We start from the raw sequence: 61,328 nt of genomic DNA, 5'->3' as shown, positions 1-61,328 counted from the left end.
TAAGTAAATTATGTCCTTCTTATAGCAAAGGCACGACTTTCTAATTTTCTAGAAAATAAACAATCACTAGCCACTAATTATAATAAAGACATACATTTCTCATTTTCTAGAAAGTAAACGATCCGCTAATTATAATAAAGGCACGAATTTATAAATTTCTAGAAAGTAAACAACCACTCTCCGTTTATTATAGCAATTAGGTTACGACTTTCTAAATTCTAGAAAATAAACAAGCGTTATCCGTTTGTTATAGCAAAGTCACGACTTTCTATATTCTAGTAAATAAACAAGCACTACCCATTTATTATAGCAAAGTCACGACTTTCTATATTCTAGTAAATAAACAAGCACTACCCATTTATTATAGCAAAGTCACGACTTTCTATATTCTAGTAAATAAACAAGCACTACCCATTTATTATAGCAAAGTCACGACTTTCTATATTCTAGTAAATAAACAAGCACTACCCATTTATTATAGCAAAGTCACGACTTTCTATATTCTAGTAAATAAACAAGCACTACCCATTTATTATAGCAAAGTCACGACTTTCTATATTCTAGTAAATAAACAAGCACTACCCATTTATTATAGCAAAGTCACGACTTTCTATATTCTAGTAAATAAACAAGCACTACCCATTTATTATAGCAAAGTCACGACTTTCTAAATTTCTAGAAAGTAAGCAATCACTTTTAGACATTTATAATAAAGGCACGACTTTCTACTTTTTTCGAAAATAAACAACCACTATTCTTTTATTATTGCCAAGTCACGACTTTCTAAATTTCTTAAGGGTAATCAATAACTATCCTCTTTTTATATAAAAAGCACAACTTTCTAAATTTCTAGATAGAAATTGTGATATGGTTTATAAACAAAAAGTAAAAGTTCTCCATTTCTCTGTGACCTAATAAACTGGCGTTCCCCTAAATACTACTTTACCCGCTGTACATAAAAACAACGCACAATTTGGATATTCTAAAGTTGGTTCTTCGAACAAGGATTTTCTTGAGTTCGCGATAATAACCAATGGTATAGCTAAGGGGGGGGGGAGAGGGCGGGCAATCAGCCGGAAAATAAGAGGGACCGCCCCTGGTGGAAAAATCGTTCGCCTCTGATAATAACATAAGAAATGTTTCAAAAGTGAGCTCATTTTCGTCTAAGCTAAAATATATGACGGAAATCACTCACGCGAGAAATAAATATTTTTTCATATTAATACGTCAAGTTCGCTATGAGGAAAATCTCATGATAAACGTTTTTTTAAATTAAAATTAAGGAAATTCTTTTCAAAATCGATTAAACAATCCTGTACAATATTGTACAAGTGAAAGCGTCTCTTAAAATTATTAAAAGTTACAGGACCAGAGCGTAGAAAATGTAATGCCAGATGCTCTAAATTTGTCTACTTAGGAACTGATTTCCCAGTTCATTTAAGAAAGCTTTAAAAATAAGTAAAACAAGCAGACGAAAAACAGAGTGACTTGTTACATTTTTCCACGTTGTATGTCACTAGCTTATTTTTTTTTATAAAATTATTATATTTACATTTTAATGATACTATAGTATAGTATTAACCGTGATAAACTTGGAATATGAACAGAGGTCGCCAAGAAAATTCAGTAGCCGGGGTTTGAAAAATAATTTGTAGTTAGTGCTTCCATCAGCCAACAGATTAGGTTAATCAGTTCGTAATTGTCAGATATCTGAAGATAATCAGATTACGTTAATCAGATCGTTATTGTCAGATATCTGAAGATAATCAGATTACGTTAATCAGGTCGTAATCGTCAAATATCTGAAGATAATCAAATTAGGTAAATGAGGTCGTAATTGTCAGATATCTGAAGATAATCATATTAGGTTAATCGGGTCGTAATTTCCAGATAGCAGAAGATAATCAGATTAGGTTAATTGGGTCGTAATTGCCAGATATCAGAAGAAAATCAGATTAGGTTAATAAGGTCGTAATTGTCAGATTCTGAAGATAATCAGTTAGTCAGATCATGACAATCTTTTATATTCTACTCACCCAGCAAACTGATAACCAATTTCATTTGATTCGTCACCCTAATTAACTCATCTGAACTGATCTGCGATATTTTATCTCACCAGATTGAGTTAGCTGAATAGTTATCTGACTTATAAGTTTAATAGAAAACCAATCAAAATAAACAAAATATTAAATTTCGAAAGAACTTTAATCGGATGATATGTAAGATTGGTAAGTGTGAGGCATCTGATATCTGCTCACATCTGTTTGTTGACTTAGAATGAATTCAGATTAGTTTCGGGTTTAAACTACCCGGTTTGCGTTTTGATTCGTATCGACTGATCTGAAAAAATTTGAGCATAATTGCGGATAATCTGTTATCTGATTTATCGCAATAATTTCCTCGGGTCAGAAAACGCAACCGTTATTTGAGACAGTGGCGTAGCCAGGGGGCTAAGGGACCACGTGCCCCCCCCCCCAGAAACGTTTGGTCGTACGTACAAATATTTTTAGTTTATAATTTTTTTTAAATGTTATCCCCCCCGCGAACCAAAATCCTGACTACGCTACTGATCTGATAATCGATTGGAAGCACCAGCAATAGAAGTATCCTAACTGTAAAAATCTTCTTCTAACTCGTGACAGTCACCTGTGAAATTAGGCGATCCATCCTAAATATGGAACTTTATATCCCCGTTAACAACTACGAAGCATTTTGAGTATAGGCCATAGCTTCATGATGTATAGTGATTAGTTTCCGTGGCTTTTAGTTATGGATTCGCAAGCCATACCAGGAGGTGGTATCTTGAGAGGTACCCCCGGAATATTCGGCAGTTATTCTCAATGCGTCAACACCGTATTTCCAATGAGAAGCAAAGCTCGCAAACTCGGGAGAGATCCCGTGACGGGTCAATATTGCGTCCTGAGAATTCGTCCGCCACTGCCCCCCAAACCTGACAGACTGCGAATGATGGACAACGTTTTCACCAGAATTAACGCCACTTTCAAAACAGAGGTAAGGTGTAAGGGCTAAATGCGTACCAAATTGAGTCTAATATTTAATTCCCTGCACAGATAATGACCCATTTCTCTAAAAACCTGTTTGGATCTTACGACACGCCCTTCAAAGTAGGGCTGTGTGTACCCTCTTCGTGCTCCTTTACGGAAATCAATAATCTAATCAAATCAAGTAGGTTCACCAGTTGACCGGTTTGCTTAGAAGTGTCGACAATAGTGTTTTCAAGTTAACTGGAAATATGTGGCTTCAACCTAGGAGCAACAAACACAGCACCCCACACAAGGAGAACGCAACCCGTCAAAAGTCGTGGATTTTCTCGCGTACATTTTTCATTGGTTAGACGCTTTAGCGCCTGCTGCCGTCGGAAGGGGAAAATTCGGAAATTGTCTTCCCCCCCACCCGTAAAACGTTCAGCGTAAAGGCTCGTGACGCTCGTCCAATGAAATTCGTACACAACCCTTCGTTAGCGTGTTTATAGGCTAGCTGCGTTCTCCTTGTGTTTGTTGCTCCTAGCTGCAACTATAGCCTCCGTTTTCACGTTTCAATGAAGATATTATCCACCTATACAAGGAGATACAGTTTTCTTAAATATCTACCATCGAAAGGAAAAATACTGATGGGCGATATATAGTGTGGGGCGAAATAAACCATTTTAAAACTATTTAATAATATTTTATTAATAAGTTAATATCCCTAGGAAGTATAATTTAATATTTTACATGTAGTTAAGCGGAGCAATACACACTCTATATTTTGAGCCGTGATCAGATGCGCGTTTATACCACTTGGGCCCGTAGGCGCACTGTAATTACGGGGTCTAATTTGCACCCCTCTCAAAATCTAACCAAAAACCCTTTTGCACCCCCTTCGAGTGGACAAAATTGGGTCCCTAAAAATCGGGGATTGAAAGGTGTATCGAACCTTCTCTCGTAAAAGATATACTTTTAACCTAATCATACCCAAGGCACATCCTTAGGCCTAAGTCATCAAGCGACGTTTAAAGACATTAATTCCGGTGGCCGTTTTACAATGCGTAGGAGGGTGGTGGCAACCTAACTCTCTCCATTTCGTCACTAGAGAACGGTTGAATTATAAAAATTGTTCCCGTGTTCGTTCTTAATAGGCCCTTTTATAAAACATCTTCAAGGAAATCGCCAATAAGTAATATATCCGAGAGCCAGGACCTGAAAGTTATTGTTTATTGGGTGTTTGTTGAAATAATGGAAACTTTTCACCTGCAAAAACACGACGTTCTGTTCACAGGTGAAAAGTTTCCATTATTTCAACAAGCACCTAATAAACAGTAAATTGCAGGTACTGGTTCTCGGATATATTACTTCTTGGCCATTTCCTTGAAGATGTTTTATTGAAGCATCATAAAACGTCGTCCCTTAGAACTCACGATGTCCAAGGTTGATTTATGTATGTACTATTTCCCAATGAAGGTAGAGTTTAGTTACGTCATTGATTACGTCACCGAAAGCTTTCTCGCCAAGAGTAACGTCAATCGCATATTTCATGGAGAAATAGTATTACTTTTAAAAATTGAAATATAGTGTTCCAAATATTGAAGCACGGTTATATGGTAAAATGAAATCCGAGATATGATTCCAAGAGTTCTTCCACAGATTCTGGCGGTATGTCAATTCATTTGGATCTGGAGTTTTGCCAAGTCAAAGAACCTTTCGCTTTGAATACGCTTCAAATCACAATCATGTAAGTGCAGCTATAAGCTAATTATTTTTATTATCCAAATCAGTACTTGTTTTCCATTAGTGTTAATTGAATTTAGTTCAAACATTGAAGAACCTTTTCAGATTTTTGTATACGTGCATTTTAAATATGTTTATAGTGTTATATACACTTTGTTCCATTCATAATATTGTTAATTATAAAAATGGACCTTCTGTATATTCAGAATATTTCAAATAGGGACTTGGCACCATGACGTCATAGGACGTCACTTATGATTTTTCCCACAGATAAATAATAGGTGTTTTTATTATTCTATAAAATACGGGAGGTCACGTGTAAATTTTTATTTCTACTTCACTTGCTATAGTAATTTCAGATACGGGGGTGCGCTGGAGTCGATAAAGATCTAAGTCCACGTGAAAAACGGGCGTGCCAATAAAGTACTAAGAAGCTTAAGATCGTCACGCAGAAAAAAAACATTTTATACTTTTAATTGTTTATTGTTTTATTTTATGGAAACACCAATTGTATATTAACATGTCAGCTATGGCTAAAGCTAGGAAATGCTAATATCATATTATAAAAGGAAGCAGGAATCCATATATCTACTTGGAATGCTTATCCTGCCGTATCACGTATGGTAAGATCACTCTGACGGCTTTGGCCCCGCCTACGAGAGAAAAAATCAACTCTGCATTCCCCTCATACGTTGTTGTTTGTTAAGTTAACATAGTGACGTCAAAAAACCGTCAGTCATTTCGACACGAAAATCTGCCGGAATAAGCATTCCAAGTAGAGGTATGGATGGATTCCTGAAGAAAGTTATATAATTCTTAATATACAACCGGTCATGTTGCCGGTCATTGTTTGCTCAAAATGGCAGTGCGATTATTTTAACGTGCAATAAAGTCTATTGTTAACCCGTATTGGAGGTAACGAAAATAATATAATTATGGAAAAATGTTGATCTAAACTTGTCGATTCTACGTTCACATTTATGGGTTCTTGACTGTATCTTTCGTGTTATATTTGCAGGGCTATTTTAGGGGTGATTGTATTGATAAACGTCGTGGCGTCAGTGTGGGACGAAGTCGCCGGTTTACTGAGGAAAGGGGCAAATGGAACCATACTCCGAATAATCGGAACTTTCTCCATCCGAAAGAACGCCGCGCTTTTATTCGGGACGAAAGAAGCGGACGGACGGAGTTTGGATTTCTTAAACGGCGTCCGGTTCCTGTCGCTCACCTGGATTCTATTGGGGCATTCTTACTCGGCTAACAATCACTACCTGCTTCGTAATCAAATTTAAAAGTATCCTTTTAAAGCAAAAATCCATTGTCAACTCTTCTGTACAGTTAAGTTAAGTCACTGTCGATGGGTGCGTCTACCTGGGGTGCTTCAAGATCGTTCGAATAATAATAATAATAATAATCAGCTATGCTAATACCCAATGCACCACCTTAGGAGCAAGTCATCTAGCGACTTATAAAGCCTTTTAAACTGGTGGCCGGGTTATAATGCGTAGGTCAGAATTCTTACTGACATTTCGCACTCGTGATAAGAACTATTGAATTGGATGAATGGTTCAAACGTGAATTCTTGAGAAAGGTTTATCCAGAGGTTTACAATTCTTAGTTTTATCTTCATTCCTGCAAGAAAAGCTAAGAATTTTTACCAACTTGAAGACCCCGTATTCATTCTTGGGGAATATTTATTCAGAAGATTGGAATTCTTAACTTTCTTACCATTCCTGCAAGAAAAGCTAAGAATTTTTACCAACTTGAAGACCCCGTAATAATTCTTGGGGAATATTTACTCAGAAGATTGGAATTCTTAGCTTTCTTACCATTCCTGCAAGAAAAGCAAAGAATTTTTACCAACTTGAAGACCCCGTATTAATACTTGGGGAATATTTACTCAGAAGATTGGAATTCTTAGCTTTATTACCATTCCTGCAAGAAAAGCTAAGATTTTTTACCAACTTGAGGACCCCGTATTAATTCTTGGGGAATATTTACTCAGAAGATTGGAATTCTTAGCTTTCTTACCATTTCTGCAAGAAAAGCTAAGATTTTTTACCAACTTGAAGACCCCGTATTAATTCTTGGGGAATATTTGCTCAGAAGATTGGAATTCTTAGCTTTCTTACCATTCCTGCAAGAAAAGCTAAGATTTTTTACCACTTGAAGACCCCGTATTAATTCTTGGGGAATATTTACTCAGAAGATTGGAATTCTTAGCTTTCTTACCATTCCTGCAAGAAAAGCTAAGACATTTTACCAACTTGAAGACCCCGTATTAATTCTTGGGGAATATTTACTCAGAAGATTGGAATTCTTAGCTTTCTTACCATTCCTGCAAGAAAAGCTAAGAATTTTTACCAACTTGAAGACCCCGTATTAATTATTGGGGAATATTTTTTCAGAAGATTGGAATTCTTAGCTTTCTTACCATTCCTGCAAGAAAAGCTAAGATTTTTTACCAACTTGAAGACCCCGTATTAATTCTTGGGGAATATTTACTCAGAAGATTGGAATTCTTAGCTTTCTTACCATTCCTGCAAGAAAAGCTAAGAATTTTTACCAACTTGAAGACCCCGTAATAATTTTGGGGAATATTTATTAAGAAGATTGGAATTCTTATCTTTCTGACCATTCCTGCAAGAAAAGCTAAGAATTTTTACCAACTTGAAGCCCCGAAAGAGGGTTGATCTACATGTATTGGGACCATTTATATAACGTTTAAATATTAGCGATGGTGAATTGGCTACTTCTGACGATGTAACAAATTTTGGATTTTTCCTTTAAGTAAACGTCTAAAAAAAACAGAATTTTAATTAAAAAAAATTAAATATAGGAGAGTATTTGAACGCTAAGAATATGATAGAGAACTTGGCTTTCCAAGTGGTTTTAAAAGGTTTTTTAGCAGTTTCAACATTCTTTTTCATCAGGTAAATACTAAATAGGCGATATACGTCATTAATTAATGAATCAATTAAATAGTTAATTAATGCTTATTATTATAGCTCGTTCCTGTTATCGTATCACTTAGTAAGACACTACGATTCGACAAAGCGCTTCACTCCATTTCTAGTCATTGTCAAAAGAATATTAAGGTAACTAAATCATTAAATCTAATTGGGTTGAATGAGAAATAAAATGTTGATGGCAAGGGCAGATTGCTTCCGTCTCTGGCGCTTTTCATGGCAATTGTCATGCTACTTCCCGCTTTGGGGTCAGGACCTTTTTTCAAAGAGAACGTTGAAGATCAAACTAGAGTGTGCAAGGATAAATGGTGGAAAACGCTACTGTTCATTGGCAATTTTGACTACATGAATCAAATGGTAAGCGAAACCAAATCGGACCCTCTGTGCAAAAATAGGAAATATTAATTATTAAAAAAAATGAGCTGAGAGGTACTTTCTGATTTGGGATCAATCAAAAATCTAGTTTCAGGTTTTATGATATTATCTATAATTACGAGGGTTATTCTTAAAATGACAATTAATTTTTCATTTTTAAAATCTTATTAAAAATTCATATTTGGTTCTATTATATAGATTTATAATATTTTACTGTGAAATTTCGCCATTGTCAATGTTTTCAAAGATTACTGTACATCTATAATCAAATTTTCATGGAAAATAATTGCAAAACTGTGAACACTTTTTTGCAAACATTGGTACAGATTTTAAAGTTTAAAATTTAACTGAATTTAACTTAATTTCCGCATGAATAGCGTTTCTAATGAAACTTAAAAAATGGGATAACTTTTTCTTATTCAATTTAGAAATATTCGGCTTAGCATATTCTTGCACTGAGGTAGATGAAATTTGTATTTCAATCTAATATATTCCATACTTTAAATGTGCAGTGCTATTTGCATCTGTGGTACGTCTCCGCTGAATTTCAATACTTTCTAATCGGACTCATCTACTTTTTCATATTATTCAAGTAAGACAAATTGCGAAAACTAAAATAAGGAAAACTTAAAATAAACTTTGCAGAAGCGAAAAACTGGGAAAATTATTTCTGTCAACGATGGTTTTATTTTCCGTGGTGTCAACGGGGTTCATCACTTATTACTACGACGACCCGCCAACAGCGTATAGGAACGTGGACTTCAAGTGAGTTTTCGGTTGTCCGAAAGGAAAACCTAGTAAACGCCAATTTTTAAAATTTTGAGTTAGTAGTAAATTCATTTAAAAAATTTATCCTGCACTTTTACCTCGGAGCAAGATTAGCCGGGTTCGATCAACATTTATGGCACTGGGTCAAAACTCGGAACAACTACCGCGTTGAGTTTGTAAGTTCTCTTCTCACTGGTTCTCATATCCATAAAACCTTGTCAAGGTTAACTGAAATATTTCAAATTAAAAAAGGAATTTACTAGGTTTTAATAATCAGTCTAAGTCAAGCGCCTTTTAAAGCCATTAATTCAGGTGGCCGGGTTACAACGCGTAGGAGGGCGGTGGCAAGCCCTGCATGCCACGCGAGCCATCAGCTCCCTTCACTCACTATTACCGTTAACCTTGACAAGTTTTTATAGAAGTGAAAACCCCTTAAACCAGTGAGGAGAGAACTTGCAAACTCAACGCGGAAGGAGTTGTTCCAAGTTTTCACACAGTGCCACAAGTTGGGATAAAACCCGGCTCTTCTGGCTGCGAGGTGGAAGTGCTAACCACTCCCCCACCCCAGCCTACTTATCTTCAAAGTTGCCCTAAGCTCTGGAATTTTAAATACATTTTGTACGATCGTGTTTCAGATTTAACGTGGAATACGCCAAACGTTCATATACGACGCCCCACGTTTATTTGGGGGTATACGCGATTGGACTCTTCATGGGGACATATCTCGCCAGGAGCCCGAGCATCAAAATATCAATGGTATAATAAAGACATAATTACACCACGTTTATACTTACAATCATAATAGACATAAGTATAGCACTTCCAATGCAAATTGTTTGTGATAATCTCTTTCGCCATTGTCCATATGAATCGTAATGCGACTATATAAGGACTGACAAATATCCATGCTTTGTTACTAGTCTTTGGAAATAGCCGCCACCATCTTGGTTTAACAGGTCAGGCAAGGTCTATTGAAAATTGAAACGCTTTCTAAAATAAAACATATTTTGAAAATATGAATCATTGATTCGAAAAGAAAGATCGTGTATTATAAACACTATGTCGTTTCTGAAGGTATTTGATTTTCGAATTTGAAACCTTAAAGCGTTTTTATAGTGTTTATCAAACTAAAGTAACTGTAATTTTGTCATTGATGAAATGGCGAATTTCCTGTTCCAAAACTTCCAATTCCGAAATTATTCCGTGACAGACTATCATTAACATAAAGCATTCATTGTCATACTTATTTCTTTAATTACGTTATTTATGCAATTTCTAAATATGTATGATTTTTATTCCACGTGTACAGCCGGCAAATTTGTTTGGTTGGGCGGTGTCAGTACCGAGCGCATTGGCGGTAATATATTGCGTGTACCCGTGGAATCGTGGTGAGCCCTACACCGCCATTGAGTCCATCCTTTACACTTCCATGCACAGGATCGCGTGGACGCTTTGTCTGGCCTTTTTATCTGTGTCCTGCTACGCGGGAAAGGCAGGTAAGCGAACGTTTTGTAAGCCTTGAGCACAATGCGATTTGGCGCCCTTTTAGGAATTTGTCTTACTTGTAGGAGCGTTAACAGTAACATCAGGATACTATAAATGTATGCACTTGAAATACTTAAGGTAGACTATGGTAGCTCTGATAATTATCATTCCCGTTCATTCCCGCGGGAATATAGGGAATGAGAAAATTTCTGGGAACGGATGGAAACGGGTAGTCATGGAATGGGAATGGATGGAAATGGGTAGTCATGGAATGGGAATGGATGGAAACGGGTAGTCATGGAATGGGAATGGATGGAAACGGGTAGTCACGGAATGGGAATGGATGGAAACGGGTAGTCATGGAATAAGAATGGATGGAAACGGGTAGTCATGGAATGGGAATGGATGGAAACGGGTAGTCATGGAATGGGAATGGGTAGAAACGGGTAGTGATGGAACTGGAATGGATGGAAACGGGTAGTCATGGAACGAAAATTTTTACGGGAGTGGGATGGAAATGGAATTTTCCTCTACGGGAATGGTCAGGAATGGAAACGTGTTCGACTCATTTGCAGCTCTCTAGTGGGAACTAATCAGTTTTTCTTCAATTGATATTCTGGTAATTCAAATTTCCATCGTTTTCTTCTCGCGGCGCGTATTCTTAGCGATGGCAACCAGCCAATGAATTGGAAAAAGGTCTTACATTCGACATATAGTTTCAGCCCCGGCCGTTTCTTAGGTATTACAAGCGTATACCTATAATGTTTTCTGGTAGCATTAATTGGACGATGTCTTAAAACGGTACTAAAGGTCACATAAAATAGACCGATGAATGACTGAATGAATATTTATTTACTCTTTGTTAAAGAACAAATCCCTTTTGTAACAGGGAGGAAAGCATAATTATGGATTCACGAGTTATATACTTTAAATATAGGGTGTCTTCATTTGATCGGCCCAGGCATTTTTTCTCAAAAACTATACTTTCTAGAAATGTGAAATTTTCAGTATGTACTCTCTCGGGGGAGATCGTTGTTATTTGTAAATTTCTGAAAAATGGTGAAATTTTTCACGGTTTTAGAAGTGTTAGTTTTTGAACGCTACGTGATAGACGAAAAGTTTCAAATGTGTTTGTTTTTCATGACGAAATGTCAGATTTCCACCATACCAATTCCATTAAAGGTTTACGAGTATGCTCTACAACTTGCTCATTGAAACTTTTCGTCTACCACGTAGCGTTCAAACACTAACACTTCTAAACCCGTGAAAAATTTCACGATTTTTCAGAAATTTACAAATAACAACAATCTCCCCCGAGAGAGTACATACTGAAAATTTCACATTTCTAGAAAGTATAGTTTTTGAGAAAAATGCCTGGGCCGATCAAATGAAGACACCCTGTATATTTGCCATCGTCAAAAATAAACAAATAATATACAATAATTTTGATAGAATAAGTTTGGCAAAAAATTATAGAAATTTAGAAAAATGAAATAAAACAAAAGGATGGATAAGACTAATAATTAAGTTAAAAATAACTCAAAATAGTCATTATCCCGAAGTAGAAAAAAAATGCATTAATAGAGTTTCAGCAACCCATTTCTAGGGGTAAACGCGAACGTCTACGCCAGATCCAATAAATTGTTCTGACGTCGGGAACGTCGGAAACACAGGAATCCGGCATTTGAAAAAGCAGACGACCCGACGAGTGAAACTAACAAGTTACAACAAGAGGCATTTTTTAACTAGTTAGTTCGTACAGCAAACAAAATGTTGTATGTAAGTTGTTTTCTAAATGGAGTTTTATTGGGTCATATGGCATCGTGACCTTCACACCATTTTTTTTTCTAAGTTAAATAGATGTTGTTGGTGCATGTATCCTATTTGAAACATATAGATGACGTGGTATTTCACTTCGCTAGACCTAAAAAAATTGAAACAATTTTTGTTGAACGAAATGTTTAGCCAAACGCTAGGAACGGTGTTGGAAATAAGGCGGGGCGTCGGTCAAAGACCAGTTTATTTTGGGCTATGACCAGTAAATTAAATAGAATATGGAGGGTTCACTGGTCATAATGGCCAGTTAATTTTTTATTAAAAGTATAATTCTATACCGAAAAGAGAAAATGATAAAAGCGTTGCGCTCTCAGTTTCTCGCAGCCAATGAAATTGCGGAACTGGCAGTAATGCAATTTGACGTTCTTCTGCTGCAATCAGTCAATTCGTCGAACTAAATGCGAAACATCTAGATCAATCATTAAGAATATGTTTAAGAAAATAAGCATAGAAGATATTGCAATTTCTTTATGACTTTTAGAAACCAAAAGAAGGTCAAAAAGGAGTAAAACTGTTTTTATTCAAAGAACAAGAAGATTAAATATTTTTTAAAGTTTTTTAAGAAATGTAATAAATATCAAAGCTCTTTGGTTTGTGATAAATAAAACTCATTATAGTTCCTAATCGTTATTAAAAATCCACTTTCATAGGTAAAATAAAAGGGGCGATATGTGGGGCAGAAAAGGGTGGTCATGACCAGTTAATTTATTTTTTAAGAAGGGGGTATAGTGGTCACATTGACCAGTACTTTTAAAAAGCATATTTCCAACACTGGCCGGGAAGAGACGTAGACGTTCGCGTTTACACCTAGAAATGGGTTGCTGACACTCTATTGTTTATACTTTTAAATTGGTGCCGTTTAGTATAATTAAAGGTCGTTCTATTAAGTTTTTTATAATATACTTATTTTATAGGAGTGGTGAATTCTATTCTGTCGTGGCCTGCGTTTCAACCCTTGGTTCGACTCTCGTACCTGACGTACCTTTTTCACTACCCCATTCTGTTCTTTTACAGCGAAATCGGTTCGGGAGCCACAGATATCTCACACCAAGTTATGGTAATCTGAAGTCCTATTCACACGAGCCAATATTTTTGCACAACTTTGCTGGTGAACATAGTTTTCGCAAAACAATTTGCATTTTCGTTCGCAGACCCCATCAACAGTTGTCGATATTTCGGTTGTTAACTGGCAAAGAAAATTACAGGGTGACCAGACTTCCTATATTTCCTATATTTTCCTATATTTTTAATGTTTTCCTATAATTTCCTTTATGCTTACCTATTTTCCTATATTTTCCTATAATTTCACGGTCTTTTGAAAATGAAAGAACGTTTTTAAACGTGTAAATATTGCCATTTTCGAACAATTATGAAATGTACGAGCTTTGTAAATCCGCAAATCCGCTAAGTGATCCAATAATGCAAGAAAGCAGTGTACAAAACATTATCAATATTCTAAATGATTCGAGTCGAAGTATACCGATATGCAATAATTACCTTATTATTTTTCCCATATTTTTCTTTGTTTGTTTCCTATAATTCACCTATTTTATATTTAGCCTATTTAATTTCCTATATTTTCCTAAAATTCCTATTTTTCCTATAAAATTTTAAAGGCTTTTCCCTGGTCACCCTGAATTTTTTTTTTGAAGCTCGTTATGAGCGATTGTAACGGGTGGGACAATTCAGTCCGCTCGTCCATTTGATTAATCAGGTGCGAGATATGTGTTACGGCCACGCCAACGGGGGGATACTTGGGGATAGGGTTGGGACACCCGTGGCGGAAGTATGACAACCACCCGTTGGGGGATTAGTGGTCGTCCTCACACGGCCATCCACAAACTCTGCCTCCCGGACGCCTGGGATTACAGGAGTGAGCCACTACTCCCGGCCACCCTGAAATTACCCGTTATTGTAAAAAAAATTACCTATTCGCGACCAAAACGAATCCAGGTGGCGTAACGCTACGGACAAATAAAAAGCCATAAGAAAGTTTTTTCTGAAATAAACTTATCAAAATATAAGCAAACAATGCAAAAATTATATTAAAATGCCAGTATCATTATTTATAAAGTCAAATTTACGAATAACGATGAAAACTAATGGCGTCTGCTTCAGCCGCTACCAATGGCGAACCAAAGGGAGCGTAGCGAGAGTTTTTGGTCGCGAATATTACAAAAAATATATCAATTTACATTAATAAAAAAATGTGTAGCAAATTTTTCAGATTCATGCATTTGGAGCAAAAAATCGACCGTTCATCCAAACTTGTTAAACCAAAATGTTTTCTCAATTAACACCGAGCAACTCGGTGTGCGACTCGTGTTGGCCAACAAGATTGAGCCAAAATGTTGGCTCGTGTGAAGAGGCCTTAGAGGGGAATTGTCACCACTCTAAAATTGGTTATACAAAAAATTTCATGTTAATATTTCCAGTATTTGATTTATTATTAGCAACAAATTTCGTGTTCCCCCCCCCCCCTGACTCGAGAATCTCAGAACCGCTTGGTTGAACATACCTGCAGCGCCATCTCGTGAACGATATATTATTTTTCCCGGTTTTATCGTTTTTTGGTCGGAACTGTCGTCTGCTACGACATTGTCCTTGGCTTTTTAACCGAGTTATATTCGTAGATTACAGTTTATCGTGTTTTTAAAATGCCTTACACGCCGAACTTTCTCAAATTTTTGCCGCTTCATTCTTTTGGCGCTGCACGTAGGTTCAACCGTGATTTCTGAAATATATTTTCTATAATTCTGTAAAACAAACCTCGTAAATTTTGGTTTTGGTGACAATTCCCCTTTAAGCCTCATTTCCATTAGGGACTACGTTTCGCAAACAATTGTTATTCCCGTTATAGGTATTTCGTTTTTTCGGCACCCTGGTGAGCACCTCTATTGTGGCTGCGTTTCTGCGAATTCTGTTCGAGTCTCCGATCGCCCGACTGCAAGCCATGTTCTTTCAAGGGATGGCTACGAGAGCAAAAGCGAACGCAAACAAGCATTCAGATTCAAACTAGCGCACGTGACACTACTTCATAATAGCATAAGTAACAAAATAACACTAACAAGGAAACTACCCGAGGTGTTTATCATCGACTTTGTTGAAACTCGGGGGTTAGGTAGACCTTATGGTAGTATGAAAATTGCCAAAGGGAAAAGTTGCAATGGGCTTTAGTTTTCCCATAGCAACCGAAAATGTTTTTGATCTCTCAAAACCAAAAATCTCCATTTAAAAAGCATGGGATTTTCTCGGTTAAAATTTTCAAAACTTACCCAAAAAGATGAATTTGACCTATTTTGAGTAAAATTGATCAATTTTGGTTAAACAAAATGTGGGTAACCGAGAAAATCCCATGCTTTTTTAAATGGAGAGGTCAAAAACAATTGCGGTGGCCATAGGAAAACTAAAGCCCATTGCAACTTTTCCCTTTGGCAATTTTCATACTACCATGAGGTCTAAATAACCCCCGAGTTTCAACAAAGTCGGTGATAACCACCTCGGGTAGTCTTCTTGTAAGTAGGGCAATTTGCAAAAATGATCTCCCAACTGAATCTCAGAGTTATTGTCATGATTTAATTCAGCACAGAGCCCCCTAGTGTCTAAATATGGCCAAGCCCAAACGTACTTCTACCAAGGACAGCCCAAATGTACTTCTACCAAGGACGATATTATTCTACCCTGTTCGGTTACTAGTTCGAGGTTGTCAGTGTCGAAAAAAATTTGTTTAAGAAAATTGTCGTTAAAACAATTGGAAGTGTCATACTCATTTCAATTATGTTACTCATGATAATATCAATCTCCTCAACCTCAGAACGTTGCCAGAGTTTAAAAACAAGGCAAAGGCGTATTTAGGGGTTTGGGAGTTCAAACCCACACATCGAAATGGGTTGGTGCAAAACGTTAGTGGCTTTTAGGTCTGAAATCGGGTGCACTGTTTAAGACCCATCGGAAATGCAATACTGGATACGCCATTGTCTCTATTCTGTTAATATTGTTTTGAGATATAAAGATGATAAGAATATTGTAAATTGTTTTTAAAAGGAATATATTAGTTTAAAAATCTTGGAAATTATATAAAGTTACGATATTATTTGTTTGGTAAAAATTACATAATTTTATTGTAAGTTAGAATTCCGATATTAGTAGCTCTTTTTATAAAGTAACGTAGCCTTCTTGTTTTAATAGCCGCGTTCACACTAGACACTTTGGAACCGTTTTTAAACGGTTTCGAAAGATAAAATTGAACATTTTCAGTGTCAACTGTATTAATAGCCATACGTTAAATACATTCGACAGCAAAATTTTACAATTTGTATTTTCGAAACCGTTTTAAAACGTTTTCAAAGTGTCTAGTGTGAACTCAGCTTTTAAAGTAAAATTTTGGTGTCGAATGTATTTATCGTATGGCTAATAATACATTAGTCGTCGAAAATGTTTTATTTGATCTTTCGAAACCGTTGTAAAACGTTTTCAAAGTGTCTAGTGGCTAATAAGGCTCTTACGTTAGAGCGTCTTATTTTTACAAGTCTACGAGCACGCACTACAGTCGCGAAGAACATAGGTTTTTCTAGCGCTCGTGCGAAGAATATACTAACATGAAGGAAGTAGTAATGGAGATATAATAGCTTTTCCTACAATATAATATATACTAATATATATTATATATAAATATTATTAATAATATTTCCGTATAGAGGGTCTCGTGCTTTTTCGCCCAAGCTCAATGAAAACAAAAAATATGCGCGTCACAAAAAGGGAGAAGAATATAAAGTCTGTAAACGCTCCTCTGGCTAGGCGACCGCGACGCCATCTACCTGAGAATAAAAGCCTATTTTATCTGCAAACGGCGGAAATTATTTCCTGAATCCCTGTAAATTGTTTTAATATTTCGCGGTTCGTATTTTATCGAAATAGCGATAAATTTAGACTTATAAGCACTATTCTTTTTTAAATATTCACAGTCTGTAATATATTTAAGGTAAAAATTTATGGCAGGTTGTTCTTGTATGAAATCCGTAAGCAAATATTGCATGTTCGTTAAAAGTGGGTGCTTGAAAAATACCAAGAAACCCGTAAACGGTGTATGAAATTTCGTGGAATTTCCATGCTTTTGAAGGTTGGATTCTGTAATTGCGTGAATACAGTAAGCAACTAAAATATCTACCATATTTTCATAATTTCACAAATAAAATACATCGGAATAATAATGTTAATTGGGTTTCAAATACAATCCATTTATCCCATTCAGCTCTGACATACGTTGTTAGAATTGCCAGCACTGACGGGATGATCTTGAAACCGTTGCTTTCCGCACTAAAATGAAGTCTGTAGTCGAGTCAGCGTATCTCTTTTTTTTACGACAATGGATATTCTTAAGCGGATTATTTAAGGTTTTTTTACAAGAAACGGGAAAGCAGCGGGTTATATTCGTATGCGGGCGATCTGTGTAAGCGGGGTATGTGCGTGAAAATACGGTAAAACTATTTTATGACAATTACAACTAATAAGAAATAGGTTAACAAATACCTTTTGAATAAGTTATTCTCTGCGAATTTGCTGGTTTTTTGGAAATAATTCTGATAATTCATGACCATGTTAATGACTTTTAATTTTTTTAAAAGGTGGTTGCAGTTGATATACCCAGCCCTAAAAATAAATTGTTTACATCACTGCGTAATAGATGGCGTCCCGTTAATATAACAAAATATAAACAAGCTGGGCAAGACTATGTTTTATTTTATAAAATCAACTATGGTTCGACAAAGTACATTTATTATTATGTAGTAACTTCAAGTTACTAAAATATCTTTTTCTAAAAAAATTTTGTTTAAAGAAATAGTACCTCTATTTGCTCTCATAATTTGATTTTATAAGATTTATAAGTAAGTGAAACTTGTGTATCATATCATTAAAACCTGTATAACATATTTATTTCTGATTTGCGAAAACAATTAAAAAGTTGATTTTTCAAGTTACGACTTTTTTAAATTTGGGTAATGTCATTGGTATTTTCAAAAGTGGCATCTTAAAGAACTGTTGATAACTTTATTTTATTTCTATATAAATACACGATATATTATATACAACAATATTTTTACGTTTTTAAATTGAGCTGTATTTAGTATCTGTAATTCTGTATTTATTTCAATACTTAATAAATAAACCCATATTTTTCCGTTTTTTGAATTATGAATTGCGTATTTTCAGAATTGTAGTTTCGTCATATTTGAAATAACATTGGGGTGGTATATCACGACTAACCAAACATGGACACGTTCTAAAAAATGATTTGTTTAAAAAGCATATTTTTGTTTCGTAATTTCTGTTTATGTTTCTCACCCTTTGCTCAGTCGTGAATTATGTCAAATTACTTCTTACGTACACAAAATATTGCAACTAGGGCTTTCATATAGAGACAGATATCGTATGCTGAATTCGTCGCTCAAACGTTACCTAAAAAGTTTTTTTCCTCTATAAGGAATGTTAGGTACTTTTTTGCCACCAGAGGACTCCCTAGGCATCGCGCTGTATTGAGGAGAGTAAAGCTCCAATATAAAGTATCTTACTAAAAAAAGGTCTTTTAATTAATTCATATCACAAAGTAAACAATTTAAAAAATAACAGTTGTTTCATATGCTTCGAAGTGTTGAAACAATCATAATTAATAAAAAAAACGAATATATAAGATAAATAAGGCTAGAGTGTGACTTAATGATTTGGGTACATTTGTTCGAATTTCATTCGTCCGAACGGTGGTACAAATGTCCGAATGATCATTTGTCCGAATGCCGGAAAACAGGATCGTATGTCCTAAAACGTATTTCATTTGCCCGAAAAATGTATCACAACTATTGTTGGTGATTTAGTCGTTCAATTTATGTTAACTTTACTGGCGAATTTCATTTGTTCGAATAAACGTTTGTCCGTTTTTTCGAACATTAGCAATTGGTTGGTTTTTTTAAATATTGTTAATATAAGAAAATAGTAACATTAACGTGAACCTAACCTAACCTAACCTAAAATAGCCACACCATTCAACGCAATTCCCACTTACTATATCGGCCAAATATACCATATATAGATATAGCAGCAATTAAGAAAAAACAACTTGAACAAACAACGATATTTACAATGTAGTTTTTATTTTTTATTCATGCACTAAAAAAAATCCGGACCAAAAAAAAACAGCAATAAGAAATACTAATTTAGCGACAGAATCCGGACAAATGATGCTACCGATTCGGACGAATGAAACAAACAAGTTGTCCAATTCGAACAATTGAAACATTTGTTATTTCGGCGGTTCGGATGAATGAAATTCGAACATTTGTTCCACCGTTCGGACGATTGAAATTCGAACAAATATACCTACCCCGACTTAATAAATTGCGTATTTTAAATAATTTTTATGAAATAGTTCTGGGTGTTAATTGGTAATGTACTCTAAACAGATTCTAAATTATTACCAATTTCACAAAATAAAAGCAACCCCGTCCATTTATCTGGCGCCATTCTCATAAAAAAAAAGTTTCAAAGTTGTCAATATGTTTGGTTTTGAGTTGGTTCGTCAAGTTTAAGATTTTGTTTAAATATGTCTAAAAGGGTTAATTAATAAATTGATCTGAATAATACGAGAATACATATCATAGTTTTTTCAGCCAAAAGGATTATAATATTTTAAACAAAATGACTGAGAAACTGATCGAAAAATTACATAAACATGACATCGCAAACATCAATCCATCTAGTGAAATTCAAACATAAGTCTTCAGTTTTAGTTTAACATGCAATGGTACTAATTTTTACTTTAATATCGAAGTCTAATGACCATTGGCTTGTTTAGTATTCCTTATACCAAAACCAACTAAATAGTCCAAGAAACGTACATTTATCCCCCCCCCTTTCCCAAATACTCGCAACGCCACTGATTGAGAGGTGAGTTTCACCACACCCAGCTGCACCCTTCTTCCAGAGAAGAACCACAAATGGGAAAGTGTAACGCAACCCTTTATTCCTTTCTCCAGGAAGAAAGGTCTACAGATAAAACTTGTCGAGGCTAACGTTAAAAGTTAGTGTAGGGAGCTGTTGGCTCACGTGGCATGCAGGGCTTGCCACCACCCTCCTACGCATTGTAACCCGGCCACCTGAATTAATGGCTTTAAAGGTCGCTTGATGACTTAGGCCTAAGGTGGTGCAAAGGGTATTAGCCCAGCTGATTATTATTTTAATAGTTTTTTAGCCTTAGGGAAGGATTAAAATCTTCAATACACACCGTGATAGAAATGCAGTGGACCACGCGTAACATGATCCTAGTTCCAAAACCAGGTAAGTCGACTTACGATAAAATGAATTTTGGAGTTATTCGAAAGAGTATTTGACCCTTGGTTTATACTAAAACTATTAAAAATAGTGGCACTAATTTTTTTTAAACATTGCGCAAAACTTTTTTTTAAATTGAAAAAATATCCGGTTTTTTTAGTAAGACCACGACGTGACCAGTCTACACAAATTCTAGCTCTTGAGAGCGACCATTTTTCCAAATCGATCATGAACTGTATATTGCCTTAGGCCTAATCGAGAAACGGGGTTACACTTTCGCAAACCGGATTCCTCCACGTCGCCAATAATATTACTTTTTTGTGAAAAGCTTAAAAATCGCCTTCGTCGAAAAAAATTAAATTGAATACTTGGGAGTCGGAATAAAGATGGGTTTTTCAAAGCGGTGTGGAGTTACGCTTTTCTGCTGCCTGTTCACTTCGCTGGGCGCTTCTATTTTGAAATTGCCCGAATTGGTCACCGAATCGACGGCCGAACAGGCTTTCGATAAGTTGCTGGATGCGGAATCGAAGATCGTCAGAGGAATCGATTCCGCGATAAAGAATGTCCTTCCGCTAATGATGCGAATCGCCTCTGAATCGAACCTCAGTGGAAAATGTTTGGGCTCCTTGCTCAAGTTCATCAGGGATGCTCGGGACCTGAGGCTTTGGACGGCTCAGAGTGAGTTTTCTAACAGTGAATATCGGTGGATTATTCACTTTGTGGAGTTTATTTGGTAGACATTTCTTGATTTTAATTTAGATATACCCGTAACCTTTCTCGAAGTAATGTCAAAATGAGTGTAACGTTTTAATAGTATCGGTATAAATTATCGCTTTTTACTTTTGAGATCAAAAGCTATAACCTTGCCTAAATTGGGTGGCTGACAGGCCCGTAGCCACGATGCCCCCTCAAAAATAAAATTTTGCCCCTCAAATGAAATTTTTATTTGCTCCCACCGGCCCCCTCAATTTAATCCATTCCCCCTCAAAGAATATTATCTGCCCCTTCATCTTTATTAGTTTTTAAACTTCTATTCGTTGAAATTTTCCTTTCAGACCACTTGTCTTTGTCTAAAGTTTAGATCGTTATTTTTAGGTAACTATTTCTTAATAAAATACAAGTTGTAGAATGGTCTGCTTCAGAAGGCAAGGTTTTTTTTGTTGAACACCAAAAAATTTCACGGCGCCATTTATGTTAATTTTTGAAATTAAGTAACGAAAAAAATGTGCCCCCTCACAAAAAGCCCCCTTATCGAAATTTTTCTGGGTACGGGCTTGGTGGCTGAATAGCTGGATAGAGTTAATAAATTTCCAACCAGCAACAATGGTGGTTTCGTTAATACATCCGTATTTTATGTGCAATGATAAATAGTCAAAACAATTTCAAAAGTGTGTAATTAATATATTTTATAACACAATAAATTTAAAAAAATTTCATTATTCTTCATTAAATATAGATGGCGTTACGGTTATCAACAGTTAAAATAATTTAAATTGCAAACATTAATTTAAATTGCGAACATTAATTTTACCTTGACATTTTTCATATCATTGTTGAAGCTTCGATCTGAGCGAAAATAGAACGAAAAGATGTACTATAATTTATAAGAGAAAACATACTACACTTTGCGGACAAAGCACAAGGGTTCAGTGGCCACAATTCATCAAACTGAATGACCAAAATAATTTCGAATTAACAAATAATTGTTAAAGCTTTTTTATTGGATCTTGAAAACCAATCAAGTTGAATCAACCCGAACCAGACATCCAGCCAGCCATTTTTGGTGAGGCTATAATATTTGAGATCAAAAGTGGAAAATTATTGTACCTTCTTGCCTTTCCAAGTGAAAAAGCCAATTTAGATATCCGCTACAGATTAATGATATCATAATTTCAAACAAAAAATAACCCACTCAATAAGAAGTCACGTAAAAGTGAAATTATATCCCTTTAGGCCCAAACTTCAAACGGAAATTTTTAACCTGAAAATTCTTGGAAAAATAGACTGTCAAGCTAACATCATTAATTTATCATAACGATAACGGGGAAAAGAACCACGCACTCATAGAAAAAATATAACAATAAATAAAAAAGCAAAAAATCTATCCTAAAAAAAATAACAACTTAATAAGGCAAGGTTAAGGGGGAAGAATACAGTAAAAGCCTTTTTTTTTGTTCAAGCTGAACGTTTCTGTTTTAACAATTACATAATTGAATGATATTTTTCTTATTAGCCTGAACCTTTCTCTAGTGCTTAAAATAATTTTGATAATTCTAATATTAATAGTTAACGAGATATAAGGTCCTAACTTGTTTAGCTCCGGGGGTCCGAATTAAAACGTAATAACTTAATTAATTTTAAATATGAAATTTTTAAAATTATTTTAGTCACTAAACAAGAGGCTGTTCTACACTTAAATATTAATTATATGAGTTAAAATACAAAATGAAAAGAGTTCAGCTTGAAATAGCGCAATAGTAGACAATGGCTACTGTAGTCTTCCCCCTTAATAATCACATTCAACGATTTAACACGCGTTAATTTCTATTCAAATAGTCCAGAAGCAAAAGTTTTCAAATATAATATATTTATTGAATTAAAGAGCTTTCGTAAATTAATTCCATATTTAATTTATAAAGTAAATGAAAATATTTTGATGAATGTGAATGAGAAAGGGGTGTAGAGTGGACAAATGGATAAACAGATATTTCTGGACCAAATAAAACTAATAAATGGCTATTACTTGTGGACTAAATAAATGAATATTTGTGGAGAAATTGAGTGCATATTTGTTGAGCAATTGAGCGCATATTTGTGGAGAAATTGAGTGCATACTTGTGAAGCGAATAAATGAATATTTATGGAGTGACTGAGTGTATATTTGTGGAGTGGATATATGAATATTTGTCAAGTAATTTAGTGTATATTTGTGAAGTGGATAAATGAATACTTGTGGAGCGGATAAATGGATATTTGAGAAGGCAATGAATGGCTTATTGGGAAATAAATGTAATTATTTATTTTCTAACTTCGTTTGTTTTCTCTCTTGGGTCATTTTAGTGATAGACGCGAGTGCCAAGCCACAAGCGGCATTGCTTCGTGGATCGGTAGGAAACTTCGGTGACTATCAACAGTGCTTAGACATCGTGGGGCCCGAGTCGGCAGTGCCCCAAAATCAAATCAAAGGAAAATACTGTCTGATTGATATTCGGTTTCCCCTCCCGCCGAGACCCTACCACATCCGACTCTTTGAACCTATATTCCAACATGTCAACGGAACTTTCAAAACCGAGGTGAGGGATAATTTGGTTGTATTTTGCTTTTCCCCTCCTTGATTGAAACTAAAAGTTTTCCTTTCGTTTTACAGACCTTGGATTACTTTTTCAAAAAATTGAGTTTTGGATTTTACGATGCTCCTTTTAAATGGGCTGTTTGTGTGCCATCCCAATGCACGACCGAAGATGTCGACGAGCTATTCCAGAAACGTAACATTAATAATTATTATTATTAGAATTTGCGCTTGTAAAAATTTATGTTTTTCTTAACTTTCACTCAGTGACGGAGCCTCTGAACCTCAACAGTCGAGTACGCTCTTGCGAGGTCAAAGAAGAAAAGAAAGTGAATAACCTTCAATTCACTATCATGTCAGTCTCAAATGTTGATGTTTGTAACAGTAAAGGTATTTTCCCACGGGTCAACTCGAATTTATTGGTGAACACAGTTTCTAACACGAGTTCGCAGAATACGATGCGTTTCTTTGGAACTCTCTACGAAACGTTGCCAAGCATTCGCGTGTTAACCAGGGATTTGAAATTACTCTTAAAACCTGTTTGCAAAACATTGTTGATCAGCACGGGTGGCAAACCCAGTTTCTCCGTGTCAATTGAACGTATTGGCCACATAAACTCTTTTGTTGACCTACATAAACTAAGGTATTTAATTTTAATATTATCATTTAATAAATAGTGTAATCAAAAAGATGTGAACGAAGGTTTTCGACATAGATATTTGCTGCCAAAACCGAAAGCTTTTGAAATATAAAAAACGCTTTTCACGTGGCCAACACGACACCGAACTACTTTATCCACGGAGCACCTTGATTTCTCTGTTAAAAATAATGTACGACTCGTGTGAATATACCTGATAATAATCAGCTAAGATAATACCCAAGGCATTCTTCTATTACAAAATTTGGTCATTTATTTTAATTAAGGTAGTTAATTTATTAAATCAAATGCATGTCCATTTAAATATTTAAACCTAAGCCTCGGTCAGAAAAACCTATTACATTTTCTTCAAAACTAGGAAACCAAAGAGTTCGTGTGGCCAACATGTAGATAAAATATTTATCCATTTACAAGGAGCCACTCGTTGTGCGACTCATGTTGTTCAACAATGTTTTGCAAAAATATTAGTTCGTGTGAATAGGCCATTTACTAGTTAAAACAACCACTGTAGTCTTTAAGCTCAAAGCAAACGCTTAAAAAGGAAGAAGATTAAAAAACTGTATTTCGCATAATTTCAGATGCATTTTCGCAGTGGTTTTATTAGTCAACGCCACAGCAACAATCGTCGATGTATTCACTCACACCAGGCACACCAAAAGTGAGATAAAAACAGTACTTTTACCACAATTATATTTGCTTCAAAAATATTTATCCACGCAGATATTTGGCTTCATTTGACGAGAGCGTTTTCGATTGTACGCAACTTCCAAAGGGATTACGACGTACAAAAGCATAAACCAACTAACTTAGACTTCCTTCACGGCATACGATATTTCTCAATGTGGTGGGTCATTTTGGGTCACTCTTACCTTCTACTGGACAGGCATTTATACAGTGCGTTAGTTGGCGAATGAACGATTTCAGATGGAAATTAAATGTTGCTTTTCTTCATTAGAGAACTTGCTGAACGTTGACAACCACAGAAAAACTTTTTACCTTTTAATTCTCGAAAACGGCTACTTATCCGTGGAAACGTTTCTATTTGTAGCGTACGTATACTCCTGCAATAAATTCAAGATTTGTTGTTCTAGTTCTTTAGTGATAACATAATATAATATAATATAAATATCATTCATAGAGCAACTTTACTATCGCACAATGCTATAACTGCAGTCAACAAAAGGTCCCAACCATTTAAACCAATCAAAACATTCGTTTGCCGAATATGGCGGTGAGTTTGGTATCTATTATATTTTACAAATTATAACTTTCATTGAACAACATACGACCACCTGTTCCAGGGACCAAATTAATAATAACTGGAATAATTAGAGTGGAAAAATTAATTGCTGAAACGTTTTTGCAAATCAGATAAATTAAAAATTGAAACATACATTACTTTTTAAGCGTTTTTATTTTAGACTAGTCTAGATGTGTAGTTTTAAATTTGGATTTGAAAAACTAAGGCGAAAATGCCGCGAAATTTAGATTTGCGAACAAAATTAGGCAACACACATGGAAAATGTTTCAGAAAAAAGGCTTCGTTAATTTTCCGAAACATATTCCGACTTACAAGTGGATACATAATTAAAACAGAGGCCTTAACTATATAAATCCAGGTTCTCAGTTCTCACACACCCCATGCAGTTCTGAGTATCTCTTAGCAAAAAATACAGAGAACACAGAAAACGGAAAAACACTGCCCGTGTGAACGAGGCTTAAATCTAATGGATAGCTCATAACAGCAGAATGTTTTGCACGTTTTCTGTTCTTTTAAATTGCCAAAGACAGTAGAACGTAGAGCTGTAAAATAATAAGTCACGTGAAATGTTACCAGCATTCACCTGACCATGAAAATTTCAGTTTATGGCCATCTATGATACTGGTGCTGGGCATAGCCTTTATCTTTCCTTTACTGTCATCCGGACCCATGTGGAACAGCTACGCGGGAGACATTTACGACGATTGTGAAAACAACGGGTGGGCCAATGTCCTTTTCGTACAAAATTTTCAATCAATTTCAAGTCAGGCAAGTATATGAATGCTAAAATCAACCTTTTCTTTCATCATGGACCATCCATTTCAGTGCGTCTCTACGACCTGGTACGTCGCCGTGGACGTTCAATGCTTCATTCTCGGAATATTCTACGTCTCATTTTACTTAAAGTAAAGTTAATTTGATAATAAACCACGCTAAGCGGGAATATCCTAATATCGCTCTTAAATATGACAGAAATGCTGTCCTGGGATACACTTTATTGGTAGTCATGATTGTTGTGCACACCATTTCCTGCGGATTCCTCACTTTCTACTACGATTACCCTCCAACTATTCTGAATGGGGATATATTTCAAACCGACTTGAAGTAACTTCACCACATCAATGAAAACATCCACCACCTCAATGCTCATTTATCTTTCTTTGTAAATATTAGGTTTGGTTCCGATTATTTCAGAAGAATGTACGTAACGCCTCACGTTCACATGTCGGTCTTCGCCATTGGACTATTCACTGGAACCATTTTGGCGACAAGAAAAATTCATCTAAACAAAGTAGGTCCAGTACGATTTATCCCTTAAGATACAAATATTATATATTCTTCAAACGTTTTGCAGATTGTAACTTTCACGGGATGGGTGATGTCCGCTGTCTTGGTCATCGTCATAATCATAATCCAATATCCATGGCACAGTGGCCAACCCTACACGTCGGTTGAGGCGGCCTTGTTCTCGGCTCTTTACCGGACAGGCTGGGCAGTGTTCTTGTCCTGGTTGACCATCGCTTGCTTCGCTGGAAGAGGAGGTATTAATACTTGACAATTCCTTAAAATTGCTGAGAGCAACTCGATTTACGCTTTTGCAGGGGTTGTCAACTCACTGTTGTCCTTCACCATCTACAAGCCGTTGGGACGAGTTACCTACATGGTTTATCTACTGCACTTTTTCGTGATATATTTCTACATGAGTTCCATGATCATCCCGCGACCTATGAACCATACCACCCTAATATATTTCGCGGTAGCCGTTGGGACATTATCGCACGCCCTGGCTTTCGTGGCTCAACTGTTGGTAGAAGCGCCCATGTCGCAAGTGGGGAGGCTAGTTTTCGTAGGACTGGAAACCGCTTTTATCCAGAATAATGGTAAATGTGAAACTGAAAACCCGGTGGACGGACAATCCAAAGTAAAGAATGCTGTGTTCGATTTACCAAAACCAGAAAAGTCGAAAGAGGAAAGAGTATAATTTTCGAAGAAAGAATTTATGCATAAAAATTATTTTATTATATCTAACTATTGTGAAATCTAAATTCATAAGATCATTCGGTGCCAAATATTATCATTTTGCTTGTTATCGTTATAAAATCATGGAATAAATATTTACCTGTTAACATTTCTTCAATTACACAATTAATGTCATGTTCTAGAGCACATAATTCTTCAATGTCGGCAATAATAGAACCCGAATGTAAGGCAATAGAATCGCCATAGAAATACTACCTTCGGTGATAGAAGCAAAATCTTTGGCCAAAGAATCATCATTTTCGCCATGAGAAATACTATCTTCGGCAATAGAAATACTAAGATAAAAAAGAGTAAAACTACTTTAGTTACACAGTAAAAACTTTTAATAAAATTTTAAAAATTTTAACGCGCTACAAAGAGCGAACGACTAGTTTCGCCATCGCATACGGAGGCATCATCAGGTCTGATTTTTACAAATTCGCAGCAAGGTGAAGGAAGTGCGGCTAGTCACGTGTCAAAGTGGAGGCGCTACCATCGTCGGACCAAATTCAGCAACAAAACTTCCTGGGCCGTTATCTTGATTAAGACAGTTGTTTACATTTTGTTTTTTAATGATTTCGAGTGATTCTATAATATTAAGTTTGAATTAGTTTTCTAAGAAGGCTAGGTGTTTAGGTTTGTTGAAGAGAATTGTATGTTTAGGGTTGCCAGAAATGTGTGCCGCTAGGGCTGAACAATACGTTTTTTTTTTATTTTTAACATCGTTTATATGTTCGTTAAATCTTTTGTAAAAATTACGTTTACACTGGCCTATATAACTTTTTCCGTAAGAGCACTCTAGTTCATACACACCAAACTTATCTAATAACGAAGTTTTGTCTTTGAGGGAATTTAAACAGTTACTAATTTTATTGGTTGGTTTAAAAACCGGTTTCACGTTATTGTTGCTAAAAATGTTGCCCAGTAAGTGGCTAGTGGGGTTAGAGAACGGGAGAACCACATATTTAGGTTTTTTAGTAATTAATTTAAGTTGGGTATTGCGGATAATTTTATCACGGTGAATTATTCTACTGAAACCTCTATTTAGGAGGGATGAGGAGAGCTCTCTATCTGCCGCTATTGCTTTGATCACGTTCATTTCTAAAGACAGGGTATTTGCATCGGAACAGATGTTGACTGCTCTTGACATATAGGAATAAAACGCGGTTAGCTTCTGGTTAGTTGGATGACATGATCTCCAATGGGGTGGCATGGAGACAGCAAACGGTTTACGATAGACACTGGTGATGACTTGGCAAGAATTATTGTTTATATTTTTGGTAATTAAAACATCTAGGAACGGAATTGAATTGTTCGTTTCCGTTTCTACTGTGAATTGGATATTAAGGTCAATAGAATTAAGGAAATTAAGGAAGATGTCGAGTGTCTCCCTGCCATGGATCCATTTGGAGATGATGTCGTCGACATAACGTTTCCAGAAGCCTATGGAGAAAGGAGAGTTAAGTAAGATAAAAGATTCCAGTTTGTTCATATAGAGATCGCACAGGAACGGCGATAGAGGGCTACCCATTGCGAGGCCGGTCTTTTGCGTATACAATTTACCGTTGATTTTAAAAAATGGGTTCACAACACAAATTTCGACAAGATTAATGATGTCCTCCAGTTCAATACGATTCGTATTCAAGTCAAGTAATCTCTCTCTTAGTACCGAGATAGCGCCATTTACGGGAACTTTAGTAAACATGTTAACTACATCGAACGAAACAACTGTCTATCGTAAACCTTTTGCTGTCTCCATGCCACCCCACCAGAAGCTAACCGCGTTTTATTCCTATATGTCAAGAGCAGTCAACATCTGTTCCGATGCAAATACCCTGTCTTTAGAAATGAACATGATCAAAGCAATAGCGGCAGATAGAGAGCTCCCCTCATCCCTCCTAAATAGAGGTTTCAGTAGAATAATTCAACGTGATAAAATTATCCGCAATACCCAACTTAAATTAATTACTAAAAAACCTAAATATGTGATTCTCCCGTTTTCTAACCCCACTAGCCACTTACTGGGCTACATTTTTAGCAACAATAACGTGAAACCGGTTTTTAAACCAACCAATAAAATTAGTAACTGTTTAAATTCCCTCAAAGACAAAACTTCGTTATTAGATAAGTTTGGTGTGTATGAACTAGAGTGCTCTTACGGAAAAAGTTATATAGGCCAGTGTAAACGTAATTTTTACAAAAGATTTAACGAACATATAAACGATGTTAAAAATAATAAAACGTATTGTTCAGCCCTAGCGGCACACATTTCTGACAACCCTAAACATACAATTCTCTTCAACAAACCTAAACACCTAGCCTTCTTAGAAAACTAATTCAAACTTAATATTATAGAGTCACATGAAATCATTAAAAAACAAAATGTAAACAACTGTCTTAATCAAGATAACGGCCCAGGAAGTTTTGTTGCTGAACTTTGGTCCGACGATGGTAGCGCCTCCACTTTGACACGTGACTAGCCGCACTTCCTTCACCTTGCTGCGAATTTGTAAAAATCAGACCTGATGATGCCTCCGTATGCGATGGCGAAACTAGTCGTTCGCTCTTTGTAGCGCGTTAAAATTTTTAAAATTTTATTAAAAGTTTTTACTGTGTAACTAAAGTAGTTTTACTCTTTTTTATCTTACATCATACACAGGTGTCGTTTGTTAATTAAACTTTCTTTAGTTTAATTAACCCTCTTATAATAGAAATACTATCTTCGGCAATAGAAATACTATCTTCGGCAATAGAAATACTATCTTCGGCAATAGAAATACTATCTTCGGCAATAGAAATACTATCTTCGGCAATAGAAATACTATCTTCGGCAATAGAAATACTATCTTCGACAATAGAAATACTATCTTCGGCAATAGAAATACTATCTTCGGCAATAGAAATACTATCTACGGACGTAATATAATCACAATTTTCTAAAATAGAACAATCGTTGTCGATGAAGGAACCATCTGTTTTGCCATAAGTTAATGATACCTTAGAGGTATCATTAACTTATGGTTTTGCTTATCATTGGAGGAATGTCTCACGGTTACTCTCAGATCTTGATTGAGATTTTCTTGATCTTCACTTCTAGAACTAAATGGTTTGATACCTTTTTCAAGCAGTCAAAAACAAAAGACATCGGAATCTATTGAAATGTACACAAAGAACGTAATACCAAGTTGGTATAAAAGTAACGAAGAACTAGGTACAATAACATTGTCCTTTGGTGCTATGATGTTATACTTGTCAGAATTGAAACGCGCTTATAATTTTTCTGTAGCGCCATCTGGAAAATGCAACAGTGGAATCTTTTAACCCCACTCTAAGGCCCAGTTCACACTTTACAAGTAATTGGGCCACTTAATTGAAACCAACTAATTGTAAGCAAGAAAATTGAATAGTGTGAACAGAAAAATTGTAACCATTGTTCCCACTTTTTCTGTTAACACTGTACAGTTTTCTTGATTACAATTAGTTGGTTTCAATTAAGTGGCCCAATTAATTGTATAGTGTGAACTGGGCTTGATTCAACATTCAAAAATGGGAGGATAATTTTTTAATTAGCATTCGCTGACTGAAGTATCAAATTTATAATTATAAAATAATAATAATAATAAATAATGATTATAATTTATAGAGTTCCTTTTCCCTGGCTATAAGAAAATGTAGACTCGAGAGGGCGCCATTCAATTCAATGAGTTTGAGAAGTATTACTACATGGTGCAATAATTCAATATTTTCATAGTTCTTAGTTACATCTATGCGTTCTTGATAATAGAAACACGCGCTACTTCAGTAGGACTCATTACTGTGACAATTATTTGCTTTTAAAAATTTGTCTTATGTTCGGTCTCTTTGGTTGGTACTTTCTAAAGATACAGACACAAGATAGCCTCGTGAAGAGAGTATATTTCAAACTACAGCATGATTAAAAATGTTATTTTTATAACATTAATGAGATATCGTTATTTCAATGTATATGTTTGTTTAAAAATTAATCCATTAAATGAGTAAAGTTTCCGTTAAATGAGTTAAGTTTCAAATCTAAGGTCTTTATATATTAATATTATAGTTTTATTCATTTCAGCGATAATCACTAGCTAGAATTAATCAAAGAACTCCCAAAATAAATGCGTAAACATTTTTCACTTGCATATACTTACCAGGTAGTTGAACTATATTTGTATATCGATTCTCCTACCGTGTAAAAATTTCACGTTCACATTTTGTACAGATTGACTCTCACTCAAATTCTTTAAACAATTTTGTTTAACTAGTACTCGAATTTAGAAAATAATTTTCGATTGATTACGGAGCAGGCTCGATGACATTAAAATGATGTTAAAGTCTTTGTGACACTTTCTTTTCGGATCGGATTGAAGACTGATTTTTAATGTAAATTGTACCTGCTGCCGATTAAATTTAATTCAAGTTCCAAAGTTTTGCAAATACAAAATCATTATTGTTCTCTTAATTTTAATATTCCAAAAAAGGGAGTTTAAATTAAATAAGTTACCGGCCCCGTAATTTTTAAAACACTTTATTGTCCACAGATGCAAAAAGCTGGTGAAGACCAATGCTTAGAACTATTTCAAAATTCTTATGTCATATTCGATTATGGCTGTTTTCTGCGGGAAAACTGTTGCAACACATTTTTAGCTTATCATTTGGTTCACGCAGAAATGTTTCAATACTTTAACGTTATCTTCTTTGACCTCAAATTCCGTATTAACAATATTAAAGTCTCAACCATGATCGCGAATATTAATGAAATGAAATAAAATAACATTTTCAATGGGCACATCAACAGTACAGACCTTTAATGGTATACACAGCAATCGGACAATATTCAGAAAACCGTAAAATGAACCATATCACAACATTAAAACATTCGTAAATTACAAAAAGAAACTTTGTTATATATTATGAAATGAATAATAATATAATATGTATGCGCAATTATTTTCTTCTATTTTGAAATGATCTTCGATAGTCACTAACTTGGTTCATGCAAAATGGTCTTCGACAGTCATAACATATAAAACCACCAAATAAACCGTATAATTTTCCAACACATACAATTGATTGAACCTAAATGATAATATTAAATTTATCACCTTGATTAATTTGAATTGACATCTGCAAACTTGAGTCGAAAACTGCGCTTACAATGATCGCTCTTTATTTCTAAAACTATTACATCGGAAAAATATAGTTATAATAAGTTAATATTATTATTATATATTACATCTTTATGTGGAATAATAGCCGCGGAAAATTTTGTGCCGTGATGCGGTTAACAAATCCGCACTTTGGCGGGTAGTTAATCCTCACTGAATAGTACCTTGAGCTTGTGACAGGTTCTTTTAACGACCTAGATGGATAACTCCCTCGTAAGAGAGATATTTTAAACTTCTGTTAGGACAACATCGCGAAACGGGGTTACCGTTTCGCAAACTAAATTCCTACGTGTCTCAAAAATGTTTCTTGATAATAATACTTTTTGTTGAAAGCTTGAAAAAATTGCCTTTCGTCGCGAAATTAAATTTACTACTTAGGACTAGTTAGTAAAGATGGGTTCTTCAAAGTTGTGCCGCGTGCTTCTTTTCTGGTGCCTGTTCACTTCGCTGGGCGCTTCTATTTTGAAATTTCCCGAATTGGTCACCGAACAGACGGCCGAACAGGCTTTCGATAAGTTGCTGGATGCCGAATCGAAGATCGTCAGAGGAATCGATTCCGCCATAAAGAATGTCCTGCCGCTGATGATGCGAATCGCCTCTGAATCGAACCTCAGTGGAAAATGTTTGGGCTCCTTGCTCAAGTTCATCAGGGATGTTCGGGACCTGAGGCTTTGGACTGTTCAGAGTGAGTTTTCAATGCAGTTGATGTAATAATTAATAATTAGTCAGGCAAATACCCAAGGCGTCACTATAGGCCAAGGTCTGTTAATGAGTTTAAATGTCATTATTTCAAATGGCCGGGTTACAATGCTTACGAAGGTGGTTGTTTTGGATTATACAGCCCATTCCATTAAAATACTGTACATGCATTTTAAATTTATCTATTAACTCATTTTCTTGTAAAATGCGAAAACAAAGTTTTAAAAGTAATAGGTGATCAACTGATCATATTCTTTTTAGGGCAATTATTTGAAACACCAGCTTTATTATTAAGTCAATTAAACTTTTGAGAGGAAAGCACCTAATAAGTACGGAAATTGGTATTTTGTTTATTTTAATTACCAAATCGTATGGGGTGAGCGTATCATTTTTACGGGGGTCACTGTGTGCCCGTCAATCCCCTTCAGGAGCCCTTTCTGAAGGGCTCGGCTCTCTACCTACGTAGGTAGGGTGTCGACTGGAGGGGCTATAGCATCCACTCTCTATCCCACAGCTGCGCGCGAAGTTAAAGCTGGTCGCCCCATTGCTGGGTCGTTTGTCAGGATGAGTGGCTGGCGTCGAGAATGCGACGTCAGTAGTAGGGTTTTGCTACCCATGACTGTTTTTGTGACCTGTCCGTGCTTGTGGACGCCGGTGTAGGGAATTCTGATGAGAACACCGGTGTAGTAGGCTTTTAATGAGCTTTATAATCTGCTTGGAGCACCGGTATACAAATATCTGGCAAAGTGGTCTCATAGTCTCTCCAACGTAAGTTTCAGGGCACGCACAAGAGGGGATTTGATAAATTACTCCATCTGGGTTCAACTTTAAACGTAAAATCAGGGGAAAATTTCCGCAATTCAGAAAAATAAAAAATTAAAACAAATATTACTTTTTAAGGGTTTTATTCTTGACTAGTCTAGAGGTTTAGTTTTACTTTTGGATTTGAAAAATGAGGTGAAAATTCCGCGTAATTTAATTTTGCGAATAATATTAGGCTAATCATGGAATTAAAACCTTTTTTTAAATTGTTTTGGGAAAATACGGAAAGTTTTCCGGAAAAAGGCCACAGTAAATTTCCGGAAAATTTTCCGACTTGCAACTCTAATTTAAATAAACATTTTTCAAAACGTTTTCTGCCTAACATTTTTCATGGCTTTGTTAAAGCTTTATCCTTAGCCGTGAAACGTAGAAGCTATACCGTAATTGCCTAATTAAAAGATACTACACTTCAAGCACGTAGATATAGAAAGTCTAACGGGGGGACGGGTTATAACACAACCAGATGAAATCGCGAGCGCAGCGAGCGCGAAATTTTTCGTTAGCAATAACGCATATTTAAAGTACTGGCTAGACTCGGGACGAGTGACAATGACATTTCCGCATGTGTAGCAAACGAAGTTTTTTAATACATTTGCGAGAAAATGATAATAAAACAAAGAACAAAATTGATATTGTTTTGCAAAACTTAATTTCGCAAGAAAGGAATCGAGTCCTAAGGGGGGGGGTTTGAACCCCCTAACCCCCCCCCCCCCCCTTATATACGTCCTTGCTACACTTTGTAGTCAGACCGCAAGGTCGTAGCGTTGGAAGTCGCGAGCTCAAACCCAACTAACTGACCGAAATATTTTCAAAATAAAACAAGATTACGTATCATAACGAAAGCTAGAAGTATCATAGCGAATATCCCGCCAGCCATTCTTGTTGAAGCTATAATGATCGATCTCAAAAGTGAAAAAAATATTTTCTAATACGTTCGCTCCAAAAAGAAACATTTCATAGAAATTTCGAGAAGCATTTCCCAGAGAGAAAGTCAAAATATTCGATTCAGATAAAATAAAAAATGACCCACTCAAAATCTTGCGACGTTCAATAAAACGTCACGTAAATTGGTTTTTATAACCCTTTAAACCCACACTTCAAACATAAAATACAGTAACTTTCAACAGATGATAACCCAAAGGTTTAACGCCCAAATTCTTAGTATTTCAGTTAATAGAGAGGCTAAGCCAGCACGATGAAAGGTCCAGAAAACGTGAACTTCTAGTAGGTGCAGGCTGTACACACAAAGCTACGCCTACACTTACAGGTTTTCCCGTTCACGTTTTTGGGCACTGCCTCAACCTCTTTAATAAGGTTAAGACTGCAACCCCACTCACTGTTGAATATAATTTCAATTAAAATATACTAAAACAACGCTAATTGTTGTAATTCGGGAAAAAACTTAAATTAAAATATTGATTGAACTGTATTTATTGTCCACAATATTTAAAACTATGAAATTTAAATTTAAAATTGAATGTTTTAATAGTTTTTAAATATGGTGCACGATAAATATCATTGTTTAGAAATTTTATTTTATTAACTTAGGCACAATTTGCCAAATATTATTTATAATTTAAGCGGAAGTTAATTTTGAGGTCAATTAATGAAAATATTTGGTTGTAAATAAATGAAACAATTGGCGCTTAAATGCAATATCTTCATAAAATTGCCAATAAGTAATATTTCTTAGAGCCAGGACCAGAAAATAACTTTCTAAACAGTGCGTGTGGAAATAATGGAAACTTTGGACCTGTTAATAGAACTCTGTGTGTTTTTGCTTAGCTTTAATACGTCAAAAAAGATACCTGATTGAAAGAAAACACTTGTTGCGTACCGTACAGGTGAAATGTTTGTGTAACGAGCGAATAGCTATTTGTGTAACGAGCGAATAGCTATTTGTGGAGCGAACGAATTGCTATTTGTGGAGCGAACGAATAGCTATTTGTGGAGCGAACGAATTGCTATTTGTAGAGCGCACGAATGGATAACTGAGGAGCGAACGAATGGATATTTTTGGAGCGAATGAAGGGATATTTGGGAGTGAACGAATGAATATTTGTGGAGCGAATGAATCGATATTTGGTTGCTAAGGAAGGAATAATTGTGGAGCGAACGAATTGCTATTTGGTTGCTAAGGAAGGAATAATTGTGGAGCGAACGAATTGCTATTTGTGGAGCGAACGAATGGATATTTTTGTAGCGAATGAAGGGATATTTGGGAGTGAACGAATGAATATTTGTGAAGCGAACGAATTGCGATTTGTGAAGCGAACGAATTGCGATTTGTGGAACGCACGAATGGATAATTGAGGAGCGAACGAATGGATATTTGGTAGCTAAGGAAGGAATAATTGTGGAGCGAACGAATCGATATTTGTGGAACGAACGAATTGCTATTTGTGGAACGCACGAATGGATAATTGAGGAGCGAACGAATAGATATTTGGTTGCTAAGGAAGGAATAATTGTGAAGCGAACGAATAGATATTTGTGGAACGCACGAATGGATAATTGAGGAGCGAACGAATCGATATTTGGTTGCTAAGGAAGGAATAATTGTGAAGCGAACGAATAGATATTTGGTTGCTAAGGAAGGAATATTTGTGGAGCGAACGAATTGCTATTTGTGGAACGCACGAATGAATAATTGAGGAGCGAACGAATCGATATTTGGTTGCTAAGAAAGGAATAATTGTGGAGCGAACGAATCGATATTTGTGGAACGAACGAATTGCTATTTGTGGAACGCACGAATGGATAATTGAGGAGCGAACGAATGGGTATTTGGTTGCTAAGGAAGGAATAATTGTGAAGCTAACGAATAGATATTTGTGGAACGCACGAATGGATAATTGAGGAGCGAACGAATCGGTATTTGTGGAACGATTGAGTCCATGTATCTACATTTGATGAATGGATATTCTTGGAGATAACGGAATATTAGGAAGAAAATGAATGGCTATTTGCGAAGTTAATAAAAGTAAACCTTATTTAATGTTTTTATTTAATACATTATTTTTATCTTGCGTCATTTTAGTGATCGACGCGAATGCCAAACCACAAGCGGCCTTGCTTCGTGGATCGACCGGAAACTTCGGCGACTATCAACAATGCTTAGACATCGTGGGGCCCGAGTCGTCAGTGCCCCAAAATAAAATCAAAGGAAAATACTGTCTGGTTGATATGAGGTTTCCCCTTCCGCCGAGACCCTACCACATCCGACTTTTCGAACCTATTTTTGAGCATGTCAACAAAACCTTGAAAACCGAGGTATGGAAATTATCTCCTTGTATCCCGCCCCTTGATTAAAACTATAAATTTTACTTCCGTTGTGACACAGTTCTTGGATTATTTCTTCGGCAAATTAAGTTTTGGAACTTACGATGGTCCCATTAAATGGGCTGTTTGTGTGCCATCCCAATGCTCGAACGAGGACGTTGCCGAACTTTTCCAGAAATGTAAAAAAATCAACATCTAATCTTGTTAGAAATAAATGTTTTTCTAAAACACTCCCTCAGTGACGGAGCCTTTGAACATGAACAGCCAAGTATTATCTTGCGAGGTGAAAGAAGAGATGAAAGTGAATAAGCTTCAACTCACTGTCATGTTAGTTTCAAATGTTGATGTTCACAGTAAGATTGCATTCAGTTAGGGATGTGCAAATATATGGTAACATCAAATAATTCGATCGAATACCAAACCGAATAGATCCTGAAAGTGTTCGTGAATATTAGGTTTTCCTGATCAAGCTAAAACTTAAACTGTAAAACCAAATACGTCAAATTCTTTGACTAACTGAATCTATTTCTTCATTAAAGGGCCTTCTAATTATGACTCTGAAGCTCCACCCCCCAAATTCTATGGCTCTTAAAATTCGACCAAATTATTCGACGTCTTAAATATTCGATTTGATATTCGCCGTGGATAGAAAACAAATATTTCATATTCGATTTGATCCCCAAAAAATGGTATTTGCATAACTCTATTTAGGCAATTGAAAAGTTAAAGAAAAACCTCGCAGAGTGCTGGTAAAAGGTTAACTTGGTCCTTTTGAGTCAATAAGCCTCCCTCGAAAGCTAAGAGTAAACGCTTAAAAAATAAAGACTAAATCATTATAATTCACGGTATTTCAGTTGCATTTTCGTAGTGATTTTGTTAGTCAACGCCACAGCAACAATCGTCGATCTATTCACTCACGACAGACAGACCAAAAGTGAGATAAATACACACTTTTTAGCGCAATTATAATCGTTTAAGTGGAATTATTCACCTTAGATATTTGGCTTCATTTGACGAGAGCATTTTCGATCGGACGCAACTTCCAAAGGGATTATGACGTACAAAAGCATAAACCAACTAACTTAGACTTCCTTCACGGAATACGATATTTCTCAATGTGGTGGGTCATTTTGGGTCACTCTTACCTTCTACTGGACAGGCATTTATACAGTGCGTTAGTTGGCGAAAGAATGATTTCAGATGGAAATTAAATATTGCTTTTCTTAATTAGAGAACTTGTTGAACGTCGACAACCACCGAATGAACTTTCCCTTTTTGATTCTCGAAAACGCGTATTTCTCAGTTGAAACGTTTCTGTTCGTTGCGTACGTATAATAAATTCAATATTTGTTGTTCCAGTTCTATGGAAATTAAACTAAGAAGAAAATATCATTTATAGAGCAACTCTACTATCGCACAATGCTATAACCGCAGTCAACAAAAGGTCCCAACCGTTTAAACCGATCAAAACATTCGTCTGTCGAGTGTGGCGGTGAGTCTGCTTTAAATTCTAGTTAACAACTTGGGACTTGTCAACATGACGTAGATAATACATCTCCCATGCTATTTCCAATTGAAAAAAAAAGCATACCAACATGGCGGCCATAGCCAAAGGTACGGCGTGACGTCAGGCTACCAAGTCCCTATTCGGTTTTTAATAAACGTTTACGATCAAAGGTCCTATGAACTAAAGTGGTGCTGACTCTAAAGCTCAGTCCCCAGGGGTATAAATTATAACATTTTGCGCTATATTACTCTAGAGCAGACCTTTTGCACGTTTGTCATTTTTTTTATTTAAATTTCATGGCAACAGTGTAAAACGCGTGGTGGGGAAATGATAAAAGTTGACCGCATTCACCTGACCATGATAATTTCAGTTTATGGCCATCTATGCTTCTGGTGCTGGGCATAGCCATGGTCTTTCCCTTACTGTCATCCGGACCCATGTGGAACAGCTACGCGGGAGACATTTATCACGATTGTGAAAACAACGGGTGGGCCAATGTCCTTTTCGTACAAAACTTCATATCCTTTCCAAATCAGGCAAGTATTTGCATGCTAAAATCCACCTTTTCTTTCATCATGAACCATACATTTCAGTGCGTCACTACGACCTGGTACGTCGCCGTGGACGTTCAATGCTTCATTCTCGGAATATTCTACGTCTCATTTTACTTAAAGTAAAGTTAATTTGATAATAAACCACGCTAAGCGGGAATATCCTAATATCGCTCTTAAATATGACAGAAACGCTGTGCTGGGATACACTTTATTGGTAGTCATGATTGTTGTGCACACCATTTCCAGCGCATTTATCACTTTCAATTATGATTACCCACCAACAATTCTGTATGCAGACGCACTACAAACCGACTTCAAGTAACTTCACCGCGTCAAAGGAAAGAACTACTATCTCTAGGCTCATTTATCGTTCTTTGTGAATATTAGGTTTGGTTCCGACTATTTCCGAAGAATGTACGTAACGCCTCACGTTCACATTTCGGTCTTCGCCGTTGGACTGTTCACTGGAACCATTTTGGCCACGAGGAAAATTCATCTAAACAAAGTACGTTCCTTTAATATACAAATGCCCTTGAAATTCCTCGACCGTTTCCTATAGGTCGTAACTGTCGCGGGATGGGTGCTATCTACCGTCTTGGCCTTCATCGTCTTCACAGTACAGTATCCGTGGCACAGTGGTCAACCCTACACGTCGGTTGAGGCGGCCTTGTTCTCGGCTCTTTACCGGACAGGCTGGGCAGTGTTCTTGTCCTGGTTGACCATCGCTTGCTTCGCTGGAAGAGGAGGTATTAATACTTGACAATTCCTTAAAATTGCTGAGAGCAACTCGATTTACGCTTTTGCAGGGATTGTCAATTCACTGTTGTCCTTCACCATCTACAAGCCGTTGGGAAACGTTACCTTCATGGTTTATCTTCTGCACTTTTTCGTGATATACTTCTACATGGGCTCCATGGTTACCCCGCGACCTCTGAACCACACAACGCTAGTATATTTCGGAGTAGCCGTTGGAACATTATCGCACGCCTTGGCTTTCGTGGCTCATCTGTTGGTAGAAGCGCCCATGTCCCAAGCGGGGAGGTTAGTTTTCTCAGGCCTGGAAGCTGCTTTCACCCGGAGGAATGTCAGAACAGAAAACGGGGCGGATGGAGAATCCAAAATAAAGAAGGAAGTGTCAAATTTACAAAAAGCAGAGAAAACTAATACAAGTTTATAAAGATGTTAGTTTTTAAGCGTTTATCTACAAAATCCAAATCAGATCAACAACTATTTGCTACATTTAAATATTTATTAATTTAATTTTTTTAGTTTTGAAGAGCTTATATATAGAAAAATATTTTGTTAAATTAAAGTATATTCTTTTTATATTTTTCAAGTAAAATGGGGAAACCAATTCCTTCTCTTTCGAAGAGTTTAACTAAATATTTCAATTCACTGACAAGGAGACGACCCGAGGTGATACACACCGATTTTGTTCAAACTCGGGGGATTGGTAGACTTTCATGTAACTTGAAAAACACTAAAGGGATTTTTTTCAATGGGCAACGGTTTTGCCATGGCAACGAAAAATGTTTTTTTTTTTTTAAATCAGTAGTTTCGATCAAAAACCGCATTAATTTCCAATCTATACCCGTAGTTGATTTGGTTCTAAAAGTTCTAAAATAAAAAAATAAATGAAATTCATTAAAAATTATTTATAGTTATTTATTTAACGAAACGGTCTTTTTTAATCATAAGGTCTAATAATGTTTGATTTTAAAATAAATGTTACTATAGCGAAATAAATTTTGTTCAGTTACTATATTTTGTCGTTAATATTGGTTTCTTCGTGTATACGGTAATACCTAACAAACAGCAGGAAAAATGGTGCGTATGCCATTGGTCAAGTTTGATCAAATTGACCAAAATAAATGCTTTGTTTTTCAAAAAATTGCAATTTATCTATACATTAACCCAATTTTACACAACTTATAAATTTCCGTCCACTCCTTTGAATTTTGATCTAAACTACTGTTTTTGATCAAAATTGTTTCAATTTTATATATTTTTTTTCAATTTTGAAAAAAAAATTATTTTAATCAATTTTGAAATATTTTTTTCAATGTTTGTATTTTTTTTTCACATTTTTTCCAATTTTAGCCATATCGGTTCATTTTCACCCATTTGGTTCAAATTGATCAAAATGTGATATATTTTTTTTGGCAATTTTTATCAATATTTTATAATTTTGGTATTTTAAATTTTTTTAAATTTCTTAAAATTTTTCAAATCGGTCAAAATTCCCATTGCTATTTTCAATGGGAAAATTTCCATTTTATGTTGTCAAAAACATTTTTCGTTGCCATGGCAAAACCGTTGCCCATTGAATAAAATCCCTTTAGGGTTTTTCAAGTTACATGAAGGTCTACCAATCCCCCGAGTTTGAACAAAATCGGTGTGTAACACCTCGGGTAGTCTCCTTGTAAGTATAGATGGCGATAGCATATCTGCGAAAGAATATTTGCGTGTTTGACAGTATGGTATACAGCACGGACATTCAATATACAGGACGAGTCACTGAATGTAGTACTGAAACAAAAAATTTCTGTTAAAAGAAGAGTCGATGTAAACAAACCAAATGGGCGAGTGCTATTAAGGCGAGCTTTTGCTATTGTCTTGAAAATCTTGCATTATTTTGTTGATAAGTTAATCCCAGATACGTTTAAAAATTGGACTATTTTTAACAATAGGTACTTTTTTTGGTTTTGTTTATTGTTTTAGAAAGATATGATAAATATAAAATTGTTACTTGCCAGCAATTTTGGGTAAAGTGTAGAATAGCTGCCCTCCACCCGATTTCTTTATATATATTTTTGGATAGAGGGTAGAGGGCAAGATGGGGATTATTTTAATGTTAATTTTTTAGCGGAAATGAATATTAACAAAGATATGAATTTTTAAACATTGGCCTTTTGCAGTGAATTTTCCCTAGGACGATTCTTTAAATTCCTTGATTTTAATGCGTTTTGGATAACGTGCGGCTGATGACGAAAAAGAAAAATGTAGAAATGCAAAACATTACTAACTTACTTTTGTATTTCAGGTATTTTCGCCTTATTTAAATTCATTTTAGGGGTTTTGGCGGTGAAAATATGTTAGGTTATTTATATTATTAGGTAAGGTTATGTATATTATTAGGTTAGTTGGATTAATATCGGGTTGACGATACTTGATGCGCCAGGCTTGGTGCTGTCCTCTAGGTTACGTTATAGATGGCCCATAGCTTTTTTAGTGTGGGGTTGGGGAGGCGCCGCGCGCCCTCAGCGCTCGAGCGAAGTGAGTGCGCGGCACCGTCAGTCGCCAATACTTAAGAATACATTCGACGTTGTATAAGTCAAGTTAAGTCAACATCACACAGAATACATATAATATGACATAGTATGGTTAAAAAAAGCCTAAAATGCGTTGACATACGGGAAAAATTCCCAACCCTTAAAAGTTAGTACTGTTTTGCATTTCAGCCTTTTTCTTTTTCGTCGTGAGACCTACGTCATCCAACACTTACACAAATCTCGAAATATGTCGTATTTTCCAATGTAAAAATTGCTGACAAGTAACAATTTTACATTAATCATATCTTTTTAAATAATAACTCACGGTTCAAACTTTTTGCATTACTGTAATCCTTGACAAATAACAAACCCAAAATACAAACAAAAAACAAAAGTACCTATTGTTAAAAAATCCCAAAAGTTGGAAAAACTAAAAGATTTTCAAAACCTAAAAAAACATTTAGGTAAAGAATGGATCGCCAAGTAGAAACAGATTAATATAAGGTATGGTGGTGATACAAATCATACAATAAACCATTTTCAAGAGATTGTTTTGTATTTTTTTTAATTACTTTGCGTATGAGTGCTCCACATGTTTGAACACACTTTTGCCTACAGTAGGAATGGATTCTCCTTGATTTGTTAGAAAATTAGCCCTAGGCTAAGACTTTTTCTTTGGGACGTTACTCGTCCTGTATATTGAATGTCCCTGTATACAGCTACTGCGCCGGCTTAAGGTTTTTTTTTAGGGATGCCTCTGCTGAAATCATTCCGGAGGTGGTATAATAAACAAGCCAGTCCAAGCATTTTACTAGTTTCTTATTGTGATCATAGATGGAAGCTGCGAAGGATGCGTGAAAATAAAGAAATTTGAGTAGTTGTAAGAAACGGAAAGAGTGCATTGGTACTAAAGATGAGTCAGGCCGGTTGGTTTTAAAACCCGGCCCGACCCGGCCCGACCCGGCCCACAATAATTATTCATTTCTAAAACCCGGCTCGCCAAAATTATTCATTTCTAAAACCCGGCACGCCAAAATTATTCATTTCTAAAAACCGGCACGCCAAAATTATTCATTTTTAAAACCCGACCCAACCCAGCCCGCCAAAATTATTCATTTCTAAAACGCAGCACGCCAAAATTATTCATTTCTAAAACGCGGCACGCCAAAATTATTCATATCTAAAACCCGCCCTACCCGTCCCGCCAAAATTATTCATTTCTAAAACGCGGCACCCAAAAATTATTCATTTCTAAAACGCGGCACCCCAAAATTATTCATTTCTAAAACCTGGCACGCCAAAATTATTCATTTCTAAAAACCGGCACGCCAAAATTATTCATTTTTAAAACCCGACCCAACCCAGCCCGCCAAAATTATTCATTTCTAAAACGCGGCACGCCAAAATTATTCATATCTAAAACCCGCCCTACCCGTCCCGCCAAAATTATTCATTTCTAAAACGCGGCACCCCAAAATTATTCATTTCTAAAACCCGGCACGCCAAAATTATTCCTTTCTAAAACCCGACCCGACCCGACCCGACCCCGCCCGCCAAAATTTTTCATTTCTAAAACCCGACCCGACCCCGAACGCCAAAATTTTTCATTTCTAAAACCCGAACCTACCCGTCCCGCCAAAATTATTCATTTCTAAAACGCAGCACGCCAAAATTATTCATTTCTAAAACGCGGCACGCCAAAATTATTCATATCTAAAACCCGCCCTACCCGTCCCGCCAAAATTATTCATTTCTAAAACGCGGCACCCAAAAATTATTCATTTCTAAAACGCGGCACCCCAAAATTATTCATTTCTAAAACCTGGCACGCCAAAATTATTCATTTCTAAAAACCGGCACGCCAAAATTATTCATTTTTAAAACCCGACCCAACCCAGCCCGCCAAAATTATTCATTTCTAAAACCTGGCACGCCAAAATTATTCATTTCTAAAACCCGACCCCGAACGCCAAAATTTTTCATTTCTAAAACGCGGCACACCAAAATTATTCATTTCTAAAACCCGGCACGCCAAAATTATTCCTTTCTAAAACCCGACCCGACCCGACCCGACCCCGCCCGCCAAAATTTTTCATTTCTAAAACCCGACCCGACCCCGAACGCCAAAATTTTTCATTTCTAAAACCCGAACCTACCCGTCCCGCCAAAATTATTCATTTCTAAAACGCCGCAAGCCAATATTATTCATTTCTAAAACGCGGAACGCCAAAGTTATTCATTTCTAAAACCCGACCCGGCCCGCCGAAAGTATTCATTTATAAAACCCGACCCGACTCGGCCCGCCAAAATTCATTTCGAAAACCCGAATCAACCCCGCCCGCCAAAATTATTCATTTCTAAAACCCAGCCCGACCCAGCCCACCAAAATTATTCATTTCTAAAACCCGGCCCGACCCGGCCCACCATAATTATTCATTTCTAAAACCCGGCTCGCCAAAATTATTCATTTCTAAAACCCGGCTCGCCAAAATTATTCATTTCTAAAACCCGGCACGTCAAAATTATTCATTTCTATAAACCGGCACGCAAAAATTATTCATTTCTAAAACCCGACCCAACCCAGCCCGCCAAAATTATTCATTTCTAAAACCCGACCCGGCCCGCCGAAAGTATTCATTTATAAAACCCGACCCGACTCGGCCCGCCAAAATTCATTTCGAAAACCCGAATCAACCCCGCCCGCCAAAATTATTCATTTCTAAAACCCAGCCCGACCCAGCCCACCAAAATTATTCATTTCTAAAACCCAGCCCGACCCAGCCCACCAAAATTATTCATTTCTAAAACCCGGCCCGACCCGGCCCACCATAATTATTCATTTCTAAAACCCGGCTCGCCAAAATTATTCATTTCTAAAACCCGGCCCGACCCGGCCCACCATAATTATTCATTTATAAAACCTGGCTTGCCAAAATTATTCATTTCTAAAACCCGGCTCGACCCGGCCCACCATAATTATTCATTTCTAAAACCCGGCTCGCCAAAATTATTCATTTCTAAAACCCGGCTCGCCAAAATTATTCATTTCTAAAACCCGGCACGCCAAAATTATTCATTTCTAAAAACCGGCACGCCAAAATTATTCATTTCTAAAACCCGACCCAACCCAGCCCGCCAAAATTATTCATTTCTAAAACCCGACCCGGCCCGCCGAAAGTATTCATTTATAAAACCCGACCCGACTCGGCCCGCCAAAATTCATTTCGAAAACCCGAATCAACCCCGCCCGCCAAAATTATTCATTTCTAAAACCCAGCCCGACCTAGCCCACCAAAGTTATTCATTTCTAAAACCCGGCCCGACCCGGCCCACCATAATTATTCATTTCTAAAACCCGGCTCGCCAAAATTATTCATTTCTAAAACCCGGCTCGCCAAAATTATTCATTTCTAAAACCCGGCTCGCCAAAATTATTCATTTCTAAAACCCGGCTCGCCAAAATTATTCATTTCTAAAACCCGGCACGCCAAAATTATTCATTTCTAAAACCCGGCACGCCAAAATTATTCATTTCTAAAAACCGGCACGCCAAAATTATTCATTTCTAAAACCCAACCCAACCCAGCCCGCCAAAATTATTCATTTCTAAAACCCGACCCGGCCCGCCAAAAGTATTCATTTATAAAACCCGACCCGACTCGGCCCGCCAAAATTCATTTCGAAAACCCGAATCAACCCCGCCCGCCAAAATTATTCATTTCTAAAACCCAGCCCGACCCAGCCCGCCAAAATTATTCATTTCTAAAACCCGGCCCAACCCGGCCCACCATAATTATTCATTTCTAAAACCCGGCTCGCCAAAATTATTCATTTCTAAAACCCGGCTCGCCAAAATTATTCATTTCTAAAACCCGGCCCGATCTGGCCCACCATAATTATTCATTTCTAAAACCCGGCTCGCCAAAATTATTCATTTCTAAAACCCGGCTCGCCAAAATTATTCATTTCTAAAACCCGGCAGGCCAAAATTATTCATTTCTAAAACCCAACCCAACCCAGCCCGCCAAAATTATTCATTTCTAAAACCCGACCCGGCCCGCCAAAAGTATTCATTTATAAAACCCGACCCGACTCGGCCCGCCAAAATTCATTTCGAAAACCCGAATCAACCCCGCCCGCCAAAATTATTCATTTCTAAAACCCAGCCCGACCCAGCCCGCCAAAATTATTCATTTCTAAAACCCGGCCCAACCCGGCCCACCATAATTATTCATTTCTAAAACCCGGCTCGCCAAAATTATTCATTTCTAAAACCCGGCTCGCCAAAATTATTCATTTCTAAAACCCGGCCCGATCTGGCCCACCATAATTATTCATTTCTAAAACCCGGCTCGCCAAAATTATTCATTTCTAAAACCCCGCCCGCCAAAATTTTTCATTTCTAAAACCCGACCCGACCCCGAACGCCAAAATTTTTCATTTCTAAAACCCGAACGTACCCGTCCCGCCAAAATTATTCATTTCTAAAACGCCGCAAGCCAATATTATTCATTTCTAAAACGCGGAACGCCAAAGTTATTCATTTCTAAAACCCGACCCGACTCGGCCCGCCAAAATTCATTTCGAAAACCCGAATCAACCCCGCCCGCCAAAATTATTCATTTCTAAAACCCAGCCCGACCCAGCCCACCAAAATTATTCATATCTAAAACCCGCCCTACCCGTCCCGCCAAAATTATTCATTTCTAAAACGCGGCACCCCAAAATTATTCATTTCTAAAACGCGGCACCCCAAAATTATTCATTTCTAAAACCTGGCACGCCAAAATTATTCATTTCTAAAACCCGACCCCGAACGCCAAAATTTTTCATTTCTAAAACGCGGCACACCAAAATTATTCATTTCTAAAACCCGGCACGCCAAAATTATTCCTTTCTAAAACCCGACCCGACCCGACCCGACCCCGCCCGCCAAAATTTTTCATTTCTAAAACCCGACCCGACCCCGAACGCCAAAATTTTTCATTTCTAAAACCCGAACCTACCCGTCCCGCCAAAATTATTCATTTCTAAAACGCCGCAAGCCAATATTATTCATTTCTAAAACGCGGAACGCCAAAGTTATTCATTTCTAAAACCCGACCCGGCCCGCCGAAAGTATTCATTTATAAAACCCGACCCGACTCGGCCCGCCAAAATTCATTTCGAAAACCCGAATCAACCCCGCCCGCCAAAATTATTCATTTCTAAAACCCAGCCCGACCCAGCCCACCAAAATTATTCATTTCTAAAACCCGGCCCGACCCGGCCCACCATAATTATTCATTTCTAAAACCCGGCTCGCCAAAATTATTCATTTCTAAAACCCGGCTCGCCAAAATTATTCATTTCTAAAACCCGGCACGTCAAAATTATTCATTTCTATAAACCGGCACGCAAAAATTATTCATTTCTAAAACCCGACCCAACCCAGCCCGCCAAAATTATTCATTTCTAAAACCCGACCCGGCCCGCCGAAAGTATTCATTTATAAAACCCGACCCGACTCGGCCCGCCAAAATTCATTTCGAAAACCCGAATCAACCCCGCCCGCCAAAATTATTCATTTCTAAAACCCAGCCCGACCCAGCCCACCAAAATTATTCATTTCTAAAACCCAGCCCGACCCAGCCCACCAAAATTATTCATTTCTAAAACCCAACCCGACCCGGCCCACCATAATTATTCATTTCTAAAACCCGGCTCGCCAAAATTATTCATTTCTAAAACCCGGCTCGCCAAAATTATTCATTTCTAAAACCCGGCCCGACCCGGCCCACCATAATTATTCATTTATAAAACCTGGCTTGCCAAAATTATTCATTTCTAAAACCCGGCTCGACCCGGCCCACCATAATTATTCATTTCTAAAACCCGGCTCGCCAAAATTATTCATTTCTAAAACCCGGCTCGCCAAAATTATTCATTTCTAAAACCCGGCACGCCAAAATTATTCATTTCTAAAAACCGGCACGCCAAAATTATTCATTTCTAAAACCCGACCCAACCCAGCCCGCCAAAATTATTCATTTCTAAAACCCGACCCGGCCCGCCGAAAGTATTCATTTATAAAACCCGACCCGACTCGGCCCGCCAAAATTCATTTCGAAAACCCGAATCAACCCCGCCCGCCAAAATTATTCATTTCTAAAACCCAGCCCGACCTAGCCCACCAAAGTTATTCATTTCTAAAACCCAGCCCGACCTAGCCCACCAAAGTTATTCATTTCTAAAACCCGGCCCGACCCGGCCCACCATAATTATTCATTTCTAAAACCCGGCTCGCCAAAATTATTCATTTCTAAAACCCGGCTCGCCAAAATTATTCATTTCTAAAACCCGGCTCGCCAAAATTATTCATTTCTAAAACCCGGCACGCCAAAATTATTCATTTCTAAAACCCGGCACGCCAAAATTATTCATTTCTAAAAACCGGCACGCCAAAATTATTCATTTCTAAAACCCAACCCAACCCAGCCCGCCAAAATTATTCATTTCTAAAACCCGACCCGGCCCGCCAAAAGTATTCATTTATAAAACCCGACCCGACTCGGCCCGCCAAAATTCATTTCGAAAACCCGAATCAACCCCGCCCGCCAAAATTATTCATTTCTAAAACCCAGCCCGACCCAGCCCGCCAAAATTATTCATTTCTAAAACCCGGCCCAACCCGGCCCACCATAATTATTCATTTCTAAAACCCGGCTCGCCAAAATTATTCATTTCTAAAACCCGGCTCGCCAAAATTATTCATTTCTAAAACCCGGCCCGATCTGGCCCACCATAATTATTCATTTCTAAAACCCGGCTCGCCAAAATTATTCATTTCTAAAACCCGGCTCGCCAAAATTATTCATTTCTAAAACCCGGCAGGCCAAAATTATTCATTTCTAAAACCCAACCCAACCCAGCCCGCCAAAATTATTCATTTCTAAAACCCGACCCGACCCCGAACGCCAAAATTTTTCATTTCTAAAACCCGAACCTACCCGTCCCGCCAAAATTATTCATTTCTAAAACGCCGCAAGCCAATATTATTCATTTCTAAAACGCGGAACGCCAAAGTTATTCATTTCTAAAACCCGACCCGACTCGGCCCGCCAAAATTCATTTCGAAAACCCGAATCAACCCCGCCCGCCAAAATTATTCATTTCTAAAACCCAGCCCGACCCAGCCCACCAAAATTATTCATATCTAAAACCCGCCCTACCCGTCCCGCCAAAATTATTCATTTCTAAAACGCGGCACCCCAAAATTATTCATTTCTAAAACGCGGCACCCCAAAATTATTCATTTCTAAAACCTGGCACGCCAAAATTATTCATTTCTAAAACCCGACCCCGAACGCCAAAATTTTTCATTTCTAAAACGCGGCACACCAAAATTATTCATTTCTAAAACCCGGCACGCCAAAATTATTCCTTTCTAAAACCCGACCCGACCCGACCCGACCCCGCCCGCCAAAATTTTTCATTTCTAAAACCCGACCCGACCCCGAACGCCAAAATTTTTCATTTCTAAAACCCGAACCTACCCGTCCCGCCAAAATTATTCATTTCTAAAACGCCGCAAGCCAATATTATTCATTTCTAAAACGCGGAACGCCAAAGTTATTCATTTCTAAAACCCGACCCGGCCCGCCGAAAGTATTCATTTATAAAACCCGACCCGACTCGGCCCGCCAAAATTCATTTCGAAAACCCGAATCAACCCCGCCCGCCAAAATTATTCATTTCTAAAACCCAGCCCGACCCAGCCCACCAAAATTATTCATTTCTAAAACCCGGCCCGACCCGGCCCACCATAATTATTCATTTCTAAAACCCGGCTCGCCAAAATTATTCATTTCTAAAACCCATCTCGCCAAAATTATTCATTTCTAAAACCCGGCACGTCAAAATTATTCATTTCTATAAACCGGCACGCAAAAATTATTCATTTCTAAAACCCGACCTAACCCAGCCCGCCAAAATTATTCATTTCTAAAACCCGACCCGGCCCGCCGAAAGTATTCATTTATAAAACCCGACCCGACTCGGCCCGCCAAAATTCATTTCGAAAACCCGAATCAACCCCGCCCGCCAAAATTATTCATTTCTAAAACCCAGCCCGACCCAGCCCACCAAAATTATTCATTTCTAAAACCCAGCCCGACCCAGCCCACCAAAATTATTCATTTCTAAAACCCGGCCCTACCCGGCCCACCATAATTATTCATTTCTAAAACCCGGCTCGCCAAAATTATTCATTTCTAAAACCCGGCTCGCCAAAATTATTCATTTCTAAAACCCGGCCCGACCCGGCCCACCATAATTATTCATTTATAAAACCTGGCTTGCCAAAATTATTCATTTCTAAAACCCGGCTCGACCCGGCCCACCATAATTATTCATTTCTAAAACCCGGCTCGCCAAAATTATTCATTTCTAAAACCCGGCTCGCCAAAATTATTCATTTCTAAAACCCGGCACGCCAAAATTATTCATTTCTAAAAACCGGCACGCCAAAATTATTCATTTCTAAAACCCGACCCAACCCAGCCCGCCAAAATTATTCATTTCTAAAACCCGACCCGGCCCGCCGAAAGTATTCATTTATAAAACCCGACCCGACTCGGCCCGCCAAAATTCATTTCGAAAACCCGAATCAACCCCGCCCGCCAAAATTATTCATTTCTAAAACCCAGCCCGACCTAGCCCACCAAAGTTATTCATTTCTAAAACCCGGCCCGACCCGGCCCACCATAATTATTCATTTCTAAAACCCGGCTCGCCAAAATTATTCATTTCTAAAACCCGGCTCGCCAAAATTATTCATTTCTAAAACCCGGCTCGCCAAAATTATTCATTTCTAAAACCCGGCCCGATCTGGCCCACCATAATTATTCATTTCTAAAACCCGGCTCGCCAAAATTATTCATTTCTAAAACCCCGCCCGCCAAAATTTTTCATTTCTAAAACCCGACCCGACCCCGAACGCCAAAATTTTTCATTTCTAAAACCCGAACCTACCCGTCCCGCCAAAATTATTCATTTCTAAAACGCCGCAAGCCAATATTATTCATTTCTAAAACGCGGAACGCCAAAGTTATTCATTTCTAAAACCCGACCCGACTCGGCCCGCCAAAATTCATTTCGAAAACCCGAATCAACCCCGCCCGCCAAAATTATTCATTTCTAAAACCCAGCCCGACCCAGCCCACCAAAATTATTCATTTCTAAAACCCAGCCCGACCCAGCCCACCAAAATTATTCATTTCTAAAACCCGGCCCGACCCGGCCCACCATAATTATTCATTTCTAAAACCCGGCTCGCCAAAATTATTCATTTCTAAAACCCGGCTCGCCAAAATTATTCATTTCTAAAACCCGGCCCGACCCGGCCCACCATAATTATTCATTTATAAAACCCGGCTTGCCAAAATTATTCATTTCTAAAACCCGGCTCGCCAAAATTATTCATTTCTAAAACCCGGCTCGACCCGGCCCACCATAATTATTCATTTCTAAAACCCGGCTCGCCAAAATTATTCATTTCTAAAACCCGGCTCGCCAAAATTATTCATTTCTAAAACCCGGCACGCCAAAATTATTCATTTCTAAAAACCGGCACGCCAAAATTATTCATTTCTAAAACCCGACCCAACCCAGCCCGCCAAAATTATTCATTTCTAAAACCCGACCCGGCCCGCCGAAAGTATTCATTTATAAAACCCGACCCGACTCGGCCCGCCAAAATTCATTTCGAAAACCCGAATCAACCCCGCCCGCCAAAATTATTCATTTCTAAAACCCAGCCCGACCCAGCCCACCAAAGTTATTCATTTCTAAAACCCGGCCCGACCCGGCCCACCAAAGTTATTCATTTCTAAAACCCGGCCCGACCCGGCCCACCATAATTATTCATTTCTAAAACCCGGCTCGCCAAAATTATTCATTTCTAAAACCCGGCTCGCCAAAATTATTCATTTCTAAAACCCGGCACGTCAAAATTATTCATTTCTATAAACCGGCACGCAAAAATTATTCATTTCTAAAACCCGACCCAACCCAGCCCGCCAAAATTATTCATTTCTAAAACCCGACCCGGCCCGCCGAAAGTATTCATTTATAAAACCCGACCCGACTCGGCCCGCCAAAATTCATTTCGAAAACCCGAATCAACCCCGCCCGCCAAAATTATTCATTTCTAAAACCCAGCCCGACCCAGCCCACCAAAATTATTCATTTCTAAAACCCGGCCCGACCCGGCCCACCATAATTATTCATTTCTAAAACCCGGCTCGCCAAAATTATTCATTTCTAAAACCCGGCTCGCCAAAATTATTCATTTCTAAAACCCGGCCCGACCCGGCCCACCATAATTATTCATTTATAAAACCCGGCTTGCCAAAATTATTCATTTCTAAAACCCGGCTCGCCAAAATTATTCATTTCTAAAACCCGGCTCGACCCGGCCCACCATAATTATTCATTTCTAAAACCCGGCTCGCCAAAATTATTCATTTCTAAAACCCGGCTCGCCAAAATTATTCATTTCTAAAACCCGGCACGCCAAAATTATTCATTTCTAAAAACCGGCACGCCAAAATTATTCATTTCTAAAACCCGGCTCGCCAAAATTATTCATTTCTAAAACCCGGCCCGACCCGGCCCACCATAATTATTCATTTATAAAACCCGGCTTGCCAAAATTATTCATTTCTAAAACCCGGCTCGCCAAAATTATTCATTTCTAAAACCCGGCTCGACCCGGCCCACCATAATTATTCATTTCTAAAACCCGGCTCGCCAAAATTATTCATTTCTAAAACCCGGCACGCCAAAATTATTCATTTCTAAAAACCGGCACGCCAAAATTATTCATTTCTAAAACCCGACCCAACCCAGCCCGCCAAAATTATTCATTTCTAAAACCCGACCCGGCCCGCCGAAAGTATTCATTTATAAAACCCGACCCGACTCGGCCCGCCAAAATTCATTTCGAAAACCCGAATCAACCCCGCCCGCCAAAATTATTCATTTCTAAAACCCAGCCCGACCCAGCCCACCAAAGTTATTCATTTCTAAAACCCGGCCCGACCCGGCCCACCATAATTATTCATTTCTAAAACCCGGCTCGCCAAAATTATTCATTTCTAAAACCCGGCTCGCCAAAATTATTCATTTCTAAAACACGGCTCGCCAAAATTATTCATTTCTAAAACCCGGCTCGCCAAAATTATTCATTTCTAAAACCCGGCACGCCAAAATTATTCATTTCTAAGACCCGGCACGCCAAAATTATTCATTTCTAAAAACCGGCACGCCAAAATTATTCATTTCTAAAACCCAACCCAACCCAGCCCGCCAAAATTATTCATTTCTAAAACCCGACCCGGCCCGCCAAAAGTATTCATTTCTAAAAACCGGCACGCCAAAATTATTCATTTCTAAAACCCGACCCAACCCAGCCCGCCAAAATTATTCATTTCTAAAACCCGACCCGGCCCGCCGAAAGTATTCATTTATAAAACCCGACCCGACTCGGCCCGCCAAAATTCATTTCGAAAACCCGAATCAACCCCGCCCGCCAAAATTATTCATTTCTAAAACCCAGCCCGACCCAGCCCACCAAAGTTATTCATTTCTAAAACCCGGCCCGACCCGGCCCACCATAATTATTCATTTCTAAAACCCGGCTCGCCAAAATTATTCATTTCTAAAACCCGGCTCGCCAAAATTATTCATTTCTAAAACACGGCTCGCCAAAATTATTCATTTCTAAAACCCGGCTCGCCAAAATTATTCATTTCTAAAACCCGGCACGCCAAAATTATTCATTTCTAAGACCCGGCACGCCAAAATTATTCATTTCTAAAAACCGGCACGCCAAAATTATTCATTTCTAAAACCCAACCCAACCCAGCCCGCCAAAATTATTCATTTCTAAAACCCGACCCGGCCCGCCAAAAGTATTCATTTATAAAACCCGACCCGACTCGGCCCGCCAAAATTCATTTCGAAAACCCGAATCAACCCCGCCCGCCAAAATTATTCATTTCTAAAACCCAGCCCGACCCAGCCCGCCAAAATTATTCATTTCTAAAACCCGGCCCAACCCGGCCCACCATAATTATTCATTTCTAAAACCCGGCTCGCCAAAATTATTCATTTCTAAAACCCGGCTCGCCAAAATTATTCATTTCTAAAACCCGGCCCGATCTGGCCCACCATAATTATTCATTTCTAAAACCCGGCTCGCCAAAATTATTCATTTCTAAAACCCGGCTCGCCAAAATTATTCATTTCTAAAACCCGGCAGGCCAAAATTATTCATTTCTAAAACCCGGCACCCCAAAATTATTCATTTCTAAAAACCGGCACGCCAAAATTATTCATTTCTAAAACCCGACCCAACCCAGCCCGCCAAAATTATTCATTTCTAAAACCCGACCCGGCCCGCCGAAAGTATTCATTTTATAAAACCCGACCCGACTCGGCCCGCCAAAATTCATTTCGATAACCCGAATCAACCCCGCCCGCCAAAATTATTCATTTCTAAAACCCAGCCCGACCCAGTCCACCAAAATTATTCATTTCTAAAACCCGGCCCGACCCGGCCCACCATAATTATTCATTTCTAAAACCCGGCTCGCCAAAATTATTCATTTCTAAAAACCGGCACGCCAAAATTATTCATTTTTAAAACCCGACCCAACCCAGCCCGCCAAAATTATTCATTTCTAAAACGCAGCACGCCAAAATTATTCATTTCTAAAACGCGGCACGCCAAAATTATTCATATCTAAAACCCGCCCTACCCGTCCCGCCAAAATTATTCATTTCTAAAACCCGGCCCGATCTGGCCCACCATAATTATTCATTTCTAAAACCCGGCTCGCCAAAATTATTCATTTCTAAAACCCCGCCCGCCAAAATTTTTCATTTCTAAAACCCGACCCGACCCCGAACGCCAAAATTTTTCATTTCTAAAACCCGAACCTACCCGTCCCGCCAAAATTATTCATTTCTAAAACGCCGCAAGCCAATATTATTCATTTCTAAAACGCGGAACGCCAAAGTTATTCATTTCTAAAACCCGACCCGACTCGGCCCGCCAAAATTCATTTCGAAAACCCGAATCAACCCCGCCCGCCAAAATTATTCATTTCTAAAACCCAGCCCGACCCAGCCCACCAAAATTATTCATTTCTAAAACCCAGCCCGACCCAGCCCACCAAAATTATTCATTTCTAAAACCCGGCCCGACCCGGCCCACCATAATTATTCATTTCTAAAACCCGGCTCGCCAAAATTATTCATTTCTAAAACCCGGCTCGCCAAAATTATTCATTTCTAAAACCCGGCCCGACCCGGCCCACCATAATTATTCATTTATAAAACCCGGCTTGCCAAAATTATTCATTTCTAAAACCCGGCTCGCCAAAATTATTCATTTCTAAAACCCGGCTCGACCCGGCCCACCATAATTATTCATTTCTAAAACCCGGCTCGCCAAAATTATTCATTTCTAAAACCCGGCTCGCCAAAATTATTCATTTCTAAAACCCGGCACGCCAAAATTATTCATTTCTAAAAACCGGCACGCCAAAATTATTCATTTCTAAAACCCGACCCAACCCAGCCCGCCAAAATTATTCTTTTCTAAAACCCGACCCGGCCCGCCGAAAGTATTCATTTATAAAACCCGACCCGACTCGGCCCGCCAAAATTCATTTCGAAAACCCGAATCAACCCCGCCCGCCAAAATTATTCATTTCTAAAACCCAGCCCGACCCAGCCCACCAAAGTTATTCATTTCTAAAACCCGGCCCGACCCGGCCCACCAAAGTTATTCATTTCTAAAACCCGGCCCGACCCGGCCCACCATAATTATTCATTTCTAAAACCCGGCTCGCCAAAATTATTCATTTCTAAAACCCGGCTCGCCAAAATTATTCATTTCTAAAACCCGGCACGTCAAAATTATTCATTTCTATAAACCGGCACGCAAAAATTATTCATTTCTAAAACCCGACCCAACCCAGCCCGCCAAAATTATTCATTTCTAAAACCCGACCCGGCCCGCCGAAAGTATTCATTTATAAAACCCGACCCGACTCGGCTCGCCAAAATTCATTTCGAAAACCCGAATCAACCCCGCCCGCCAAAATTATTCATTTCTAAAACCCGACCCGGCCCGCCGAAAGTATTCATTTATAAAACCCGACCCGACTCGGCCCGCCAAAATTCATTTCGAAAACCCGAATCAACCCCGCCCGCCAAAATTATTCATTTCTAAAACCCAGCCCGACCCAGCCCACCAAAATTATTCATTTCTAAAACCCGGCCCGACCCGGCCCACCATAATTATTCATTTCTAAAACCCGGCTCGCCAAAATTATTCATTTCTAAAACCCGGCTCGCCAAAATTATTCATTTCTAAAACCCGGCCCGACCCGGCCCACCATAATTATTCATTTATAAAACCCGGCTTGCCAAAATTATTCATTTCTAAAACCCGGCTCGCCAAAATTATTCATTTCTAAAACCCGGCTCGACCCGGCCCACCATAATTATTCATTTCTAAAACCCGGCTCGCCAAAATTATTCATTTCTAAAACCCGGCTCGCCAAAATTATTCATTTCTAAAACCCGGCACGCCAAAATTATTCATTTCTAAAAACCGGCACGCCAAAATTATTCATTTCTAAAACCCGGCTCGCCAAAATTATTCATTTCTAAAACCCGGCCCGACCCGGCCCACCATAATTATTCATTTATAAAACCCGGCTTGCCAAAATTATTCATTTCTAAAACCCGGCTCGCCAAAATTATTCATTTCTAAAACCCGGCTCGACCCGGCCCACCATAATTATTCATTTCTAAAACCCGGCTCGCCAAAATTATTCATTTCTAAAACCCGGCTCGCCAAAATTATTCATTTCTAAAACCCGGCACGCCAAAATTATTCATTTCTAAAAACCGGCACGCCAAAATTATTCATTTCTAAAACCCGACCCAACCCAGCCCGCCAAAATTATTCATTTCTAAAACCCGACCCGGCCCGCCGAAAGTATTCATTTATAAAACCCGACCCGACTCGGCCCGCCAAAATTCATTTCGAAAACCCAAATCAACCCCGCCCGCCAAAATTATTCATTTCTAAAACCCAGCCCGACCCAGCCCATCAAAGTTATTCATTTCTAAAACCCGGCCCGACCCGGCCCACCATAATTATTCATTTCTAAAACCCGGCTCGCCAAAATTATTCATTTCTAAAACCCGGCTCGCCAAAATTATTCATTTCTAAAACACGGCTCGCCAAAATTATTCATTTCTAAAACCCGGCTCGCCAAAATTATTCATTTCTAAAACCCGGCACGCCAAAATTATTCATTTCTAAAACCCGGCACGCCAAAATTATTCATTTCTAAAAACCGGCACGCCAAAATTATTCATTTCTAAAACCCAACCCAACCCAGCCCGCCAAAATTATTCATTTCTAAAACCCGACCCGGCCCGCCAAAAGTATTCATTTATAAAACCCGACCCGACTCGGCCCGCCAAAATTCATTTCGAAAACCCGAATCAACCCCGCCCGCCAAAATTATTCATTTCTAAAACCCAGCCCGACCCAGCCCGCCAAAATTATTCATTTCTAAAACCCGGCCCAACCCGGCCCACCATAATTATTCATTTCTAAAACCCGGCTCGCCAAAATTATTCATTTCTAAAACCCGGCTCGCCAAAATTATTCATTTCTAAAACCCGGCCCGATCTGGCCCACCATAATTATTCATTTCTAAAACCCGGCTCGCCAAAATTATTCATTTCTAAAACCCGGCTCGCCAAAATTATTCATTTCTAAAACCCGGCAGGCCAAAATTATTCATTTCTAAAACCCGGCACCCCAAAATTATTCATTTCTAAAAACCGGCACGCCAAAATTATTCATTTCTAAAACCCGACCCAACCCAGCCCGCCAAAATTATTCATTTCTAAAACCCGACCCGGCCCGCCGAAAGTATTCATTTATAAAACCCGACCCGACTCGGCCCGCCAAAATTCATTTCGATAACCCGAATCAACCCCGCCCGCCAAAATTATTCATTTCTAAAACCCAGCCCGACCCAGTCCACCAAAATTATTCATTTCTAAAACCCGGCCCGACCCGGCCCACCATAATTATTCATTTCTAAAACCCGGCTCGCCAAAATTATTCATTTCTAAAAACCGGCACGCCAAAATTATTCATTTTTAAAACCCGACCCAACCCAGCCCGCCAAAATTATTCATTTCTAAAACGCAGCACGCCAAAATTATTCATTTCTAAAACGCGGCACGCCAAAATTATTCATATCTAAAACCCGCCCTACCCGTCCCGCCAAAATTATTCATTTCTAAAACCCGGCCCGATCTGGCCCACCATAATTATTCATTTCTAAAACCCGGCTCGCCAAAATTATTCATTTCTAAAACCCCGCCCGCCAAAATTTTTCATTTCTAAAACCCGACCCGACCCCGAACGCCAAAATTTTTCATTTCTAAAACCCGAACCTACCCGTCCCGCCAAAATTATTCATTTCTAAAACGCCGCAAGCCAATATTATTCATTTCTAAAACGCGGAACGCCAAAGTTATTCATTTCTAAAACCCGACCCGACTCGGCCCGCCAAAATTCATTTCGAAAACCCGAATCAACCCCGCCCGCCAAAATTATTCATTTCTAAAACCCAGCCCGACCCAGCCCACCAAAATTATTCATTACTAAAACCCAGCCCGACCCAGCCCACCAAAATTATTCATTTCTAAAACCCGGCCCGACCCGGCCCACCATAATTATTCATTTCTAAAACCCGGCTCGCCAAAATTATTCATTTCTAAAACCCGGCCCGACCCGGCCCACCATAATTATTCATTTATAAAACCCGGCTTGCCAAAATTATTCATTTCTAAAACCCGGCTCGCCAAAATTATTCATTTCTAAAACCCGGCTCGACCCGGCCCACCATAATTATTCATTTCTAAAACCCGGCTCGCCAAAATTATTCATTTCTAAAACCCGGCTCGCCAAAATTATTCATTTCTAAAACCCGGCACGCCAAAATTATTCATTTCTAAAAACCGGCACGCCAAAATTATTCATTTCTAAAACCCGACCCAACCCAGCCCGCCAAAATTATTCATTTCTAAAACCCGACCCGGCCCGCCGAAAGTATTCATTTATAAAACCCGACCCGACTCGGCCCGCCAAAATTCATTTCGAAAACCCGAATCAACCCCGCCCGCCAAAATTATTCATTTCTAAAACCCAGCCCGACCCAGCCCACCAAAGTTATTCATTTCTAAAACCCGGCCCGACCCGGCCCACCAAAGTTATTCATTTCTAAAACCCGGCCCGACCCGGCCCACCATAATTATTCATTTCTAAAACCCGGCTCGCCAAAATTATTCATTTCTAAAACCCGGCTCGCCAAAATTATTCATTTCTAAAACCCGGCACGTCAAAATTATTCATTTCTATAAACCGGCACGCAAAAATTATTCATTTCTAAAACCCGACCCAACCCAGCCCGCCAAAATAATTCATTTCTAAAACCCGACCCGGCCCGCCGAAAGTATTCATTTATAAAACCCGACCCGACTCGGCCCGCCAAAATTCATTTCGAAAACCCGAATCAACCCCGCCCGCCAAAATTATTCATTTCTAAAACCCGACCCGGCCCGCCGAAAGTATTCATTTATAAAACCCGACCCGACTCGGCCCGCCAAAATTCATTTCGAAAACCCGAATCAACCCCGCCCGCCAAAATTATTCATTTCTAAAACCCAGCCCGACCCAGCCCACCAAAATTATTCATTTCTAAAACCCGGCCCGACCCGGCCCACCATAATTATTCATTTCTAAAACCCGGCTCGCCAAAATTATTCATTTCTAAAACCCGGCTCGCCAAAATTATTCATTTCTAAAACCCGGCCCGACCCGGCCCACCATAATTATTCATTTATAAAACCCGGCTTGCCAAAATTATTCATTTCTAAAACCCGGCTCGCCAAAATTATTCATTTCTAAAACCCGGCTCGACCCGGCCCACCATAATTATTCATTTCTAAAACCCGGCTCGCCAAAATTATTCATTTCTAAAACCCGGCTCGCCAAAATTATTCATTTCTAAAACCCGGCACGCCAAAATTATTCATTTCTAAAAACCGGCACGCCAAAATTATTCATTTCTAAAACCCGGCTCGCCAAAATTATTCATTTCTAAAACCCGGCCCGACCCGGCCCACCATAATTATTCATTTATAAAA

The 61,328-nt window shown here is 38.1% G+C and overlaps 3 protein-coding genes across 4 annotated transcripts; all 3 read left to right on the top strand.

The window, feature by feature from the left end:
* Window positions 1-5,697: 5,697 nt before the first annotated feature.
* LOC149945457 (O-acyltransferase like protein-like) lies at window positions 5,698-15,221 on the top strand. Of its 2 annotated transcripts, none has more exons than XM_090174622.1 (10): window positions 5,698-6,005; window positions 7,567-7,660; window positions 7,736-7,825; window positions 7,888-8,053; window positions 8,584-8,663; window positions 8,717-8,836; window positions 9,475-9,595; window positions 10,149-10,335; window positions 13,075-13,217; window positions 15,021-15,221. In XM_090174622.1, the coding sequence occupies exons 2-10, from the start codon at window positions 7,590-7,592 to the stop codon at window positions 15,177-15,179; spliced, it is 1,137 nt and encodes a 378-aa protein (XP_090030748.1). In that variant the 5' UTR covers window positions 5,698-6,005; window positions 7,567-7,589; the 3' UTR covers window positions 15,180-15,221. The 2 variants fall into 2 exon arrangements, with proteins under 2 accessions (XP_090030748.1, XP_090030749.1); XM_090174623.1 differs by having other exon boundaries at window positions 5,698-6,021.
* Window positions 15,222-25,259: 10,038 nt separating this feature from the next.
* On the top strand, window positions 25,260-40,936 carry LOC149945455 (nose resistant to fluoxetine protein 6-like). Its single transcript, XM_090176564.1, has 9 exons — window positions 25,260-25,323; window positions 25,385-25,478; window positions 39,098-39,190; window positions 39,576-39,741; window positions 39,799-39,878; window positions 39,946-40,077; window positions 40,147-40,264; window positions 40,319-40,505; window positions 40,566-40,936. The coding sequence occupies exons 1-9, from the start codon at window positions 25,269-25,271 to the stop codon at window positions 40,934-40,936; spliced, it is 1,296 nt and encodes a 431-aa protein (XP_090032690.1). The 5' UTR covers window positions 25,260-25,268.
* On the top strand, window positions 26,498-29,177 carry LOC149945456 (nose resistant to fluoxetine protein 6-like). Its single transcript, XM_090175588.1, has 6 exons — window positions 26,498-26,595; window positions 26,663-26,794; window positions 26,864-26,981; window positions 27,045-27,231; window positions 27,292-27,665; window positions 29,058-29,177. Exons 1-6 carry the CDS (start codon window positions 26,498-26,500, stop codon window positions 29,175-29,177), a joined length of 1,029 nt encoding a protein of 342 aa, XP_090031714.1.
* Window positions 40,937-61,328: the final 20,392 nt, after the last annotated feature.

Source organism: Leiobunum rupestre, chromosome 5 (genome assembly GCF_980474605.1).
Source record: "Leiobunum rupestre chromosome 5, qqLeiRupe1.1.hap1, whole genome shotgun sequence".
NCBI classification, from domain to species: Eukaryota; Metazoa; Arthropoda; class Arachnida; order Opiliones; family Sclerosomatidae; genus Leiobunum; species Leiobunum rupestre.
The sequence above is the reverse complement of the archived record's forward strand: the minus strand, read 5'-3'. Positions and strand labels throughout refer to the sequence as shown.

Bases quoted from the DNA above. Each gene is read 5' to 3' on its own strand.
- LOC149945457 (XM_090174622.1), top strand. From the start codon at position 7,590: ATGATAGAGAACTTGGCTTTCCAAGTGGTTTTAAAAGGTTTTTTAGCA. The intron at 7,826-7,887 runs GTAACTAAATCA...TGGCAAGGGCAG, and splicing joins ATTGTCAAAAGAATATTAAG to ATTGCTTCCGTCTCTGGCGC. The intron at 8,664-8,716 runs GTAAGACAAATT...TAAACTTTGCAG, and splicing joins TACTTTTTCATATTATTCAA to AAGCGAAAAACTGGGAAAAT.
- LOC149945455 (XM_090176564.1), top strand. From the start codon at position 25,269: ATGTGGTGGGTCATTTTGGGTCACTCTTACCTTCTACTGGACAGGCAT. The intron at 39,191-39,575 runs GTGAGTCTGCTT...TGATAATTTCAG, and splicing joins TTCGTCTGTCGAGTGTGGCG to TTTATGGCCATCTATGCTTC. The intron at 39,879-39,945 runs GTAAAGTTAATT...TAAATATGACAG, and splicing joins TACGTCTCATTTTACTTAAA to AAACGCTGTGCTGGGATACA.
- LOC149945456 (XM_090175588.1), top strand. From the start codon at position 26,498: ATGGACCATCCATTTCAGTGCGTCTCTACGACCTGGTACGTCGCCGTG. The intron at 26,795-26,863 runs GTAACTTCACCA...TGTAAATATTAG, and splicing joins ATATTTCAAACCGACTTGAA to GTTTGGTTCCGATTATTTCA. The intron at 26,982-27,044 runs GTAGGTCCAGTA...AACGTTTTGCAG, and splicing joins GAAAAATTCATCTAAACAAA to ATTGTAACTTTCACGGGATG.